General features: G+C 38.9%; 3 protein-coding genes across 5 annotated transcripts; 1 reads left to right on the top strand and 2 right to left on the bottom strand.

The window, feature by feature from the left end:
* Positions 1–33,588: 33,588 nt before the first annotated feature.
* On the top strand, positions 33,589–37,162 carry plex9.1 (PML-like exon 9.1). 2 transcript variants are annotated; one of them, XM_039648078.2, is made up of 3 exons: positions 33,593–33,815; positions 33,996–34,064; positions 35,354–37,162. In XM_039648078.2, the coding sequence occupies exons 1-3, from the start codon at positions 33,677–33,679 to the stop codon at positions 35,875–35,877; spliced, it is 732 nt and encodes a 243-aa protein (XP_039504012.1). In that variant the 5' UTR covers positions 33,593–33,676; the 3' UTR covers positions 35,878–37,162. The 2 variants fall into 2 exon arrangements, with proteins under 2 accessions (XP_088983839.1, XP_039504012.1); XM_089127713.1 differs by lacking the exon at positions 33,996–34,064 and having other exon boundaries at positions 33,589–33,815.
* rsl24d1 (ribosomal L24 domain containing 1) lies at positions 36,761–40,391 on the bottom strand. The gene is made up of 6 exons (XM_039648077.2): positions 40,233–40,391; positions 39,261–39,374; positions 38,904–38,976; positions 38,757–38,820; positions 38,367–38,452; positions 36,761–37,718 (listed from the first exon to the last, which is right to left on the bottom strand). Exons 1-6 carry the CDS (start codon positions 40,311–40,313, stop codon positions 37,651–37,653), a joined length of 486 nt encoding a protein of 161 aa, XP_039504011.2. The 5' UTR covers positions 40,314–40,391; the 3' UTR covers positions 36,761–37,650.
* A 1,871-nt stretch (positions 40,392–42,262) lies between these two features.
* prtgb (protogenin homolog b (Gallus gallus)) lies at positions 42,263–70,361 on the bottom strand. 2 transcript variants are annotated; one of them, XM_089127685.1, is made up of 19 exons: positions 70,090–70,361; positions 68,934–69,221; positions 64,304–64,445; positions 63,373–63,506; positions 62,994–63,290; positions 60,508–60,667; positions 59,369–59,616; positions 58,888–59,052; positions 57,675–57,989; positions 56,406–56,591; positions 53,675–53,770; positions 52,739–52,925; positions 52,536–52,663; positions 49,591–49,761; positions 49,119–49,298; positions 48,199–48,322; positions 47,366–47,507; positions 46,847–46,882; positions 42,263–46,405 (listed from the first exon to the last, which is right to left on the bottom strand). In XM_089127685.1, exons 1-19 carry the CDS (start codon positions 70,154–70,156, stop codon positions 46,280–46,282), a joined length of 3,192 nt encoding a protein of 1,063 aa, XP_088983811.1. In that variant the 5' UTR covers positions 70,157–70,361; the 3' UTR covers positions 42,263–46,279. The 2 variants fall into 2 exon arrangements, with proteins under 2 accessions (XP_088983811.1, XP_088983812.1); XM_089127686.1 differs by having other exon boundaries at positions 47,366–47,504.
* Positions 70,362–71,118: the final 757 nt, after the last annotated feature.

Here is a 71,118-nt window from a genome sequence, read left to right as displayed (position 1 = left end):
TCAGAATCCAGAGTTTTGAGAAGATTGGAGAAACTTAATTTTTCGCCCAAAAATGGAAAAAAACGAAAGGGGTAACACTGTCGTTTTTTTTTCGGGTCGAAATTTTGAATTTCGATATCTCAGCTCTGGAAGGGTCTAGAGCCTCCATTTTTGCACTCACGTCAAAGTCTCACAGCCCTCTATCAGAATCCAGAGTTTTGAGAAGATTGGAGAAACTTAATTTTTCGCCCAAAAATGGAAAAAAACGAAAGGGGTAACACTGTCGTTTTTTTTTCGGGTCGAAATTTTGAATTTCGATATCTCAGCTATGGAAGGGTCTAGAGCCTCCATTTTTGCACTCACGTCAAAGTCTCACAGCCCTCTATCAGAATCCAGAGTTTTGAGAAGATTGGAGAAACTTAATTTTTCGCCCAAAAATGGAAAAAAACGAAAGGGGTAACACTGTCGTTTTTTTTTCGGGTCGAAATTTTGAATTTCGATATCTCAGCTCTGGAAGGGTCTAGAGCCTCCATTTTTGCACTCACGTCAAAGTCTCACAGCCCTCTATCAGAATCCAGAGTTTTGAGAAGATTGGAGAAACTTAATTTTTCGCCCAAAAATGGAAAAAAACGAAAGGGGTAACACTGTCGTTTTTTTTTCGGGTCGAAATTTTGAATTTCGATATCTCAGCTCTGGAAGGGTCTAGAGCCTCCATTTTTGCACTCACGTCAAAGTCTCACAGCCCTCTATCAGAATCCAGAGTTTTGAGAAGATTGGAGAAACTTAATTTTTCGCCCAAAAACGGAAAAAAACGAAAGGGGTAACACTGTCGGTTTTTTTTCGGGTCGAAATTTTGAATTTCGATATCTCAGGTCTGGAAGGGTCTAGAGCCTCCATTTTTGCACTCACGTCAAAGTCTCACAGCCCTCTATCAGAATCCAGAGTTTTGAGAAGATTGGAGAAACTTAATTTTTCGCCCAAAAATGGAAAAAAACGAAAGGGGTAACACTGTCGTTTTTTTTTCGGGTCGAAATTTTGAATTTCGATATCTCAGCTCTGGAAGGGTCTAGAGCCTCCATTTTTGCACTCACGTCAAAGTCTCACAGCCCTCTATCAGAATCCAGAGTTTTGAGAAGATTGGAGAAACTTAATTTTTCGCCCAAAAATGGAAAAAAACGAAAGGGGTAACACTGTCGTTTTTTTTTCGGGTCGAAATTTTGAATTTCGATATCTCAGCTCTGGAAGGGTCTAGAGCCTCCATTTTTGCACTCACGTCAAAGTCTCACAGCCCTCTATCAGAATCCAGAGTTTTGAGAAGATTGGAGAAACTTAATTTTTCACCCAAAAATGGAAAAAAACGAAAGGGGTAACACTGTCGTTTTTTTTTTCGGGTCGAAATTTTGAATTTCGATATCTCAGCTCTGGAAGGGTCTAGAGCCTCCATTTTTGCACTCACGTCAAAGTCTCACAGCCCTCTATCAGAATCCAGAGTTTTGAGAAGATTGGAGAAACTTAATTTTTCGCCCAAAAATGGAAAAAAACGAAAGGGGTAACACTGTCGTTTTTTTTTCGGGTCGAAATTTTGAATTTCGATATCTCAGCTCTGGAAGGGTCTAGAGCCTCCATTTTTGCACTCACGTCAAAGTCTCACAGCCATCTATCAGAATCCAGAGTTTTGAGAAGATTGGACAAACTTAATTTTTCGCCCAAAAATGGAAAAAAACGAAAGGGGTAACACTGTCGTTTTTTTTTCGGGTCGAAATTTTGAATTTCGATATCTCAGCTCTGGAAGGGTCTAGAGCCTCCATTTTTGCACTCACGTCAAAGTCTCACAGCCCTCTATCAGAATCCAGAGTTTTGAGAAGATTGGAGAAACTTAATTTTTCGCCCAAAAATGGAAAAAAACGAAAGGGGTAACACTGTCGTTTTTTTTTTCGGGTCAAAATTTTGAATTTCGATATCTCAGCTCTGGAAGGGTCTAGAGCCTCCATTTTTGCACTCACGTCAAAGTCTCACAGCCCTCTATCAGAATCCAGAGTTTTGAGAAGATTGGAGAAACTTAATTTTTCGCCCAAAATTGGAAAAAAACGAAAGGGGTAACACTGTCGTTTTTTTTTCGGGTCGAAATTTTGAATTTCGATATCTCAGCTCTGGAAGGGTCTAGAGCCTCCATTTTTGCACTCACGTCAAAGTCTCACAGCCCTCTATCAGAATCCAGAGTTTTGAGAAGATTGGAGAAACTTAATTTTTCGCCCAAAAATGGAAAAAAACAAAAGGGGTAACACTGTCGTTTTTTTTTCGGGTCGAAATTTTGAATTTCGATATCTCAGCTCTGGAAGGGTCTAGAGCCTCCATTTTTGCACTCACGTCAAAGTCTCACAGCCCTCTATCAGAATCCAGAGTTTTGAGAAGATTGGAGAAACTTAATTTTTCGCCCAAAAATGGAAAAAAACGAAAGGGGTAACACTGTCATTTTTTTTTCGGGTCGAAATTTTGAATTTCGATATCTCAGGTCTGGAAGGGTCTAGAGCCTCCATTTTTGCACTCACGTCAAAGTCTCACAGCCCTCTATCAGAATCCAGAGTTTTGAGAAGATTGGAGAAACTTAATTTTTCGCCCAAAAATGGAAAAAAACGAAAGGGGTAACACTGTCGTTTTTTTTTCGGGTCGAAATTTTGAATTTCGATATCTCAGCTCTGGAAGGGTCTAGAGCCTCCATTTTTGCACTCACGTCAAAGTCTCACAGCCCTCTATCAGAATCCAGAGTTTTGAGAAGATTGGAGAAACTTAATTTTTCGCCCAAAAATGGAAAAAAACGAAAGGGGTAACACTGTCGTTTTTTTTTCGGGTCGAAATTTTGAATTTCGATATCTCAGCTCTGGAAGGGTCTAGAGCCTCAATTTTTGCACTCACGTCAAAGTCTCAGAGCCCTCTATCAGAATCCAGAGTTTTGAGAAGATTGGAGAAACTTAATTTTTCGCCCAAAAATGGAAAAAAACGAAAGGGGTAACACTGTCGTTTTTTTTTTCGGGTCGAAAATTTGAATTTCGATATCTCAGCTCTGGAAGGGTCTAGAGCCTCCATTTTTGCACTCACGTCAAAGTCTCACAGCCCTCTATCAGAATCCATAGTTTTGAGAAGATTGGAGAAACTTAATTTTTCGCCCAAAAATGGAAAAAAACGAAAGGGGTAACACTGTCGTTTTTTTTTCGGGTCGAAATTTTGAATTTCGATATCTCAGCTCTGGAAGGGTCTAGAGCCTCCATTTTTGCACTCACATCAAAGTCTCACAGCCCTCTATCAGAATCCAGAGTTTTGAGAAGATTGGAGAAACTTAATTTTTCGCCCAAAAATGGAAAAAAACGAAAGGGGTAACACTGTCGTTTTTTTTTTCGGGTCGAAAATTTGAATTTCGATATCTCAGCTCTGGAAGGGTCTAGAGCCTCCATTTTTGCACTCACGTCAAAGTCTCACAGCCCTCTATCAGAATCCAGAGTTTTGAGAAGATTGGAGAAACCTTAATTTTTCGCCCAAAAATGGAAAAAAACGAAAGGGGTAACACTGTCGTTTTTTTTTCGGGTCGAAATTTTGAATTTCGATATCTCAGCTCTGGAAGGGTCTAGAGCCTCCATTTTTGCACTCACGTCAAAGTCTCACAGCCCTCTATCAGAATCCAGAGTTTTGAGAAGATTGGAGAAACTTAATTTTTCGCCCAAAAATGGAAAAAAACGAAAGGGGTAACACTGTCGTTTTTTTTTCGGGTCGAAATTTTGAATTTCGATATCTCAGCTCTGGAAGGGTCTAGAGCCTCCATTTTTGCACTCACGTCAAAGTCTCACAGCCCTCTATCAGAATCCAGAGTTTTGAGAAGATTGGAGAAACTTAATTTTTCGCCCAAAAATGGAAAAAAACGAAAGGGGTAACACTGTCGTTTTTTTTTCGGGTCGAAATTTTGAATTTCGATATCTCAGCTCTGGAAGGGTCTAGAGCCTCCATTTTTGCACTCACGTCAAAGTCTCACAGCCCTCTATCAGAATCCAGAGTTTTGAGAAGATTGGAGAAACTTAATTTTTCGCCCAAAAATGGAAAAAAACGAAAGGGGTAACACTGTCGTTTTTTTTTCGGGTCGAAATTTTGAATTTCGATATCTCAGCTCTGGAAGGGTCTAGAGCCTCCATTTTTGCACTCACGTCAAAGTCTCACAGCCCTCTATCAGAATCCAGAGTTTTGAGAAGATTGGAGAAACTTAATTTTTCGCCCAAAAATGGAAAAAAACGAAAGGGGTAACACTGTCGTTTTTTTTTCGGGTCGAAATTTTGAATTTCGATATCTCAGCTCTGGAAGGGTCTAGAGCCTCAATTTTTGCACTCACGTCAAAGTCTCAGAGCCCTCTATCAGAATCCAGAGTTTTGAGAAGATTGGAGAAACTTAATTTTTCGCCCAAAAATGGAAAAAAACGAAAGGGGTAACACTGTCGTTTTTTTTTCGGGTCGAAAATTTGAATTTCGATATCTCAGCTCTGGAAGGGTCTAGAGCCTCCATTTTTGCACTCACGTCAAAGTCTCACAGCCCTCTATCAGAATCCAGAGTTTTGAGAAGATTGGAGAAACTTAATTTTTCGCCCAAAAATGGAAAAAAACGAAAGGGGTAACACTGTCTTTTTTTTTCGGGTCGAAATTTTAAATTTCGATATCTCAGCTCTGGAAGGGTCTAGAGCCTCCATTTTTGCACTCACGTCAAAGTCTCACAGCCCTCTATCAGAATCCAGAGTTTTGAGAAGATTGGAGAAACTTAATTTTTCGCCCAAAAATGGAAAAAAACGAAAGGGGTAACACTGTCGTTTTTTTTTCGGGTCGAAATTTTGAATTTCGATATCTCAGCTCTGGAAGGGTCTAGAGCCTCAATTTTTGCACTCACGTCAAAGTCTCAGAGCCCTCTATCAGAATCCAGAGTTTTGAGAAGATTGGAGAAACTTAATTTTTCGCCCAAAAATGGAAAAAAACGAAAGGGGTAACACTGTCGTTTTTTTTTCGGGTCGAAAATTTGAATTTCGATATCTCAGCTCTGGAAGGGTCTAGAGCCTCCATTTTTGCACTCACGTCAAAGTCTCACAGCCCTCTATCAGAATCCAGAGTTTTGAGAAGATTGGAGAAACCTTAATTTTTCGCCCAAAAATGGAAAAAAACGAAAGGGGTAACACCGTCGTTTTTTTTTCGGGTCGAAATTTTGAATTTCGATATCTCAGCTCTGGAAGGGTCTAGAGCCTCCATTTTTGCACTCACGTCAAAGTCTCACAGCCCTCTATCAGAATCCAGAGTTTTGAGAAGATTGGAGAAACTTAATTTTTCGCCCAAAAATGGAAAAAAACGAAAGGGGTAACACTGTCGTTTTTTTTTCGGGTCGAAATTTTGAATTTCGATATCTCAGCTCTGGAAGGGTCTAGAGCCTCCATTTTTGCACTCACGTCAAAGTCTCACAGCCCTCTATCAGAATCCAGAGTTTTGAGAAGATTGGAGAAACTTAATTTTTCGCCCAAAAATGGAAAAAAACGAAAGGGGTAACACTGTCGTTTTTTTTTCGGGTCGAAATTTTGAATTTCGATATCTCAGCTCTGGAAGGGTCTAGAGCCTCCATTTTTGCACTCACGTCAAAGTCTCACAGCCCTCTATCAGAATCCAGAGTTTTGAGAAGATTGGAGAAACTTAATTTTTCGCCCAAAAATGGAAAAAAACGAAAGGGGTAACACTGTCGTTTTTTTTTCGGGTCGAAATTTTGAATTTCGATATCTCAGGTCTGGAAGGGTCTAGAGCCTCCATTTTTGCACTCACGTCAAAGTCTCACAGCCCTCTATCAGAATCCAGAGTTTTGAGAAGATTGGAGAAACTTAATTTTTCGCCCAAAAATGGAAAAAAACGAAAGGGGTAACACTGTCGTTTTTTTTTCGGGTCGAAATTTTGAATTTCGATATCTCAGCTCTGGAAGGGTCTAGAGCCTCCATTTTTGCACTCACGTCAAAGTCTCACAGCCCTCTATCAGAATCCAGAGTTTTGAGAAGATTGGAGAAACTTAATTTTTCGCCCAAAAATGGAAAAAAACGAAAGGGGTAACACTGTCGTTTTTTTTTCGGGTCGAAATTTTGAATTTCGATATCTCAGCTCTGGAAGGGTCTAGAGCCTCCATTTTTGCACTCACGTCAAAGTCTCACAGCCCTCTATCAGAATCCAGAGTTTTGAGAAGATTGGAGAAACTTAATTTTTCGCCCAAAAATGGAAAAAAACGAAAGGGGTAACACTGTCGTTTTTTTTTCGGGTCGAAATTTTGAATTTCGATATCTCAGCTCTGGAAGGGTCTAGAGCCTCCATTTTTGCACTCACGTCAAAGTCTCACAGCCCTCTATCAGAATCCAGAGTTTTGAGAAGATTGGAGAAACTTAATTTTTCGCCCAAAAATGGAAAAAAACGAAAGGGGTAACACTGTCGTTTTTTTTTCGGGTCGAAATTTTGAATTTCGATATCTCAGCTCTGGAAGGGTCTAGAGCCTCCATTTTTGCACTCACGTCAAAGTCTCACAGCCCTCTATCAGAATCCAGAGTTTTGAGAAGATTGGAGAAACTTAATTTTTCGCCCAAAAACGGAAAAAAACGAAAGGGGTAACACTGTCGGTTTTTTTTCGGGTCGAAATTTTGAATTTCGATATCTCAGGTCTGGAAGGGTCTAGAGCCTCCATTTTTGCACTCACGTCAAAGTCTCACAGCCCTCTATCAGAATCCAGAGTTTTGAGAAGATTGGAGAAACTTAATTTTTCGCCCAAAAATGGAAAAAAACGAAAGGGGTAACACTGTCGTTTTTTTTTCGGGTCGAAATTTTGAATTTCGATATCTCAGCTCTGGAAGGGTCTAGAGCCTCCATTTTTGCACTCACGTCAAAGTCTCACAGCCCTCTATCAGAATCCAGAGTTTTGAGAAGATTGGAGAAACTTAATTTTTCGCCCAAAAATGGAAAAAAACGAAAGGGGTAACACTGTCGTTTTTTTTTCGGGTCGAAATTTTGAATTTCGATATCTCAGCTCTGGAAGGGTCTAGAGCCTCCATTTTTGCACTCACGTCAAAGTCTCACAGCCCTCTATCAGAATCCAGAGTTTTGAGAAGATTGGAGAAACTTAATTTTTCACCCAAAAATGGAAAAAAACGAAAGGGGTAACACTGTCGTTTTTTTTTTCGGGTCGAAATTTTGAATTTCGATATCTCAGCTCTGGAAGGGTCTAGAGCCTCCATTTTTGCACTCACGTCAAAGTCTCACAGCCCTCTATCAGAATCCAGAGTTTTGAGAAGATTGGAGAAACTTAATTTTTCGCCCAAAAATGGAAAAAAACGAAAGGGGTAACACTGTCGTTTTTTTTTCGGGTCGAAATTTTGAATTTCGATATCTCAGCTCTGGAAGGGTCTAGAGCCTCCATTTTTGCACTCACGTCAAAGTCTCACAGCCATCTATCAGAATCCAGAGTTTTGAGAAGATTGGACAAACTTAATTTTTCGCCCAAAAATGGAAAAAAACGAAAGGGGTAACACTGTCGTTTTTTTTTCGGGTCGAAATTTTGAATTTCGATATCTCAGCTCTGGAAGGGTCTAGAGCCTCCATTTTTGCACTCACGTCAAAGTCTCACAGCCCTCTATCAGAATCCAGAGTTTTGAGAAGATTGGAGAAACTTAATTTTTCGCCCAAAAATGGAAAAAAACGAAAGGGGTAACACTGTCGTTTTTTTTTTCGGGTCAAAATTTTGAATTTCGATATCTCAGCTCTGGAAGGGTCTAGAGCCTCCATTTTTGCACTCACGTCAAAGTCTCACAGCCCTCTATCAGAATCCAGAGTTTTGAGAAGATTGGAGAAACTTAATTTTTCGCCCAAAATTGGAAAAAAACGAAAGGGGTAACACTGTCGTTTTTTTTTCGGGTCGAAATTTTGAATTTCGATATCTCAGCTCTGGAAGGGTCTAGAGCCTCCATTTTTGCACTCACGTCAAAGTCTCACAGCCCTCTATCAGAATCCAGAGTTTTGAGAAGATTGGAGAAACTTAATTTTTCGCCCAAAAATGGAAAAAAACAAAAGGGGTAACACTGTCGTTTTTTTTTCGGGTCGAAATTTTGAATTTCGATATCTCAGCTCTGGAAGGGTCTAGAGCCTCCATTTTTGCACTCACGTCAAAGTCTCACAGCCCTCTATCAGAATCCAGAGTTTTGAGAAGATTGGAGAAACTTAATTTTTCGCCCAAAAATGGAAAAAAACGAAAGGGGTAACACTGTCATTTTTTTTTCGGGTCGAAATTTTGAATTTCGATATCTCAGGTCTGGAAGGGTCTAGAGCCTCCATTTTTGCACTCACGTCAAAGTCTCACAGCCCTCTATCAGAATCCAGAGTTTTGAGAAGATTGGAGAAACTTAATTTTTCGCCCAAAAATGGAAAAAAACGAAAGGGGTAACACTGTCGTTTTTTTTTCGGGTCGAAATTTTGAATTTCGATATCTCAGCTCTGGAAGGGTCTAGAGCCTCCATTTTTGCACTCACGTCAAAGTCTCACAGCCCTCTATCAGAATCCAGAGTTTTGAGAAGATTGGAGAAACTTAATTTTTCGCCCAAAAATGGAAAAAAACGAAAGGGGTAACACTGTCGTTTTTTTTTCGGGTCGAAATTTTGAATTTCGATATCTCAGCTCTGGAAGGGTCTAGAGCCTCAATTTTTGCACTCACGTCAAAGTCTCAGAGCCCTCTATCAGAATCCAGAGTTTTGAGAAGATTGGAGAAACTTAATTTTTCGCCCAAAAATGGAAAAAAACGAAAGGGGTAACACTGTCGTTTTTTTTTTCGGGTCGAAAATTTGAATTTCGATATCTCAGCTCTGGAAGGGTCTAGAGCCTCCATTTTTGCACTCACGTCAAAGTCTCACAGCCCTCTATCAGAATCCATAGTTTTGAGAAGATTGGAGAAACTTAATTTTTCGCCCAAAAATGGAAAAAAACGAAAGGGGTAACACTGTCGTTTTTTTTTCGGGTCGAAATTTTGAATTTCGATATCTCAGCTCTGGAAGGGTCTAGAGCCTCCATTTTTGCACTCACATCAAAGTCTCACAGCCCTCTATCAGAATCCAGAGTTTTGAGAAGATTGGAGAAACTTAATTTTTCGCCCAAAAATGGAAAAAAACGAAAGGGGTAACACTGTCGTTTTTTTTTCGGGTCGAAATTTTGAATTTCGATATCTCAGCTCTGGAAGGGTCTAGAGCCTCAATTTTTGCACTCACGTCAAAGTCTCAGAGCCCTCTATCAGAATCCAGAGTTTTGAGAAGATTGGAGAAACTTAATTTTTCGCCCAAAAATGGAAAAAAACGAAAGGGGTAACACTGTCGTTTTTTTTTTCGGGTCGAAAATTTGAATTTCGATATCTCAGCTCTGGAAGGGTCTAGAGCCTCCATTTTTGCACTCACGTCAAAGTCTCACAGCCCTCTATCAGAATCCAGAGTTTTGAGAAGATTGGAGAAACCTTAATTTTTCGCCCAAAAATGGAAAAAAACGAAAGGGGTAACACTGTCGTTTTTTTTTCGGGTCGAAATTTTGAATTTCGATATCTCAGCTCTGGAAGGGTCTAGAGCCTCCATTTTTGCACTCACGTCAAAGTCTCACAGCCCTCTATCAGAATCCAGAGTTTTGAGAAGATTGGAGAAACTTAATTTTTCGCCCAAAAATGGAAAAAAACGAAAGGGGTAACACTGTCGTTTTTTTTTCGGGTCGAAATTTTGAATTTCGATATCTCAGCTCTGGAAGGGTCTAGAGCCTCCATTTTTGCACTCACGTCAAAGTCTCACAGCCCTCTATCAGAATCCAGAGTTTTGAGAAGATTGGAGAAACTTAATTTTTCGCCCAAAAATGGAAAAAAACGAAAGGGGTAACACTGTCGTTTTTTTTTCGGGTCGAAATTTTGAATTTCGATATCTCAGCTCTGGAAGGGTCTAGAGCCTCAATTTTTGCACTCACGTCAAAGTCTCACAGCCCTCTATCAGAATCCAGAGTTTTGAGAAGATTGGAGAAACTTAATTTTTCGCCCAAAAATGGAAAAAAACGAAAGGGGTAACACTGTCGTTTTTTTTTCGGGTCGAAAATTTGAATTTCGATATCTCAGCTCTGGAAGGGTCTAGAGCCTCCATTTTTGCACTCACGTCAAAGTCTCACAGCCCTCTATCAGAATCCAGAGTTTTGAGAAGATTGGAGAAACTTAATTTTTCGCCCAAAAATGGAAAAAAACGAAAGGGGTAACACTGTCTTTTTTTTTCGGGTCGAAATTTTAAATTTCGATATCTCAGCTCTGGAAGGGTCTAGAGCCTCCATTTTTGCACTCACGTCAAAGTCTCACAGCCCTCTATCAGAATCCAGAGTTTTGAGAAGATTGGAGAAACTTAATTTTTCGCCCAAAAATGGAAAAAAACGAAAGGGGTAACACTGTCGTTTTTTTTTCGGGTCGAAATTTTGAATTTCGATATCTCAGCTCTGGAAGGGTCTAGAGCCTCAATTTTTGCACTCACGTCAAAGTCTCAGAGCCCTCTATCAGAATCCAGAGTTTTGAGAAGATTGGAGAAACTTAATTTTTCGCCCAAAAATGGAAAAAAACGAAAGGGGTAACACTGTCGTTTTTTTTTCGGGTCGAAAATTTGAATTTCGATATCTCAGCTCTGGAAGGGTCTAGAGCCTCCATTTTTGCACTCACGTCAAAGTCTCACAGCCCTCTATCAGAATCCAGAGTTTTGAGAAGATTGGAGAAACCTTAATTTTTCGCCCAAAAATGGAAAAAAACGAAAGGGGTAACACTGTCGTTTTTTTTTCGGGTCGAAATTTTGAATTTCGATATCTCAGCTCTGGAAGGGTCTAGAGCCTCCATTTTTGCACTCACGTCAAAGTCTCACAGCCCTCTATCAGAATCCAGAGTTTTGAGAAGATTGGAGAAACTTAATTTTTCGCCCAAAAATGGAAAAAAACGAAAGGGGTAACACTGTCGTTTTTTTTTCGGGTCGAAATTTTGAATTTCGATATCTCAGCTCTGGAAGGGTCTAGAGCCTCCATTTTTGCACTCACGTCAAAGTCTCACAGCCCTCTATCAGAATCCAGAGTTTTGAGAAGATTGGAGAAACTTAATTTTTCGCCCAAAAATGGAAAAAAACGAAAGGGGTAACACTGTCGTTTTTTTTTCGGGTCGAAATTTTGAATTTCGATATCTCAGGTCTGGAAGGGTCTAGAGCCTCCATTTTTGCACTCACGTCAAAGTCTCACAGCCCTCTATCAGAATCCAGAGTTTTGAGAAGATTGGAGAAACTTAATTTTTCGCCCAAAAATGGAAAAAAACGAAAGGGGTAACACTGTCGTTTTTTTTTCGGGTCGAAATTTTGAATTTCGATATCTCAGCTCTGGAAGGGTCTAGAGCCTCCATTTTTGCACTCACGTCAAAGTCTCACAGCCCTCTATCAGAATCCAGAGTTTTGAGAAGATTGGAGAAACTTAATTTTTCGCCCAAAAATGGAAAAAAACGAAAGGGGTAACACTGTCGTTTTTTTTTCGGGTCGAAATTTTGAATTTCGATATCTCAGCTCTGGAAGGGTCTAGAGCCTCAATTTTTGCACTCACGTCAAAGTCTCAGAGCCCTCTATCAGAATCCAGAGTTTTGAGAAGATTGGAGAAACTTAATTTTTCGCCCAAAAATGGAAAAAAACGAAAGGGGTAACACTGTCGTTTTTTTTTTCGGGTCGAAAATTTGAATTTCGATATCTCAGCTCTGGAAGGGTCTAGAGCCTCCATTTTTGCACTCACGTCAAAGTCTCACAGCCCTCTATCAGAATCCAGAGTTTTGAGAAGATTGGAGAAACTTAATTTTTCGCCCAAAAATGGAAAAAAACGAAAGGGGTAACACTGTCGTTTTTTTTTCGGGTCGAAATTTTGAATTTCGATATCTCAGCTCTGGAAGGGTCTAGAGCCTCCATTTTTGCACTCACGTCAAAGTCTCACAGCCCTCTATCAGAATCCAGAGTTTTGAGAAGATTGGAGAAACTTAATTTTTCGCCCAAAAATGGAAAAAAACGAAAGGGGTAACACTGTCGTTTTTTTTTCGGGTCGAAATTTTGAATTTCGATATCTCAGCTCTGGAAGGGTCTAGAGCCTCAATTTTTGCACTCACGTCAAAGTCTCAGAGCCCTCTATCAGAATCCAGAGTTTTGAGAAGATTGGAGAAACTTAATTTTTCGCCCAAAAATGGAAAAAAACGAAAGGGGTAACACTGTCGTTTTTTTTTCGGGTCGAAAATTTGAATTTCGATATCTCAGCTCTGGAAGGGTCTAGAGCCTCCATTTTTGCACTCACGTCAAAGTCTCACAGCCCTCTATCAGAATCCAGAGTTTTGAGAAGATTGGAGAAACCTTAATTTTTCGCCCAAAAATGGAAAAAAACGAAAGGGGTAACACTGTCGTTTTTTTTTCGGGTCGAAATTTTGAATTTCGATATCTCAGCTCTGGAAGGGTCTAGAGCCTCCATTTTTGCACTCACGTCAAAGTCTCACAGCCCTCTATCAGAATCCAGAGTTTTGAGAAGATTGGAGAAACTTAATTTTTCGCCCAAAAATGGAAAAAAACGAAAGGGGTAACACTGTCGTTTTTTTTTCGGGTCGAAATTTTGAATTTCGATATCTCAGCTCTGGAAGGGTCTAGAGCCTCCATTTTTGCACTCACGTCAAAGTCTCACAGCCCTCTATCAGAATCCAGAGTTTTGAGAAGATTGGAGAAACTTAATTTTTCGCCCAAAAACGGAAAAAAACGAAAGGGGTAACACTGTCGTTTTTTTTTCGGGTCGAAATTTTGAATTTCGATATCTCAGGTCTGGAAGGGTCTAGAGCCTCCATTTTTGCACTCACGTCAAAGTCTCACAGCCCTCTATCAGAATCCAGAGTTTTGAGAAGATTGGAGAAACTTAATTTTTCGCCCAAAAATGGAAAAAAACGAAAGGGGTAACACTGTCGTTTTTTTTTCGGGTCGAAATTTTGAATTTCGATATCTCAGGTCTGGAAGGGTCTAGAGCCTCCATTTTTGCACTCACGTCAAAGTCTCACAGCCCTCTATCAGAATCCAGAGTTTTGAGAAGATTGGAGAAACTTAATTTTTCGCCCAAAAATGGAAAAAAACGAAAGGGGTAACACTGTCGTTTTTTTTTCGGGTCGAAAATTTGAATTTCGATATCTCAGCTCTGGAAGGGTCTAGAGCCTCCATTTTTGCACTCACGTCAAAGTCTCACAGCCCTCTATCAGAATCCAGAGTTTTGAGAAGATTGGAGAAACTTAATTTTTCGCCCAAAAACGGAAAAAAACGAAAGGGGTAACACTGTCGTTTTTTTTTCGGGTCGAAAATTTGAATTTCGATATCTCAGGTCTGGAAGGGTCTAGAGCCTCCATTTTTGCACTCACGTCAAAGTCTCACAGCCCTCTATCAGAATCCAGAGTTTTGAGAAGATTGGAGAAACTTAATTTTTCGCCCAAAAATGGAAAAAAACGAAAGGGGTAACACTGTCGTTTTTTTTTCGGGTCGAAATTTTGATTTTCGATATCTCAGCTCTGGAAGGGTCTAGAGCCTCCATTTTTGCACTCACGTCAAAGTCTCACAGCCCTCTATCAGAATCCAGAGTTTTGAGAAGATTGGAGAAACTTAATTTTTCGCCCAAAAATGGAAAAAAACGAAAGGGGTAACACTGTCGTTTTTTTTTTCGGGTCGAAATTTTGAATTTCGATATCTCAGCTCTGGAAGGGTCTAGAGCCTCAATTTTTGCACTCACGTCAAAGTCTCAGAGCCCTCTATCAGAATCCAGAGTTTTGAGAAGATTGGAGAAACTTAATTTTTCGCCCAAAAATGGAAAAAAACGAAAGGGGTAACACTGTCGTTTTTTTTTCGGGTCGAAAATTTGAATTTCGATATCTCAGCTCTGGAAGGGTCTAGAGCCTCCATTTTTGCACTCACGTCAAAGTCTCACAGCCCTCTATCAGAATCCAGAGTTTTGAGAAGATTGGAGAAACTTAATTTTTCGCCCAAAAATGGAAAAAAACGAAAGGGGTAACACTGTCGTTTTTTTTTCGGGTCGAAATTTTGAATTTCGATATCTCAGCTCTGGAAGGGTCTAGAGCCTCCATTTTTGCACTCACGTCAAAGTCTCACAGCCCTCTATCAGAATCTAGAGTTTTGAGAAGATTGGAGAAACTTAATTTTTCGCCCAAAAATGGAAAAAAACGAAAGGGGTAACACTGTCGTTTTTTTTTTCGGGTCGAAATTTTGAATTTCGATATCTCAGCTCTGGAAGGGTCTAGAGCCTCCATTTTTGCACTCACGTCAAAGTCTCACAGCCCTCTATCAGAATCCAGAGTTTTGAGAAGATTGGAGAAACTTAATTTTTCGCCCAAAAATGGAAAAAAACGAAAGGGGTAACACTGTCGTTTTTTTTTCGGGTCGAAATTTTGAATTTCGATATCTCAACTCTGGAAGGGTCTAGAGCCTCCATTTTTGCACTCACGTCAAAGTCTCACAGCCCTCTATCAGAATCCAGAGTTTTGAGAAGATTGGAGAAACTTAATTTTTCGCCCAAAAATGGAAAAAAACGAAAGGGGTAACACTGTCGTTTTTTTTTCGGGTCGAAATTTTGAATTTCGATATCTCAGCTCTGGAAGGGTCTAGAGCCTCCATTTTTGCACTCACATCAAAGTCTCACAGCCCTCTATCAGAATCCAGAGTTTTGAGAAGATTGGAGAAACTTAATTTTTCGCCCAAAAACGAAAGGGGTAACACTGTCGGTTTTTTTTTCGGGTCGAAATTTTGAATTTCGATATCTCAGCTCTGGAAGGGTCTAGAGCCTCCATTTTTGCACTCACGTCAAAGTCTCAAAGCCCTCTATCAGAATCCAGAGTTTTGAGAAGATTGGAGAAACTTAATTTTTCGCCCAAAAATGGAAAAAAACGAAAGGGGTAACACTGTCGTTTTTTTTTCGGGTCGAAATTTTGAATTTCGATATCTCAGCTCTGGAAGGGTCTAGAGCCTCCATTTTTGCACTCACGTCAAAGTCTCACAGCCCTCTATCAGAATCCAGAGTTTTGAGAAGATTGGAGAAACTTAATTTTTCGCCCAAAAATGGAAAAAAACGAAAGGGGTAACACTGTCGTTTTTTTTTCGGGTCGAAATTTTGAATTTCGATATCTCAGCTATGGAAGGGTCTAGAGCCTCCATTTTTGCACTCACGTCAAAGTCTCACAGCCCTCTATCAGAATCCAGAGTTTTGAGAAGATTGGAGAAACTTAATTTTTCGCCCAAAAATGGAAAAAAACGAAAGGGGTAACACTGTCGTTTTTTTTTCGGGTCGAAATTTTGAATTTCGATATCTCAGCTCTGGAAGGGTCTAGAGCCTCCATTTTTGCACTCACGTCAAAGTCTCACAGCCCTCTATCAGAATCCAGAGTTTTGAGAAGATTGGAGAAACTTAATTTTTCGCCCAAAAACGGAAAAAAACGAAAGGGGTAACACTGTCGGTTTTTTTTCGGGTCGAAATTTTGAATTTCGATATCTCAGCTCTGGAAGGGTCTAGAGCCTCCATTTATGCACTCACGTCAAAGTCTCACAGCCCTCTATCAGAATCCAGAGTTTTGAGAAGATTGGAGAAACTTAATTTTTCGCCCAAAAATGGAAAAAAACGAAAGGGGTAACACTGTCGTTTTTTTTTCGGGTCGAAATTTTGAATTTCGATATCTCAGCTCTGGAAGGGTCTAGAGCCTCCATTTTTGCACTCACGTCAAAGTCTCACAGCCCTCTATCAGAATCCAGAGTTTTGAGAAGATTGGAGAAACTTAATTTTTCGCCCAAAAATGGAAAAAAACGAAAGGGGTAACACTGTCGTTTTTTTTTCGGGTCGAAATTTTGAATTTCGATATCTCAGCTCTGGAAGGGTCTAGAGCCTCCATTTTTGCACTCACGTCAAAGTCTCAGAGCCCTCTATCAGAATCCAGAGTTTTGAGAAGATTGGAGAAACTTAATTTTTCGCCCAAAAATGGAAAAAAACGAAAGGGGTAACACTGTCGTTTTTTTTTCGGGTCGAAAATTTGAATTTCGATATCTCAGCTCTGGAAGGGTCTAGAGCCTCCATTTTTGCACTCACGTCAAAGTCTCACAGCCCTCTATCAGAATCCAGAGTTTTGAGAAGATTGGAGAAACTTAATTTTTCGCCCAAAAATGGAAAAAAACGAAAGGGGTAACACTGTCGTTTTTTTTTCGGGTCGAAATTTTGAATTTCGATATCTCAGCTCTGGAAGGGTCTAGAGCCTCCATTTTTGCACTCACGTCAAAGTCTCACAGCCCTCTATCAGAATCCAGAGTTTTGAGAAGATTGGAGAAACTTAATTTTTCGCCCAAAAACGGAAAAAAACGAAAGGGGTAACACTGTCGTTTTTTTTTTCGGGTCGAAATTTTGAATTTCGATATCTCAGCTCTGGAAGGGTCTAGAGCCTCCATTTTTGCACTCACGTCAAAGTCTCACAGCCCTCTATCAGAATCCAGAGTTTTGAGAAGATTGGAGAAACTTAATTTTTCGCCCAAAAATGGAAAAAAACGAAAGGGGTAACACTGTCGTTTTTTTTTTCGGGTCGAAATTTTGAATTTCGATATCTCAGCTCTGGAAGGGTCTAGAGCCTCCATTTTTGCACTCACGTCAAAGTCTCACAGCCCTCTATCAGAATCCAGAGTTTTGAGAAGATTGGAGAAACTTAATTTTTCGCCCAAAAATGGAAAAAAACGAAAGGGGTAACACTGTCGTTTTTTTTTCGGGTCGAAATTTTGAATTTCGATATCTCAACTCTGGAAGGGTCTAGAGCCTCCATTTTTGCACTCACGTCAAAGTCTCACAGCCCTCTATCAGAATCCAGAGTTTCGAGAAGATTGGAGAAACTTAATTTTTCGCCCAAAAATGGAAAAAAACGAAAGGGGTAACACTGTCGTTTTTTTTTCGGGTCGAAATTTTGAATTTCGATATCTCAGCTCTGGAAGAGTCTAGAGCCTCCATTTTTGCACTCACGTCAAAGTCTCACAGCCCTCTATCAGAATCCAGAGTTTTGAGAAGATTGGAGAAACTTAATTTTTCGCCCAAAAATGGAAAAAAACGAAAGGGGTAACACTGTCGTTTTTTTTTTCGGGTCGAAATTTTGAATTTCGATATCTCAGCTCTGGAAGGGTCTAGAGCCTCAATTTTTGCACTCACGTCAAAGTCTCAGAGCCCTCTATCAGAATCCAGAGTTTTGAGAAGATTGGAGAAACTTAATTTTTCGCCCAAAAATGGAAAAAAACGAAAGGGGTAACACTGTCGTTTTTTTTTCGGGTCGAAAATTTGAATTTCGATATCTCAGCTCTGGAAGGGTCTAGAGCCTCCATTTTTGCACTCACGTCAAAGTCTCACAGCCCTCTATCAGAATCCAGAGTTTTGAGAAGATTGGAGAAACTTAATTTTTCGCCCAAAAATGGAAAAAAACGAAAGGGGTAACACTGTCGTTTTTTTTTCGGGTCGAAATTTTGAATTTCGATATCTCAGCTCTGGAAGGGTCTAGAGCCTCCATTTTTGCACTCACGTCAAAGTCTCACAGCCCTCTATCAGAATCTAGAGTTTTGAGAAGATTGGAGAAACTTAATTTTTCGCCCAAAAATGGAAAAAAACGAAAGGGGTAACACTGTCGTTTTTTTTTTCGGGTCGAAATTTTGAATTTCGATATCTCAGCTCTGGAAGGGTCTAGAGCCTCCATTTTTGCACTCACGTCAAAGTCTCACAGCCCTCTATCAGAATCCAGAGTTTTGAGAAGATTGGAGAAACTTAATTTTTCGCCCAAAAATGGAAAAAAACGAAAGGGGTAACACTGTCGTTTTTTTTTCGGGTCGAAATTTTGAATTTCGATATCTCAACTCTGGAAGGGTCTAGAGCCTCCATTTTTGCACTCACGTCAAAGTCTCACAGCCCTCTATCAGAATCCAGAGTTTTGAGAAGATTGGAGAAACTTAATTTTTCGCCCAAAAATGGAAAAAAACGAAAGGGGTAACACTGTCGTTTTTTTTTCGGGTCGAAATTTTGAATTTCGATATCTCAGCTCTGGAAGGGTCTAGAGCCTCCATTTTTGCACTCACATCAAAGTCTCACAGCCCTCTATCAGAATCCAGAGTTTTGAGAAGATTGGAGAAACTTAATTTTTCGCCCAAAAACGAAAGGGGTAACACTGTCGGTTTTTTTTTCGGGTCGAAATTTTGAATTTCGATATCTCAGCTCTGGAAGGGTCTAGAGCCTCCATTTTTGCACTCACGTCAAAGTCTCAAAGCCCTCTATCAGAATCCAGAGTTTTGAGAAGATTGGAGAAACTTAATTTTTCGCCCAAAAATGGAAAAAAACGAAAGGGGTAACACTGTCGTTTTTTTTTCGGGTCGAAATTTTGAATTTCGATATCTCAGCTCTGGAAGGGTCTAGAGCCTCCATTTTTGCACTCACGTCAAAGTCTCACAGCCCTCTATCAGAATCCAGAGTTTTGAGAAGATTGGAGAAACTTAATTTTTCGCCCAAAAATGGAAAAAAACGAAAGGGGTAACACTGTCGTTTTTTTTTCGGGTCGAAATTTTGAATTTCGATATCTCAGCTATGGAAGGGTCTAGAGCCTCCATTTTTGCACTCACGTCAAAGTCTCACAGCCCTCTATCAGAATCCAGAGTTTTGAGAAGATTGGAGAAACTTAATTTTTCGCCCAAAAATGGAAAAAAACGAAAGGGGTAACACTGTCGTTTTTTTTTCGGGTCGAAATTTTGAATTTCGATATCTCAGCTCTGGAAGGGTCTAGAGCCTCCATTTTTGCACTCACGTCAAAGTCTCACAGCCCTCTATCAGAATCCAGAGTTTTGAGAAGATTGGAGAAACTTAATTTTTCGCCCAAAAACGGAAAAAAACGAAAGGGGTAACACTGTCGGTTTTTTTTCGGGTCGAAATTTTGAATTTCGATATCTCAGCTCTGGAAGGGTCTAGAGCCTCCATTTATGCACTCACGTCAAAGTCTCACAGCCCTCTATCAGAATCCAGAGTTTTGAGAAGATTGGAGAAACTTAATTTTTCGCCCAAAAATGGAAAAAAACGAAAGGGGTAACACTGTCGTTTTTTTTTCGGGTCGAAATTTTGAATTTCGATATCTCAGCTCTGGAAGGGTCTAGAGCCTCCATTTTTGCACTCACGTCAAAGTCTCACAGCCCTCTATCAGAATCCAGAGTTTTGAGAAGATTGGAGAAACTTAATTTTTCGCCCAAAAATGGAAAAAAACGAAAGGGGTAACACTGTCGTTTTTTTTTCGGGTCGAAATTTTGAATTTCGATATCTCAGCTCTGGAAGGGTCTAGAGCCTCCATTTTTGCACTCACGTCAAAGTCTCAGAGCCCTCTATCAGAATCCAGAGTTTTGAGAAGATTGGAGAAACTTAATTTTTCGCCCAAAAATGGAAAAAAACGAAAGGGGTAACACTGTCGTTTTTTTTTCGGGTCGAAAATTTGAATTTCGATATCTCAGCTCTGGAAGGGTCTAGAGCCTCCATTTTTGCACTCACGTCAAAGTCTCACAGCCCTCTATCAGAATCCAGAGTTTTGAGAAGATTGGAGAAACTTAATTTTTCGCCCAAAAATGGAAAAAAACGAAAGGGGTAACACTGTCGTTTTTTTTTCGGGTCGAAATTTTGAATTTCGATATCTCAGCTCTGGAAGGGTCTAGAGCCTCCATTTTTGCACTCACGTCAAAGTCTCACAGCCCTCTATCAGAATCCAGAGTTTTGAGAAGATTGGAGAAACTTAATTTTTCGCCCAAAAACGGAAAAAAACGAAAGGGGTAACACTGTCGTTTTTTTTTTCGGGTCGAAATTTTGAATTTCGATATCTCAGCTCTGGAAGGGTCTAGAGCCTCCATTTTTGCACTCACGTCAAAGTCTCACAGCCCTCTATCAGAATCCAGAGTTTTGAGAAGATTGGAGAAACTTAATTTTTCGCCCAAAAATGGAAAAAAACGAAAGGGGTAACACTGTCGTTTTTTTTTTCGGGTCGAAATTTTGAATTTCGATATCTCAGCTCTGGAAGGGTCTAGAGCCTCCATTTTTGCACTCACGTCAAAGTCTCACAGCCCTCTATCAGAATCCAGAGTTTTGAGAAGATTGGAGAAACTTAATTTTTCGCCCAAAAATGGAAAAAAACGAAAGGGGTAACACTGTCGTTTTTTTTTCGGGTCGAAATTTTGAATTTCGATATCTCAACTCTGGAAGGGTCTAGAGCCTCCATTTTTGCACTCACGTCAAAGTCTCACAGCCCTCTATCAGAATCCAGAGTTTCGAGAAGATTGGAGAAACTTAATTTTTCGCCCAAAAATGGAAAAAAACGAAAGGGGTAACACTGTCGTTTTTTTTTCGGGTCGAAATTTTGAATTTCGATATCTCAGCTCTGGAAGAGTCTAGAGCCTCCATTTTTGCACTCACGTCAAAGTCTCACAGCCCTCTATCAGAATCCAGAGTTTTGAGAAGATTGGAGAAACTTAATTTTTCGCCCAAAAACGAAAGGGGTAACACTGTCGGTTTTTTTTTCGGGTCGAAATTTTGAATTTCGATATCTCAGCTCTGGAAGGGTCTAGAGCCTCCATTTTTGCACTCACGTCAAAGTCTCAAAGCCCTCTATCAGAATCCAGAGTTTTGAGAAGATTGGAGAAACTTAATTTTTCGCCCAAAAATGGAAAAAAACGAAAGGGGTAACACTGTCGTTTTTTTTTCGGGTCGAAATTTTGAATTTCGATATCTCAGCTCTGGAAGGGTCTAGAGCCTCCATTTTTGCACTCACGTCAAAGTCTCACAGCCCTCTATCAGAATCCAGAGTTTTGAGAAGATTGGAGAAACTTAATTTTTCGCCCAAAAATGGAAAAAAACGAAAGGGGTAACACTGTCGTTTTTTTTTCGGGTCGAAATTTTGAATTTCGATATCTCAGCTATGGAAGGGTCTAGAGCCTCCATTTTTGCACTCACGTCAAAGTCTCACAGCCCTCTATCAGAATCCAGAGTTTTGAGAAGATTGGAGAAACTTAATTTTTCGCCCAAAAATGGAAAAAAACGAAAGGGGTAACACTGTCGTTTTTTTTTCGGGTCGAAATTTTGAATTTCGATATCTCAGCTCTGGAAGGGTCTAGAGCCTCCATTTTTGCACTCACGTCAAAGTCTCACAGCCCTCTATCAGAATCCAGAGTTTTGAGAAGATTGGAGAAACTTAATTTTTCGCCCAAAAATGGAAAAAAACGAAAGGGGTAACACTGTCGTTTTTTTTTCGGGTTGAAATTTTGAATTTCGATATCTCAGCTCTGGAAGGGTCTAGAGCCTCCATTTTTGCACTCACGTCAAAGTCTCACAGCCCTCTATCAGAATCCAGAGTTTTGAGAAGATTGGAGAAACTTAATTTTTCGCCCAAAAACGGAAAAAAACGAAAGGGGTAACACTGTCGGTTTTTTTTCGGGTCGAAATTTTGAATTTCGATATCTCAGGTCTGGAAGGGTCTAGAGCCTCCATTTTTGCACTCACGTCAAAGTCTCACAGCCCTCTATCAGAATCCAGAGTTTTGAGAAGATTGGAGAAACTTAATTTTTCGCCCAAAAATGGAAAAAAACGAAAGGGGTAACACTGTCGTTTTTTTTTCGGGTCGAAATTTTGAATTTCGATATCTCAGCTCTGGAAGGGTCTAGAGCCTCCATTTTTGCACTCACGTCAAAGTCTCACAGCCCTCTATCAGAATCCAGAGTTTTGAGAAGATTGGAGAAACTTAATTTTTCGCCCAAAAATGGAAAAAAACGAAAGGGGTAACACTGTCGTTTTTTTTTCGGGTCGAAATTTTGAATTTCGATATCTCAGCTCTGGAAGGGTCTAGAGCCTCCATTTTTGCACTCACGTCAAAGTCTCACAGCCCTCTATCAGAATCCAGAGTTTTGAGAAGATTGGAGAAACTTAATTTTTCACCCAAAAATGGAAAAAAACGAAAGGGGTAACACTGTCGTTTTTTTTTTTGGGTCGAAATTTTGAATTTCGATATCTCAGCTCTGGAAGGGTCTAGAGCCTCCATTTTTGCACTCACGTCAAAGTCTCACAGCCCTCTATCAGAATCCAGAGTTTTGAGAAGATTGGAGAAACTTAATTTTTCGCCCAAAAATGGAAAAAAACGAAAGGGGTAACACTGTCGTTTTTTTTTCGGGTCGAAATTTTGAATTTCGATATCTCAGCTCTGGAAGGGTCTAGAGCCTCCATTTTTGCACTCACGTCAAAGTCTCACAGCCATCTATCAGAATCCAGAGTTTTGAGAAGATTGGACAAACTTAATTTTTCGCCCAAAAATGGAAAAAAACGAAAGGGGTAACACTGTCGTTTTTTTTTCGGGTCGAAATTTTGAATTTCGATATCTCAGCTCTGGAAGGGTCTAGAGCCTCAATTTTTGCACTCACGTCAAAGTCTCACAGCCCTCTATCAGAATCCAGAGTTTTGAGAAGATTGGAGAAACTTAATTTTTCGCCCCAAAATGGAAAAAAACGAAAGGGGTAACACTGTCGTTTTTTTTTCGGGTCGAAATTTTGAATTTCGATATCTCAGCTCTGGAAGGGTCTGGAGCCTCCATTTTTGCACTCACGTCAAAGTCTCACAGCCCTCTATCAGAATCCAGAGTTTTGAGAAGATTGGAGAAACCTTAATTTTTCGCCCAAAAATGGAAAAAAACGAAAGGGGTAACACTGTCGTTTTTTTTCGGGTCGAAATTTTGAATTTCGATATCTCAGCTCTGGAAGGGTCTAGAGCCTCCATTTTTGCACTCACGTCAAAGTCTCACAGCCCTCTATCAGAATCCAGAGTTTTGAGAAGATTGGAGAAACTTAATTTTTCGCCCAAAAATGGAAAAAAACGAAAGGGGTAACACTGTCGTTTTTTTTTTTCGGGTCGAAATTTTGAATTTCGATATCTCAGCTCTGGAAGGGTCTAGAGCCTCCATTTTTGCACTCAGGTGCAAGTCTCAGTGCCCTCTATCAGAATCCAGAGTTTCGAGAAGATTGGGGATACTTAATTTTTCGCCCCCAAAAAAAAAAACGTAAGGGGTAACACTGTCGTTTTTTTTTCGGGTCGAAATTTTGAGTTTCGATATCTCAGCTCTGGAAGGGTCTAGAGCCTCCATTTTTGCACTCAGGTGTAAGTCTCAGTGCCCTCTATCAGAATCCAGAGTTTCGAGAAGATTGGGGATACTTAATTTTTCGCCCCCCCCAAAAAAACGTAAGGGGTAACACTGTCGGTTTTTTTTCGGGTCGAAATTTTGAGTTTCCAAATCTCAGCTCTGGAAGGGTCTAGAGCCTCCATTTTTGCACTCAGGTGTAAGTCTCAGTGCCCTCTATCAGAATCCAGAGTTTTGAGAAGATTGGAGAAACTTAATTTTTCGCCCAAAAATGGAAAAAAACGAAAGGGGTAACACTGTCGTTTTTTTTTTCGGGTCGAAATTTTGAATTTCGATATCTCAGCTCTGGAAGGGTCTAGAGCCTCCATTTTTGCACTCAGGTGCAAGTCTCAGTGCCCTCTATCAGAATCCAGAGTTTCGAGAAGATTGGGGATACTTAATTTTTCGCCCCCCAAAAAAAAAACGTAAGGGGTAACACTGTCGTTTTTTTTTCGGGTCGAAATTTTGAGTTTCGATATCTCAGCTCTGGAAGGGTCTAGAGCCTCCATTTTTGCACTCAGGTGTAAGTCTCAGTGCCCTCTATCAGAATCCAGAGTTTCGAGAAGATTGGGGATACTTAATTTTTCGCCCCCCCCAAAAAAACGTAAGGGGTAACACTGTCGGTTTTTTTTCGGGTCGAAATTTTGAGTTTCCAAATCTCAGCTCTGGAAGGGTCTAGAGCCTCCATTTTTGCACTCAGGTGTAAGTCTCAGTGCCCTCTATCAGAATCCAGAGTTTCGAGAAGATTGGGGATACTTAATTTTTCGCCCAAAAAAAAAAACGTAAGGGGTAACACTGTCGTTTTTTTTTCGGGTCGAAATTTTGAGTTTCGATATCTCAGCTCTGGAAGGGTCTAGAGCCTCCATTTTTGCACTCAGGTGTAAGTCTCAGTGCCCTCTATCAAAATCCAGAGTTTCGAGAAGATTGGGGATACTTAATTTTTCGCCCCCCCAAAAAAAACGTAAGGGGTAACACTGTCGTTTTTTTTCCGGGTCGAAATTTTGAGTTTCGATATCTCAGCTCTGGAAGGGTCTAGAGCCTCCATTTTTGCACTCAGGTGTAAGTCTCAGTGCCCTCTATCAGAATCCAGAGAAGATCGAGAAGATTGGGGATACTTAATTTTTCGCCCCCCCAAAAAAAACGTAAGGGGTAACACTGATAGAGGGCACTGAGACTTACACCTGAGTGCAAAAATGGAGGCTCTAGAGCCTTCCAGAGCTGAGATATCGAAACTCAAAATTTCGACCCGAAAAAAAAACGACAGTGTTACCCCTTACGTTTTTTTTGGGGGGGCGAAAAATTAAGTATCCCCAATTTACTTGAAACTCTGGATTCTGATAGAGGGCACTGAGACTTACACCTGAGTGCAAAAATGGAGGCTCTAGACCCTTCCAGAGCTGAGATATCGAAACTCAAAATTTCGACCCGAAAAAAAAACGACAGTGTTACCCCTTACGTTTTTTTTTTTGGGCGAAAAATTAAGTATCCCCAATCTTCTCGAAACTCTGGATTCTGATAGAGGGCACTGAGACTTACACCTGAGTGCAAAAATGGAGGCTCTAGACCCTTCCAGAGCTGAGATATCGAAACTCAAAATTTCGACCCCAAAAAAAAACGACAGTGTTACCCCTTACGTTTTTTTTTGGGGGGCGAAAAATTAAGTATCCCCAATCTTCTCGAAACTCTGGATTCTGATAGAGGGCACTGAGACTTACACCTGAGTGCAAAAATGGAGGCTCTAGACCCTTCCAGAGCTGAGATATCGAAACTCAAATTTTCGACCCGAAAAAAAAAACGACAGTGTTACCCCTTACGTTTTTTTTGGGGGGGCGAAAAATTAAGTATCCCCAATCTTCTCGAAACTCTGGATTCTGATAGAGGGCACTGAGACTTACACCTGAGTGCAAAAATGGAGGCTCTAGACCCTTCCAGAGCTGAGATATCGAAACTCAAAATTTCGACCCGAAAAAAAAACGGCAGTGTTACCCCTTACGTTTTTTTTGTTGGGCGAAAAATTAAGTATCCCCAATCTTCTCGAAACTCTGGATTCTGATAGAGGGCACTGAGACTTACACCTGAGTGCAAAAATGGAGGCTCTAGACCCTTCCAGAGCTGAGATATCGAAACTCAAAATTTCGACCCGAAAAAAAAACGACAGTGTTACCCCTTACGTTTTTTTTTTTTGGGCGAAAAATTAAGTATCCCCAATCTTCTCGAAACTCTGGATTCTGATAGAGGGCACTGAGACTTACACCCGAGTGCAAAAATGGAGGCTCTAGACCCTTCCAGAGCTGAGATATCGAAACTCAAAATTTCGACCCGAAAAAAATACGACAGTGTTACCCCTTACGTTTTTTTTGGGGGGGCAAAAAATTAAGTATCCCCAATCTTCTCGAAGCTCTGGATTCTGATAGAGGGCACTGAGACTTACACCTGAGTGCAAAAATGGAGGCTCTAGACCCTTCCAGAGCTGAGATATCGAAACTCAATTTCGACCCGAAAAAAAAACGACAGTGTTACCCCTTACGTTTTTTTTTGGGGGGGCGAAAAATTAAGTATCCCCAATCTTCTTGAAACTCTGGATTCTGATAGAGGGCACTGAGACTTACACCTGAGTGCAAAAATGGAGGCTCTGGATATCGAAACTCAAAATTTCGACCCGAAAAAAAAAACGACAGTGTTACCCCTTACGTTTTTTTTGGGGGGGTGAAAAATTAAGTATCCCCAATCTTCTCGAAACTCTGGATTCTGATAGAGGGCACTGAGACTTACACCTGAGTGCAAAAATGGAGGCTCTAGACCCTTCCAGAGCTGAGATATCGAAACTGAAAATTTCGACCCGAAAAAAAAACGACAGTGTTACCCCTTACGTTTTTTTTTTTGGGCGAAAAATTAAGTATCCCCAATCTTCTCGAAACTCTGGATTCTGATAGAGGGCACTAAGACTTACACCTGAGTGCAAAAATGGAGGCTCTAGACCCTTCCAGAGCTGAGATATCGAAACTCAAAATTTCGACCCGAAAAAAAAAACGACAGTGTTACCCCTTACGTTTTTTTTGGGGGGGGGCGAAAAATTAAGTATCCCCAATCTTCTTGAAACTCTGGATTCTGATAGAGGGCACTGAGACTTACACCTGAGTGCAAAAATGGAGGCTCTAGACCCTTCCAGAGCTGAGATATCGAAACTCAAAATTTCGACCCGAAAAAAAAAACGACAGTGTTACCCCTTACGTTTTTTTTTGGGGGGGTGAAAAATTAAGTATCCCCAATCTTCTCGAAACTCTGGATTCTGATAGAGGGCACTGAGACTTACACCTGAGTGCAAAAATGGAGGCTCTAGACCCTTCCAGAGCTGAGATATCGAAACTCAAAATTTCGACCCGAAAAAAAAACGACAGTGTTACCCCTTACGTTTTTTTTTTGGGGGGGGCGAAAAATTAAGTATCCCCAATCTTCTCGAAACTCTGGATTCTGATAGAGGGCACTGAGACTTACACCTGAGTGCAAAAATGGAGGCTCTAGACCCTTCCAGAGCTGAGATATCGAAACTCAAAATTTCGACCCGAAAAAAAAACGACAGTGTTACCCCTTACGTTTTTTTTGGGGGGGCGAAAAATTAAGTATCCCCAATCTTCTCGAAACTCTGGATTCTGATAGAGGGCACTGAGACTTACACCTCAGTGCAAAAATGGAGGCTCTAGACCCTTCCAGAGCTGAGATATCGAAACTCAAAATTTCGACCCGAAAAAAAAACGACAGTGTTACCCCTTACGTTTTTTTTTTGGGGGGGCGAAAAATTAAGTATCCCCAATCTTCTCGAAACTCTGGATTCTGATAGAGGGCACTGAGACTTACACCTGAGTGCAAAAATGGAGGCTCTAGACCCTTCCAGAGCTGAGATATCGAAACTCAAAATTTCGACCCGAAAAAAAAACGACAGTGTTACCCCTTACGTTTTTTTTTTTTGGGCGAAAAATTAAGTATCCCCAATCTTCTCGAAACTATGGATTCTGATAGAGGGCACTGAGACTTACACCTGAGTGCAAAAATGGAGGCTCTAGACCCTTCCAGAGCTGAGATATCGAAACTCAAAATTTCGACCCGAAAAAAAAACGACAGTGTTACCCCTTAAGTTTTTTTTTGGGGGGCGAAAAATTAAGTATCCCCAATCTTCTCGAAACTCTGGATTCTGATAGAGGGCACTGAGACTTACACCTGAGTGCAAAAATGGAGGCTCTAGACCCTTCCAGAGCTGAGATATCGAAACTCAAAATTTCGACCCCAAAAAAAAACGACAGTGTTACCCCTTACGTTTTTTTTGGGGGGGCGAAAAATTAAGTATCCCCAATCTTCTCGAAACTCTGGATTCTGATAGAGGGCACTGAGACTTACACCTCAGTGCAAAAATGGAGGCTCTAGACCCTTCCAGAGCTGAGATATCGAAACTCAAAATTTCGACCCGAAAAAAAAACGACAGTGTTACCCCTTACGTTTTTTTTGGGGGGGCGAAAAATTAAGTATCCCCAATCTTCTCGAAACTCTGGATTCTGATAGAGGGCACTGAGACTTACACCTGAGTGCAAAAATGGAGGCTCTAGACCCTTCCAGAGCTGAGATATCGAAACTCAAATTTTCGACCCGAAAAAAAAAACGACAGTGTTACCCCTTACGTTTTTTTTGGGGGGGCGAAAAATTAAGTATCCCCAATCTTCTCGAAACTCTGGATTCTGATAGAGGGCACTGAGACTTACACCTGAGTGCAAAAATGGAGGCTCTAGACCCTTCCAGAGCTGAGATATCGAAACTCAAAATTTCGACCCGAAAAAAAAACGACAGTGTTACCCCTTACGTTTTTTTTGGGGGGGCGAAAAATGAAGTATCCCCAATCTTCTCGAAACTCTGGATTCTGATAGAGGGCACTGAGACTTACACCTGAGTGCAAAAATGGAGGCTCTAGACCCTTCCAGAGCTGAGATATCGAAACTCAAAATTTCGACCCGAAAAAAAAACGACAGTGTTACCCCTTACGTTTTTTTTTGGGAGGGCGAAAAATTAAGTATCCCCAATCTTCTCGAAACTCTGGATTCTGATAGAGGGCACTGAGACTTAAACCTGAGTGCAAAAATGGAGGCTCTAGACCCTTCCAGAGCTGAGATATCGAAACTCAAAATTTCGACCCGAAAAAAAAACGGCAGTGTTACCCCTTACGTTTTTTTTTGGGGGGCGAAAAATTAAGTATCCCCAATCTTCTCGAAACTCTGGATTCTGATAGAGGGCACTGAGACTTGCACCTGAGTGCAAAAATGGAGGCTCTAGACCCTTCCAGAGCTGAGATATCGAAACTCAAAATTTCGACCCGAAAAAAAAACGGCAGTGTTACCCCTTACGTTTTTTTTGTTGGGCGAAAAATTAAGTATCCCCAATCTTCTCGAACCTCTGGATTCTGATAGAGGGCACTGAGACTTACACCTGAGTGCAAAAATGGAGGCTCTAGACCCTTCCAGAGCTGAGATATCGAAACTCAAAATTTCGACCCGAAAAAAAAACGAGTGTTACCCCTTACGTTTTTTTTTTTTTGGGCGAAAAATTTAGTATCCCCAATCTTCTCGAAACTCTGGATTCTGATAGAGGGCACTGAGACTTACACCCGAGTGCAAAAATGGAGGCTCTAGACCCTTCCAGAGCTGAGATATCGAAACTCAAAATTTCGACCCGAAAAAAAAACGACAGTGTTACCCCTTACGTTTTTTTTTTTTTGGGCGAAAAATTAAGTATCCCCAATCTTCTCGAAACTCTGGATTCTGATAGAGGGCACTGAGACTTAAAGCTGAGTGCAAAAATGGAGGCTCTAGACCCTTCCAGAGCTGAGAAATCGAAACTCAAAAATTCGACCCGAAAAAAAAACGACAGTGTTACCCCTTACGTTTTTTTTGGGGGGCAAAAAATTAAGTATCCCCAATCTTCTCGAAACTCTGGATTCTGATAGAGGGCACTGAGACTTACACCTGAGTGCAAAAATGGAGGCTCTAGACCCTTCCAGAGCTGAGATATCGAAACTCAAAATTTCGACCCGAAAAAAAAACGACAGTGTTACCCCTTACGTTTTTTTTTTTTGGGCGAAAAATTAAGTATCCCCAATCTTCTCGAAACTCTGGATTCTGATAGAGGGCACTGAGACTTAAAGCTGAGTGCAAAAATGGAGGCTCTAGACCCTTCCAGAGCTGAGATATCGAAACTCAAAATTTCGACCCGAAAAAAAAACGACAGTGTTACCCCTTACGTTTTTTTTTGGGGGGGCGAAAAATTAAGTATCCCCAATCTTCTCGAAACTCTGGATTCTGATAGAGGGCACTGAGACTTACACCTGAGTGCAAAAATGGAGGCTCTAGACCCTTCCAGAGCTGAGATATCGAAACTCAAAATTTCGACCCGAAAAAAAAACGACAGTGTTACCCCTTACGTTTTTTTTTTGGGGCGAAAAATTAAGTATCCCCAATCTTCTCGAAACTCTGGATTCTGATAGAGGGCACTGAGACTTACACCTGAGTGCAAAAATGGAGGCTCTAGACCCTTCCAGAGCTGAGATATCGAAACTCAAAATTTCGACCCGAAAAAAAACCGGCAGTGTTACCCCTTACGTTTTTTTTTTGGGGGGGCGAAAAATTAAGTATCCCCAATCTTCTCGAAACTCTGGATTCTGATAGAGGGCACTGAGACTTACACCTGAGTGCAAAAATGGAGGCTCTAGACCCTTCCAGAGCTGAGATATCGAAACTCAAAATTTCGACCCGAAAAAAAAACGACAGTGTTACCCCTTACGTTTTTTTTTTGGGGCGAAAAATTAAGTATCCCCAATCTTCTCGAAACTCTGGATTCTGATAGAGGGCACTGAGACTTACACCTGAGTGCAAAAATGGAGGCTCTAGACCCTTCCAGAGCTGAGATATCGAAACTCAAAATTTCGACCCGAAAAAAAACGACAGTGTTACCCCTTACGTTTTTTTTTTTGGGCGAAAAATTAAGTATCCCCAATCTTCTCGAAACTCTGGATTCTGATAGAGGGCACTGAGACTTACACCTGAGTGCAAAAATGGAGGCTCTAGACCCTTCCAGAGCTGAGATATCGAAACTCAATTTCGACCCGAAAAAAAAACGACAGTGTTACCCCTTACGTTTTTTTTGGGGGGGCGAAAAATTAAGTATCCCCAATCTTCTCGAAACTCTGGATTCTGATAGAGGGCACTGAGACTTACACCTGAGTGCAAAAATGGAGGCTCTAGACCCTTCCAGAGCTGAGATATCGAAACTCAAAATTTCGACCCGAAAAAAAAACGACAGTGTTACCCCTTACGTTTTTTTTTTTGGGCGAAAAATTAAGTATCCCCAATCTTCTCGAAACTCTGGATTCTGATAGAGGGCACTGAGACTTACACCTGAGTGCAAAAATGGAGGCTCTAGACCCTTCCAGAGCTGAGATATCGAAACTCAAAATTTCGACCCGAAAAAAAAAACGACAGTGTTACCCCTTACGTTTTTTTGGGGGGGGGGGCGAAAAATTAAGTATCCCCAATCTTCTTGAAACTCTGGATTCTGATAGAGGGCACTGAGACTTACACCTGAGTGCAAAAATGGAGGCTCTAGACCCTTCCAGAGCTGAGATATCGAAACTCAAAATTTCGACCCGAAAAAAAAACGACAGTGTTACCCCTTACGTTTTTTTGGGGGGGGGGGGCGAAAAATTAAGAATCCCCAATCTTCTCGAAACTCTGGATTCTGATAGAAGGCACTGAGACTTACACCAGAGTGCAAAAATGGAGGCTCTAGACCCTTCCAGAGCTGAGATATCAAAACTCAAAATTTCGACCCGAAAAAAAAAACGACAGTGTTACCCCTTACGTTTTTTTTTTTTGGGCGAAAAATTAAGTATCCCCAATCTTCTCGAAACTCTGGATTCTGATAGAGGGCACTGAGACTTACACCTGAGTGCAAAAATGGAGGCTCTAGACCCTTCCAGAGCTGAGATATCGAAACTCAAAAAGATATCGAAACTTTCGAGAAGATTGGGGATACTTAATTTTTCCGCCCAAAAAAAAAAACGTAAGGGGTAACACTGTCGTTTTTTTTTTCGGGTCGAAATTTTGAGTTTCGATATCTCAGCTCTGGAAGGGTCTAGAGCCTCCATTTTTGCACTCAGGTGTAAGTCTCAGTGCCCTCTATCAGAATCCAGAGTTTCGAGAAGATTGGGGATACTTAATTTTTCGCCCAAAAAAAAAAAAAAACGTAAGGGGTAACACTGTCGTTTTTTTTTTGGGTCGAAATTTTGAGTTTCGATATCTCAGCTCTGGAAGGGTCTAGAGCCTCCATTTTTGCACTCAGGTGTAAGTCTCAGTGCCCTCTATCAGAATCCAGAGTTTCGAGAAGATTGGGGATACTTAATTTTTTCGCCCAAAAAAAAAAACGTAAGGGGTAACACTGTCGGGTTTTTTTTCAGGTCGAAATTTTGAGTTTCGATATCTCAGCTCTGGAAGGGTCTAGAGCCTCCATTTTTGCACTAAGGTGTAAGTCTCAGTGCCCTCTATCAGAATCCAGAGTTTCGAGAAGATTGGGGATACTTAATTTTTCGCCCAAAAAAAAAAACGTAAGGGGTAACACTGTCGTTTTTTTTTCGGGTCGAAATTTTGAGTTTCGATATCTCAGCTCTGGAAGGGTCTAGAGCCTCCATTTTTGCACTCAGGTGTAAGTCTCAGTGCCCTCTATCAGAATCCAGAGTTTCGAGAAGATTGGGGATACTTAATTTTTCGCCCAAAAAAAAAACGTAAGGGGTAACACTGTCGTTTTTTTTTCGGGTCGAAATTTTGAGTTTCGATATCTCAGCTCTGGAAGGGTCTAGAGCCTCCATTTTTGCACTCAGGTGTAAGTCTCAGTGCCCTCTATCAGAATCCAGAGTTTCGAGAAGATTGGGGATACTTAGTTTTTCGCCCAAAAAAAAAAAACGTAAGGGGTAACACTGTAGTTTTTTTTTCGGGTCGAAATTGAGTTTCGATATCTCAGCTCTGGAAGGGTCTAGAGCCTCCATTTTTGCACTCAGGTGTAAGTCTCAGTGCCCTCTATCAGAATCCAGAGTTTCGAGAAGATTGGGGATACTAAATTTTTCGCCCCCAAAAAAAAACGTAAGGGGTAAACACTCTTGTTTTTTTTTTCGGGTCGAAATTTTGAGTTTCGATATCTCAGCTCTGGAAGGGTCTAGAGCCTCCATTTTTGCACTCAGGTGTAAGTCTCATGGCCCTCTATCAGAATCCAGAGTTTTGTGAAGATTGGAGAAACTTAATTTTTCGCCCGAAAACGAAAAAAAAAACGAAAGGGGTAACACTGTCGTATTTTTTTTCGGGTCGAAATTTTGAATTTCGATATTTCAGCTCTGGAAGGGTCTAGAGCCTCCATTTTTGCACTCAGGTCAAAGTCTCGTGGCCCTCTATCAGAATCCAGAGTTTCAAGAAGATTGGAGAAAATTATTTTTTCACACCAAAAAAAAAAAAAAAAAGACAGTGGTACCCCTTTCTTCTTTTTTTTTTTGGTGCGAAAAAGTACGTTTCTCCAATTCTCTTGAAACTCTGGATTCTGATAGAGGGCCATGGGACTTAGACCTGAGTGCAGAAATGAAGGCCCTAGCCTCTTCCAGAGCTGAGATATTTATAATGGCATAAATGCTACATGGGATCTCAATATCTCAGCTCCGGAACGGTCAAGAGCCTCCATTTTGGCACTCAGGTCTAAGTCCCATGGCCCTCTATCAGAATGCAGAGTTTCAAGAAGATTGGAGAAAATTATTTTTTCGCACCAAAAAAACAAACAAAAACGACAGTGATACCCCTTTTGTTTTTTGTGCAAAAAATAAGTTTCTCCAATCTTCTCAAAACTCTGGATTCTGATAGAGGGCCATGAGACTTAGACCTGAGTGCAAAAATGGAGGCCCTAGACCCTTCCAGAGCTGAGATATTGAGATATAATGGCATAAATGCTACGTGGGATCTCAATATCTCAGCTCTGGAAGGGGCTAGACGGAGCCTCCATTTTGGCACTCAGGTCTAAGTCCCATGGCCCTCTATCAGAATAAAGAGTTTCAAGAAGATTGTAGTAACTTATTTTTTTCTGCACACAAAAACGAAAGGGGTACCACTGTCGTTTTTTTTTTCGTGCGAAAAAATAAGTTTCTCCAATTTTCAATTTTCTCCATTCAAACTTCAGCCATGGTGAGCGTTTGCGGTCTTTGCTGTCCTCGTCAGGGCGGAGCGCTCATTGCTCATGGATTCGTCATCAGTGCTCATATTAAAAGTGAATGTGATCGCTGAGGAGGTTCAAGAGAAACGAAACCGATCCGAACGACGAAATGAAAGAGTCTAAACGCGTAGAATCTGCGGGAAATAAACCCACACTATCGCTTATCGATCTGCTCATGTGGTTGATAACCGCGGTCACGCGACTGACGCGAGCACTGCTGAGGCTGTTCCGGTGCGCGAGCCCGAGCGGTGAGTTCGCGTGATTTCTCCTTTAATATTTGTTCAATATGTTTCAAACTAAAGCTCTGTTCTATGATTAAGGGTTATAAAGGCTGTTGTTTGTGTCACCGAGATTCACTATGCTGACACAAGACGTAACTTTCGTAACAACACTAATAAAGCATAATGAACTGTACTGGTTTTTGACAGATAACGTTAAAGCCATGAGAAACGACGAAGCGACGCCGGTGTTTTTTGACCTGGAAACAACTGGACTGGGTATAGCTAACTCTCTCACACACACTCTACAGCTTTACATGATCATATGATGTTTGTTTGCCATTTTTAGACTACACAGGTCAGGTGTCACTTTCATGTGACCAATAATCTGTTCAGCTTTACAGGTGAAACTCGAAAAATGAGAATATCGTGCAAAAGTTAATTTATTTCAGTAATTCAACCTAAAAGGTGAAACTAATATATTATATAGACTCATTAAAGCGAAGTGAGATATTTCAAGCTCTTTTTGTTATTTTGATGATTATAATTTACAGCTTATGAAAACCCAAAGGTTTCATATCTGTACGCCATAACCATATTCCTTTTTATAGATGGATATATTGAGTAAATATTAAAATATTATATTTTTCATTCATTCATGTATGTGATATATATATATATATATATATATATATATGAAGAGTTCAGATGCAAAAGCCTCTAAATGCCACTTAAAATTTTCTTCTAGAATGGTCATTTTTATCAAGCTTATATATTTAAGTTCAGTAATTTCACTTAAATGACAATTAATAGGTAATCTTCATACAAGCTTGATAAATTATAATTTTAAAAGAAAATTTCAAATGGCACATAGAGGCTTTTGCATCTGAACTCTTCATATATATACATTCATATGTACTATCGGCAATAGTAATTAGATATAGCTATACTGGGTGACTATTTTTCATACTTTAAACTAATTAGAAACTAATTATAATATCTAATAAAAATAAGTGGAAATATATTTAAAAGTCCAATGCATCTAATTCTACAGTAAAATATCCTATTAAAAAAAAGATTAGAGCAAATTCTCTTTAAAGTTCATGTGCTAACTATTATTCTGTCATAATTAGCTAAAGTTGATTTCTTTGTTATACAACTTGACAAAGTGATCAACTGTCATGTCCTCTATCAGAAAGCAATGAACACTGATCCAATGCATTATTCTCTACATTTCATTACGATTTTTTTTCTTGAAAAACGACGACTATTCTCAAGATTGTATTTTGACTTTTTTTTTACTCTTAATTTAACTAGTTTAATTTCACATTATAATGACTTTAATCTCGAGATGGTTTTATTTTCATTATTCTACTGTAAAATATTGTAAGAAACAAAATTATAAAATATATCATAATGCCATCCGCTAATGCCTAAAGAAAATTAGTTGGTTAACTACAGTATAATAAAAAAAGATTTTTAAAATACAATGCATGTAATTCTACAGTAAAATACTGTTTAAAAAAATAAGTATGATATTAATGGTATTGTGTTTCCCCTGTCCTCAGACACGTCCGCGTGTGACATCGTGCAGCTGTCGGCCCTCAGCGGGAACCAGACGTTTAACGCGTACCTCCTGCCCCGCTGCAGCATCACTGACGGGGCGTCCCAGGTCACGGGTCTCACGGTCTCCGGCCAATCACTGCTCTTCCACCGCCGTCCCGTCCCCACCGTCCCACACGCACGCGCCCTTGCCGACTTCATCTCGTTCCTCAGGACCTTCAACAGGCCCTTCCTGGTGGGCCACAACAGCCGGCGCTTCGACTGGCCGATCCTGCGGCGGGTCCTGGAGGAGTTCGCCCTGCTGGAGGAGTTCCGGCGCGTGGTGTCGGGCTGCGTGGACACGCTGACGCTGAGCAGAGACATGTTCCAGCTGCAGAAATACTCCCAGCCCTACCTCGTGGAGCACTTCCTGCGGGAGCCGTACGGCGCGCACGACGCCACGGAGGACGCCAGGACCCTGCAGGAGCTTTACCGCGTGTGGGACCCCTGCGAGAGCCTCGTGTGGAAGCACACCACCACACTCAGATGATGCAACACTCACCGGTTATACACACACATATATATATATATATAACAGTCCCAGAATAGAAAAAAAAGACGTTGTTTCTTTTTAAAAATGCAATGCAGCATGAAAACTTTTTTAAGTTTAGTCAACTCAAATATCCAAGTCTCCAGTTGGTTAAACTTAAAGTGTTTGTGCCGCCTTCATTTTAAGTTTCTTTTTCACAGTGCCGTGCCTTATGGTGCAAAAGTTAATTTCAGTAATTCAACTTAAAAGCTGAAACTAATATATCATATAGACTCATTACAAGCGAAGTGAGATATTTCAAGCCTTTATTTGTTAGAATTGTGAGGATTATACAGCTTATGAAAACCTTTTAACAATAGTCTAATTTTGACTTTGGTGTTTTCATAAGCTGTGAGCTTGAAATATCTCACTTTGCATGTAATGAACCTATATGATATATTAGTTTCAGCTTTTAAGTTGAATTATTGAAATGCACCAACTTTTGCACCATATTTTCATTTCTCGAGTTTCACCTGTGGTTTTATAACAAAAAGTTAAGTTTTTTTGGGCAAATCATCTCCATAAATTACAGTACATTAGTTCATATATTATATTAATTATATACAGACAGTTTCTGCTCTCATTGACTTCCACAACACTATGGAAGTCAATGAGAGCAGAAACTGTCTGGTTACTGATATTCTTCTAAATATCAGAAAATCGACTGAATGCATTCAAAAACGGTAAAACCCAACTGTTTAAACCTGGGGGAGATGTAAAATGAGCATATTTCCAAAAAAAAAGTGGTCCTTTTAACACTTCCAGAATAGAAATAATGCCTTAGTGGTACAATAATAATTTTTTTTATTTATTTAATTACGTTTCATATAATTTTTCAAAACAGTTTTTGATAATTTGTGCTTTATTGAATTTGCAGCAATAACAGTGTAATGCGACGTCTTATTTTACACTGAACGTGTGTAAAGTGTTTCATAATGTTTATCATTTAAATCATCTGTAAATTATGCCGCGGTGTTAAAAATGTGTATTTGTTGCCTGCCTTAAACTTTTATCTTTTTTCGGTTTGTTTAATATCCGGTTTCGCTTCTTTTCCTTGATCTTAGGGATCATAATGAATATAATCTCTCAGAATTTCATTTCTACATTCTCACATATCAACATTTATTCAGGAACTGGAAATATGAACCATTTTATGAAGCTGCTAATTTTGCTTTTACCATTGCTATGCAAAAAAAAAAATGTCCCTGTTGATTTCCCTTTATTAAACTTCATATATTTGACTTTCTGCATCTGGTCTTGCTTCCTTTTCTTGATCTCAGGGGTCAGGATGAATATAAACTTTTCTACATTCTAACATGTCGACATTTATTCAGTAACTGGAAATATGAACCAATTTTTGAAACTGCTAAATTTGCTTTTACCTTTGCTCCTGTTGATTTCCCTTTATTAAACTTCATATATATGACGGTATTTCGGTTGCAACTAGACATTTACAAACATGAAAAATAAATGTTTACGTTTTTTTTTTTTATTGGAATTCATATTTTGCACAAATTCCATAGAGTTGAAGTGTTGATGTTCAGTTATATGGACACTTACAACACACAAAGCCTTTATGTCCATAATAATCTTCGGCCCCTAGAGCAAAAGAAAGGATTATTCCAGAGGGAACATGTAAATAAGTCCCGTTGACTCCGTCTGGATTCTGATCAATATAGATCAGGATTCTCAATATTTCAGCAGAAAGCTTCTGAAAGTCCAGAAGTAAAGTGTTCACTCATCCATGTGCACGTCCTCTGCCAGTTTCTGGACCATCTTGTCCTCCAGCCGTTTGGCTTGACCTGATGACAGACGGCAGAAGTGTCGAGCTGCATATTAATCTTTAAAACATGGCGATCTCGATTCAAACACCACTAAGTCCCAGTCCTAAATGACAGATTCGGCTCGGTCTCTCAAACAAAATCACACTTTAACGCTCAGATCTGTGTTCTGATCCGGAGAGAGAAGCGTCATGTAAAGGTATGACAGTCTTTTCAACCACACAGAATCATTATGTCTGTCTTACAATCATTCAAGTAATCACAGAAGGTTATAATCCGAATATAAACACTGGTGTCTACAGTAATGACCAGTTTCAGATAACGACTGCGCCAGTTAGGTGGCGACAAGTGACTTAAAAATGTATTTGCCATCGAATCATTCCCTGGAGTTTCAGTCAAAATGCAGATCCAATACAACAGTAATGCTTTCATCCGGTAATAAAACAAGTAAAGCATTTCTAATAAGGATGCACGATATATCGGTATCGGCTCCATAAGAAAATTTGTCCGATATACTAAAGCTGAACATGCGGTTAAACCCTGGTTTATAAGCGAGCTGTTGAATCATTCACACAACCTGACTAAAATAATAACTACATTTTTTTTAGGTAAACTGCAATATTTTGTCAAAACCTCTGGAGTGTGTGTGTGTGACCAGTGTGTGTTTACCTGCGTGTGGAGCTTTGATGAGGTGAATGTTTTTCTTGACTTCGCTGATAACGGCCTCCCTGCCCAGCTCTTTGCCTTTCTTCAACCTGCGCAAATATGGAAATGTTTATGGAAATGTCAAGCAAACAGAGCGATCAAACCACTGACAGACTAGCATATTCCCCATATTAGCATATTTCTGACCTCAGCCATTCAACACCCCATTTAAAGACACATGCACCTTATTATCATTTATCAAATAAGTGTTTACGAACACGTTTGGAATTTAAGCGAATCTCTGCAAGTTGCAACATCCCAAAACGGACATGAAAATGTTGCCCCTAAATTTCAGAAAAACAAGGCAAACACAGATGTGAATATGTTGAGAATATGATGTGAATATGCACTCACCTGTTGATGATAAACCGAGCCTGGCGCTTGGTCTTGATAACTTCGACCTTCTTCATCGCCTCCACTGTTCAACACACACACATACGGTTCAGGTTAAGAGTTGATCAGTTTTACGTCATTATTACACGATAAAGCCGGCACACTCACTCGTCTTGCTCCAGAGCTCTCGGTTGTATTTGACGGGAATATTCCTGCGCTTCTCGAACTCCAGCGCGTTATCCTGCCAAACACAAACACCAGCATTTATTACACTCTAGAAGACGGTTAGTTACAATCCTGGATTCTGATTGGTCAATAGCGGTATTTTATTCATAATAAAACACGGTAGGGCTGCACAATATATCACAATAATCAAAATATCACAAATGTGTGTGTATATATATCGCAATATGCATATCATAACGGCTGTGTCATGAAGAAATCACTCGTGGATTTTCACAAAAGTGACAGCCTCAAGTGCCTCACATAACAGCTGAAACAAAGGTGTGTGTGTCGGTCTCTCACCAGCGTCAGCTCTTTGCCCGCTGATTTCCTGAACGCTTTGGTCCATCTGGTCTTTCTCGGGTTTCGCTTCTTCTTGAAGTTTCTGTGGCATTTGGATCTGCAGAACCTGAAAGACTTCAAAACCACAAACCGTTCAGGATTCACACTGACAAACACAGACTGAGAACGTGCAAACACTGCAGGTGTCTTATTCTGGACGTGATATTATCATGGAGAGAATATATTAAAATTGTAGTATAATATACACTACCAGTCAAAGGTTTTGGATCGGTAAGATGTTTTAAAATAGGTTTCTTCTGCTCACCAAGGCTGTGTTTATGTGATTATAAATACAACAACAAAACAGTAAAATTGAGAAATATTATTATAATGTAAATAATCTGTTTTCTATGTGAATATATTGTAAAGTGTCATTTATTCCTGTGATCAAAGCTGAATTTTCACTCAGCATCATTACTACAGTCTTCAGTGTCACATGATCCTTCACAAATCACTCTAATATGATGATCTGATGCTCAAGAAACATTAATGATAATTGTAAATGTTGAAAACATTTTTTTTTCAGGATTCTTTGATGAATCGTTTTAAAACAAAAACCGATCCAAAATTGTTGACTGCTGTAAATAATATAAAATTATATAACATTTTATTAAATTACACATTAAATTAAATTGTTATCTATTATGTAAACTTATTTTATAGATTATGTGAAACATCATTTCCCCATGTTTTCATTACATGTAGTATTACGATATTGAAATGTTACAGTCGAGTGTCGACACGTACAATCGTTCATAAAAAAACACAAATATCAATAAGTGAACTATTTCAAAAACACCTAATTCACATTTAATACCTTAATAATAAACAATATAAAGCTACTCGTTGAAATGACGCTCATCGTCCGTCTGACATAAACACAAACACACACACGCCAGTAATATTAATAATCGCTCGAGTGTTTAACGTTACCTTACAGTCGTTCCGCACAAACATCATTCCGTGACCCGGATAAACCGGGGCCGAGCAGAAATAACACTTCTCGATACGCATTTTGATCAATTATTATTATTAAACTCGCACATGTGTCGCAGCGCTGCGAACACAGGCGGAAAAGAGGACGCTTGCCTTCCACTTCCGGTGCATGACGTCACCACGCAGGGCACAGGCTCTAGCGCCACCAAGACGCCTGGAGTAGCATTACCTCACATTAACACTAGAGCGTACAATATAATATCATATGAGTAATAAATCATGGCGACATATGTTTTCCTGTTATTTTAACTCATCGAAATAATTTGACCCATTTCAACAAGTTTTTTTTAAAGTTATATACGAGATTTAAAGTCCCCGTGAAATCAAAATTGAACCTATTTACTTTGTTAGCGCATATTACTAGTCTTGTGGTGAACAATTAATCCGTGCAAGTAAAAATATATTAAAAAAATGTTTTACCTTGGTAATGCCTTTCTGCTGTTATCTCGGGACGCTTGTCCCGAGAAAAATGGCGTTCGTCAGGTCCAGTTTTGTGTCCAGCCTCTCACGGGGATTTCGGATGCCCCAACGCCTGTGATGAGACGACTCAACGCCTGTGATGAGACGACTCAACGCCTGCGATATGTTATGGCGCCGTTTGATTCATAAACAATATTTATATTTAATATTTATATTTAAACAATATGAATGTAAGCCAGAGGAGAACTGGCCCCCGACTGAGCCTGGGTTCTCCCAAGGTTTTTTCTCCATCCAATCTGATGGAGTTTGGTTCCTTGCCACTGTCGCCTTGCTTTTGGCTTGCTTTGAGCTTGCTCAGTTGGGGTTATTTATTTAGTGTTTAGCAATGTTGTTGATCTGTGTTGTGCTACTTACATGTTATCACTGTGAAGCTGCTTTGATACAATCTGTATTGTGAAAAGCGCTATATAAATAAATGTGACTTGACTTGACTTGACTTAATCTTTAATCAAAATCTGAAAAGTTACTTCCGGTCTGGAACGGTTTCTTTTTCTGATGACGTAGGCTTCACAGTTTGGGTGGGGAAACGCTTAACCACTCCCCTCAAACCGTTAGTTTACTATGAGCGAGAGATGGAGAGGAGGAGCGCTAGAGTAAAACCCTGCCCTCTGTTCAATATTCCGTTTCACTTGGAAATACGTCACAGCACTGGAGAAAAATCGTTTGCAACTTCCGGTTCACGGGGACTTTAACCAGACAAAATTTAAAAAAAGATTATTTGAAATACACTGAACGAAGCTATTGTTATTATTTTCTGTTTGAATTATTCCAATTTTAGACAGACAGACACTTTATATCTAAATTGTTTTAAATTGCTTAATTTTAAGTGGTTTCGTGTAAAATCGTAATGAATAGAGATATTTTCAGTAGTGATGAACGTTTTCGAAACGTTTCAAAATTCCAATGTTTCGCCGCTGTTTTTTACTTTATATTATTATTTATAATAGGCCTACTTTTTAAAAAATATATGCATTTGTAGACATTTTTAATGATAGGCCTACATTTGTAGAACTAAAATAAAAAGGAAGCGTTTTAGTTGATTGTCTCTAGCTCTATACAAAACAAGCCATACAATTTAATTAATTAAATAACACATATTATATACAGACGCTTCATATTTAATGGTAAATGTAATAGATGATTTGTTAATACACTTTCAATGAAATGTTTGTAAAAATCTTTGGCATGAGTTTTCATTGCACTTACACTGTTCTGACCAGCAGGGGTCGCCAGCGCGTTGCGTTTCGAGTGAATCATTTCGGTTGAATTGATTCATAGTTTCGAAAAGCTTCGTTTCTCTGATCACTGCTTTACAGAAGTCCTATTTTTGAAAAATCTATTATTTTAATGCAGTTAAGTATAATAATAGCCTTCAAATTAAATATCACTGGCATTAAACTCATTTACATAAGACATCAAAAGGGGTGATTTCTAACTAACTAAAAACAACATTAATGAGCCAAACAGTTTTTTTTTTTTTAGAAATATTTTATTATAATGTGCATTGTTCTGACCACTTTTTGGCATGTAATGGAATCAAACTGGAACAACATGCTCAACATGAGGGGCTTAAATAATCATGATACAAATTATAATAACTCAACAGGAAAAAAATCATGCTAAAAGTCCATTAAAGTTCCTGACTCAGAGTATAAAACACATTTCTTTGGCTGTTCAGGGACATTCAATGAGCAAAACCCTTCAATGTGAACAAACAAAACATTAAACACAAATGACAAGTTCAAAATCACTCCTAAGAATAAAAAAAAATGGAAAGCACAGCATATTGAAGCATTTACAGGCCTAATTCAAAGACTTTGTGATTTTTTTTTACAATCAGGAGTAAATTCACATTGTTTGAGATTGGTTTGGCACGACACATGTTCAATACGCTAAAAAGGGTTTAAAACAGGTTTCTGAAGGTTTAAAGATGTGTGATCGTAGTCAAAACATTATGCAACTTTACAAAAGCAAAAGTCTAGTCAAGTCTACACAGGGGCGACCGTATCAATCTTTGGTAAAGTTATAGATTTAATTTGCTTTCTGAAAAATGATTTTGTGTCACCTCGTTCTAAAGGGTTGTTTCAAAGCTCTGATTATATTTTTCCCAAGTCACATTATAAAATATTGTTCGGACAACAGTAATACAGCAAATGTAGTTCAGCCACACTTCATACAAACACTCAAAGTCACACAATCACGATCATACTCGATGTTGAAATCGTAATTCAACCCAGTGAAAGAAGTAAACAACTCTTTGGATTCTAGCGTGCGTCATACGTCACACACCCGCCTCGTCACTACAATCTAAAATGGAGGCCTAGCGAAGAAAATATGAGCGTCGGAACGTAAAGCTGAAATGCGATACTTTTGGCACTTTCTTTCAAATATACAGAAATATATAGTATCTATCTTTGGAGGTAACAGCTCTGTATACTTCATTTCACTCTTTGGATCAGACATCTTTCATATTGCAAACGATCCTCCCATCATAAGGCCGTCGACGTCTTAAAGCTTTCAGTTTGTTGGACCGACATCACCGGTGCCATTTTTTTTTTTTTGTGGTTATTTTTTACACTTGTTCACCACAGAAATCATGCAGGTAAAAAAAAGTTTTCACGTTGACGTGACGTTTTCAAGTCATAACGTTATAAACCAACAAAAACAACGGATGATTTCGAAATGATTTATATAACTCGGTTGCTTACCGTAAACGAACACTTTCAGGTTGAAAAGGTGTGTTCACGCCATGTCGTCATTACCGTAACGATTCTGAACGCCGTTTGTAGAACACAACGTAAAGTTACATTTTCTGTGAGTTACAACTTTCACCACGTGGCCTCGACTGTTCCTGCTTTATATTTCAGTACAAAAGGTGCCAAACATTGATAATTTAATTCTTGATGATTTCATATTAATGATTTCATATTGTCTATACAAAAGCAAAAATATATATAGGGAGTGGAAATGGCTAATAAGACAATATGTGCTCCTCTGTCGCCATCTACTGGTTATAGCAGTCTTTTTATTTTAAATAAAAGTTTTTATTTGCCACCAAGTGTTAGTTTTCCCACATCTTGAAACTTTAGTTTTACAAATGTTTTTGGTCATCACATTAAAAATAACATTTAAATTGGATGGTATTTAGAGCTTTTAAGTTCTAACAAAAAGTTGTGTTAAGCACTTGAAAAGTCCTTGAATTTCACTCTCAAAGGGCTGTTTGAACCCTGAAATGGATAATGTAAAAACATTCGAATATTTCTGCCACAATACCATGGTTACAGACATGAAATCCATGGTGATTTGTGAATTGTAAAGCCTTCTATAACTGGTTCGCTCATATGTTTCCACGTCAGTGTGATTTGATCTGATATAACAGAATTCTGTGCTGAATTTTAATGCTACTTTGCTGCAAGGTTATTAATTCTGCTGCAAATTAAAACACTTTCTCGCTGGATCTCATTCTGTTTAGTTTGATGTTCCACAATGCGACTTAGGTTAAGACGTTAAGACATGGCGTGAACGCAACATTATTTTCTGTTGTAATCAAATGCCGTCAATACGGTTTCATTCGACTAAACCCAAAATATTCCTTTAAAGAAGCAAGAGCTAATTTATGTGAACAACCAAAATGAATCAAAACCGAATCCTCCACAACACAAACTGTGCGCAATATCACAGCTAACTCAACAAACAAGCTTAATACAGTAGCATCGGAGCAACCTGATCTCATCTGCCAAGCGTAAAGCGCTCATGCGCTACACGACAGTGGACAGGAGGTCGTACAACACAAGAACGGCGAACTGAATTAAATAAACTGAGGTAAACGGTTCACTCGTATGCACTCGAACACGTATAAAGCAGCATTCATAACCTGACACGCCACTTTCATATTGCTTTTTGTATCTTCAAGTCAAAAATAAATATGTAGGGTGAGGTTTTAAAGGATTTTTTCATGTAAACCTGGAAAGTCTTAGGATTTTGATGTAAAAGAAAAATATTTCAGCTTCTGCACTATTTTCGTGTGAAAATAAGCAATGAAACTAGAGTACTTGAATGTCTCATAATTAACTAGAAAAGAATGAAAAACAGTAGTTTTCAGGTAACACTTTACAATTAGGTCTCATTTGTAATCATCAGTATATGCATTAACTAACAACGAGCAATATATTCTTGCAGCTTATTAACTTTTGATCGAAAAAAAGGTATTAGTAAATGCTGAGATGATATATTAACAAAGATTAATATGAGGCAATAATATTTTAAAAGCATTCATTAATCTTTCTTAAATGCTAGTTAATTTGTTTGCGACTGTATGACTTTTAATTAGTGTAAATGTTGAAATTAACATTAAGATGCAGTAGAAGTATTGTTCATTGTTAGTTTAGATTAACTTATTGAACCTTAATGTAAAGTGTTCCTATTTTAATATTATCTTTTGGACTCTTTGGATTATATACGGCAAAACACATTCAGTGTTGATATCACAACAATAGTAGAACTCGAGGAACTGCACAAACCCGTACGAGGGCGAATGAGGTAGAGAGACAGCAGAACCAAACCCCGTCTCTGTCACAAATAAACACGCGTCCGTCAGCGTAAAACACACATCCGGCGCTCTTCAACACATTCATCATCCGGAGCAGGGAAAGCTGATGGGACACACGTCTAATCTTTGGGAATCACTCCGAACAGGTCCGGCCGGGAAAGGCAAGTCATTAGAAAAGGCTGTGCAAGTTTGTCAAAGCCAGCAGAGCATCTGCGACTTAGTAAAGCTATATATTTAAAGGGTTTTTGGCACGAGCAGCCGCATCGCAGTCTCTCCGGATCCGTCGTATCCTGAAGAAACAGTGCGGCTGGTTTTCATAGAGACAGAGCGACACGCCGTCTCCATTGAGTTTGCATTGTGTGAAGCTGCCGCCTCGTCATTTATGACTTATTACAAAAAAAACAAAACGTTGTGTAAAAGCTGCTGTGTGACAGAGTGTACAGCAAACAAGCTAAACAACCTGTCGACCCCAAAAAACAGTGTTTAAGGACACAAAAGCGGGACAGGCTGGAGCGAATGGGTAAACTGTGGGATCCTGACACTTAAAATGCATTTAGAAACTGGTAAGTCAAATATCCAAATGTCAGTTTTATATGTTATACGCTATCCTGTGGCTGATAATGTTCCCCTCAGTGGCGTGAGTTAATTCTCAGAGTAATACGTCATGTTTCGGTCGCTCTCAATCGCATGTCTCCACTTTTGTGTCCTTAAACACTGTTTTTTGGGGTCGACAGCTTATAAACACGTATTTCTGGGTTGTTTAGCTTGTTTGCTGTACACTCTGTGACACAGCAGCTTTTAAACTTTGTTTTGTTTTTTGTTATAAGTCAGAAACTCAGTTTTTGAGACAGTTAGATTGTGTGTGTGGGCGTGGCCTAAATGTGCTTTGTCTCTATTTGTCCTGGAATCTCAGGCCACGCCCATTCACATCACACGAGTGACAGGTATGTCTCGTTTATCTTCCGTCTCCTCGTCCCGCACTGCTCTGCGAACTCTCCGGCTCCCCCAGTGGCCGGAAGAGGATCTGCTCGTCCTCGTAACGCAGAACCGTCTTCGCCACCGCATGAACACGATCATCAATCTGTGCAACACAAACACATCCGACATTAGAGATCGTGGGCAGAAAAACACTTAACTAAACAGAAAAACACTTGTTAACTAAAATGCTAAAAAAATAAAATAAAAATAAATGAAAAACTTTTACTAAATGAAATTTATAACTAATGCGAAATCCGTTTAAGTTGAAGCGCTTAAATTACTTACTGGAAATAAATAAAAACTAAACCTGAACTAAAACTAACCAAAATGTCAGAAGCATATGACATATTTGTGTAAAAATTAAAATGAATTGAAAGTATAAAAATATTTAAAACTATGAATAATAGATTTAATTCAGAAATGTGTCATTATTGTTAAAAAAAATGTTATTTGAAATTAAGCTAAAATAAATTAAAATATTAATATTAAATAAAAAACTAAATGAAAGTTAGAAATTAAAAGATAATTAAAAGATTGATCTCACTTTGCTCGCTTGCTTCATCATCTGATCTGCTCCGCCCTTGAAACAAACAAAACATGTATTTAAATCATTAAAGTTTGGTCTTTTTAAAGACGACACTTGGCAGATTATTGCTGAAGTGAAAAAAGTTTAAAATAAACTTATAGACCTATAAGTTATAGACCTATACATTTTTTTTTGTTTGTTTTTTAACAAAATGTATATTTTCCAAAAAAAACGTTTTACTCTAAATCTGCTTGAAAATCAAAGCCATAAATCTAAACAAGTCGTGTTACAAATTTGATTTCTTAAGAAATGAGCGTTCAGTGAGAGTGTGTGTGGCTGCAGTACCGAACGCTTCCACTAGAGGAAACTCATTCATTTCCAATGCGCTCGTTTCTGACCGCGAGGAACACAAGCGTAAATATTTTTGTCAAAACCTTTTAACCTAAACAATTATATATATATTTTTTAAATGTCAATTTTCTGTCAAAAATTCAAACCCTATGTACACATTGGTAAATAAAGTAAACAAATTCTTACTTTAGTATCAATAAAGTGTGTCCTCATCATCGGCCTCAGGCCCTCTGCGGGCTCCGCCTGCTGCTGATTGGCTGATGACGCATCGTTGTGCATGACTTCATTCCTCACCTGTCCAATCATCTTCGAGGAAGAGGCTTTCCTGCTGAGAGAAACCCACACTGGCTGTCACATATTGGCCACCATATCCGTATCGGTCGATATGTGTTTATTATCTTGGCTGATATATTAAAGCTGATAAATAATGTATTAGTTTTACAATCGAAATCTAAAGTTTTTACAAACAATAACTTGGTTTCCCTGGATATGGTTTATTTAGCAACCGGAGATATTTATAGTGTGCTCAGCTCGTTGAACCCTTCAGTTTAGCTAATTTACGAGCAAGAAAAATATTTGTTATCCTGTAAGTTAGGCTTGTCTAGCTATGGGCGTTACACTTTCTTTTTTTGTTACCTATAATTAAAACACACAGGTAGGCATAGTATAACGGCTAACTAGATTGTAATAAATACAATTGATAAATTGTAAACGGATACTTTGGTTGCCTGTTGCTATGGTTACTCACAGCTGATGTAGCCAGTGCATTTATTTATTAATTTCGAAACAGTCAGTTTCACCAGAACTCCTTTACTAGGTGTCCTCTATCACTTTTTAATGGACACCCTGCAGCCAATCAGAATCGAGTATTCACCCAGACCATGGCATAAAAAGAACTATCGGTATCGGCTTTCAAATATAAAGAATTATCGGTATCGGCCAAAATGATCATATCATTCTCATCTCTAATCTTCAACACGAACAGAGCGATCTGGTTCTGTGAGAGACGGAAGACTCACCGCGTCTCGCTCTTGGTGAGGAGGATGAAGATGCAGAGGATGATGCAGGACAGAGCGATGCACACGCCCACGACGATCCCCGTCATCGACTTCTCGTCCATGAGATACAGCCCGTCCATAAACGCTGTAAAAATCGAATTTTTGTTAAAGTGCAGGAGATTAATGTTCACTTAATTTATACCTGACAGACTTGCATGGCTTATACTTAGATTCTCACATGTGACCCTGGATCACTAACCCAGTCTCCAGTCGCACGGGTGTATTTGTGGCGATAGATGCATTGTATGGGTCAAAATTATTGATTTTTCTTTTATGCCAAAAATCATTAGGATATTAAGTAAAGATCATTTTCCATGAAGATATTTTGTAAATTTCCTATCGTAAATTATATTAAAAAAAATATTGGATGCACCAAAAGCCAGAACATTATTGCATGTTTTTATTTTTTTTTTGCACCTTCAGATTCCAGATTTAGACAAATATTGTCCTATCCTAACAAACCATCCATCACAGTGAAGATTATTTATTCAGCTTTCAGATGGTGTATAAATCTCAATTTCAAAAAATTGACCCATGTACAGAGCAAGGCAAGCATTTGTGCTTATAAAACGTACATTTTTTTATTTATTTTTTAAATGGCCGATGGTTTCGCTAGATAAGACCCTTATTCATCGTTTGGTGTCATTTAAAGCTGCGCTGAAACTGTCTTTTGGACCTTGAACCGTTTGGTTCCCATTAAAGTCCATTATATGGAGAAAAATCCTGGAATGTTTTCATCAAAAACCTTAATTTCTTTTCTTTCGAAGAAAGAAAGACATTGACATCTTGGATGACATGGGGGTGAGTAAATTATCAGCAAAAGTTTTTTTTAAAAGTGAACTAAAGCTTTAAATAATACAGTAGAAGAGGGATTGGTGTACCTGTGCTGTCGGCGCGGTGGTCAGTGTGCCGTGGGGTTTTCCCCGGCTGAACTCGACCTCTGACCCTCAGCTCAACGGTGCCGGAGAACGGCCCGTCTCCCGCCGGGTTCGAGGCAGAGATCTTCACCAGGTAAACGCTCCCCGACTCCAGCTTCTCCAGGAGAGCCATCGTGTTCACCGCTGGAGAGAGAGGCCATCAAAGCACAATCACACCAAGAGGATGATTAAGTGATATATTGTATTCAAATATTTTATAATATATATTTAAATATATAATAAAAACAGTTTGTACTGTGTGTTGTCAATGTGTCAATATGTCATCTCTGTGCCATGATGTGTGCGTTTCACTGCGTGAGAACATGGTGTGTGTGAGAGAGGCGTGGCTTGTCGGACATAGCAACAGTAACTAAAGGGGGCGGGTCTTTGTGAGCGGTGTGTGAGGAACACGTGCAGTAGTTCTGGTTCTGCTCACCTTCCCTCTGGAGAACCTGCCATTCCCCGGCGCTCCCGGCGCTGTGAGAGGCGTAGAGGACGGTGTAGTGCGTCACACACAGATCCGGCTGGTCCGGCGGATTCCACGACACCAGCGCCGTGTCGTCCTCGATCAGAGTCGCCCGCACGGCCTGAGGCGGAGACCCCGGGGCTGACGACACAAGAAGCGCTTGAGTCTCACAGGGAGAGTGCATTAACATCCAATCCAGCGGCTTCAGTTACGACAACAACTAACTCAGTGTGATGCTTATTTGTTAGGGGTGTAGCGATACACGTATTCGTATTGAACCGTTCGGTATGAGGCTTTCGGTCACGCATCTTTATCCATGTAACTGCCATATGTGACCTGTTCTTTTCTTTAATGTGTGATGCTTGTTTGTTTGTTTTTGACTATGTTGTATTTGTACAGGGGTTGGACAATGAAACTGAAACACTGGCCAATGTTGGAGGTTTCACATCTATATGCCTGGCGGCCAATCTTCAGAGTGAAGCACGGGTGGATCAGTGATGGTTTGAGCTCCAATATCATGACAATCCTGATTGTATTTGATGGACACGACACTGCCGAGGACTACCAAACCCTTCTGGAGGATCATGATCACCTGATGCACCATGATCATGCACCAACACACACAGCAAGACTTGTGACAGAAGGGTTTGATGAAGATGAAAGTGACGTTGAACATCTCCCATGGTCTGCACAGTCACCAGATCTGAATATTATTGAGGTGTTTCGGAGGAGCGAGTCCACCAGCATCATATAGTGACCTGGACACTGTTCTGGAAGAGGAACGGCTCATAATCCCTCTGGTCACTGTGAAGGACTTCTATCTGTCAATTGGTGCTGTATTTGGATGCAAAATGAGGCCCTCACCATTCTAACAAATTATTGTGTAGTAAAACCAGGTGTTTCAGTTTTTTTTGTCCAACCCCTGTATTTACCCCTTTCACACGTAAGGGTTAATGCCCGACGAGGTGTCCATTGTCAGGTTTTAATGGACGACGGCGAGGCGTAAACCGGCCGACGCGCAGCGGAGGACGGTTGCCTCCGCCGAAGTCCATTAAAACCTGACAATGGACACCTCGGAGGGCATTAACCCGCTTATACCATGGTCACTTGCCAAATAAAACATTTTTAAAACATTAGTTTATATTTTAATTAGGCTAAATCTAGTTTTTACAAATAATAACTTGCATTGCCTGACTGTTTATTTAGCAACCGGAGATATTTATAGTCCGCTTAGCTCGTATCCCTTCAGGTTCACAAATGTATTTTTTTTTTTCATGAAACACAAAAGGTAGGCATAGTTTTTTTTTTTATTACACATAAAACAATTAATCAAACAACAATAAAAAAACAATTAGCTCTGACCTCCAGCGATTTGCGCTTAACGTTATAGAGGGCAATAAATTAATCAGATCAAAGAGAGGGTCATTTGCCTCAGGCTCCTTAGGCTTGAAACGCTGTAACGTTCAGCCTTCTCCTGTCTTGGTTGTCTGGACAGCTGCGTAAAACTCCCACAGGGTCTCATTCAGGGGTGCGTTTCCCGAAAGCATCGTTATCCAACTATGGTCGCAAGTTACGTCGTTACCAATAGAGTTCAATGGAGCAGCGCAGCAGCGGTGTAATTTCCTCCGTTTTATTTACATTTTTTCTTTCTTCAGCAGCATACCAGTCGTCAAAGTTGCCATATTCTCCATAAATGTTAAAAGAAATAGCACGAAGTCGCTCATTGTTGTATTAGGCTATAATATCTAACGTTAGATGATAGAGCTAGAGCATGTGACTGCCTGTTGCTATGGTTACTCACAGCCGTTGTGGGCAGCGCATTTATTTATTCATTTCGAATGGTAAACAGGCAGTTTCACCAGAACTACTTTACTAGGTGTCCTCTATCACTTTTTAACGGACACCCAGCAGCCAATCAGAATCGAGTATTCACCCAGACCATGGTATAAGTAAGTTTAAAATATTCTAACTGACCCCCCAGCGTGAGTTTTTCAAGGCGACCGTTATTTAGAACTTGCCACTTTAATGTTTCCATGGTGACGCGTCATTGCTTGTCACGAGTGAATGATCATCTGCTTTTGTGTCATTTTTCCTTTTTTATCAAAAATATTCAAAAATGTATTAGCTATATCATGAAACACTGATATTCCGATTGTCAAATATGTGCAAGTGGATGGGTTTTGTTGTTTAGACATCTTTATAACGATCGCGTTATTTGAGCTGTATGCACAATGGGCGGCGCCATTTTAGTTTCGTTTTCAGTTCAGAGAATCGTATCTGTTGGATTTATAACGTCAATTCCTCCACTTTTCACGAAATACATGATAGTAAGAGGCTGGTGAACTGGGAGAAGAATAGGGTCAAATGTTATGTGTATCTGATATGAATAAAACGTGTCGTCTTATTATAATTGAAATGATTATTATTGCCGCTTCCATAGACATTGGTGTGTATTTTACAAACTCAAAATAATTGTTTTGCCAGTACATATGTGTATTTAAATGTCTGAAACCTAAAATAAACATTATGTTGTTGTTAAAACACTCAATAGTTGTGATATATGACAGCACTGAGTGCGTCTGTCTCTGGCTGAGTGCCAGCAAGTTTGAATTTAGCAGTTGCTGACGTGATGCACTGAACGTTGTAATCACACCGGTGTGATCGTACGCGTGAAAGGGTTAAATTGTAACTGGTCTCCCACGGAAAATAGATTTCAGTCTCAAATTGGTAATTAAATCAAATATAATATCAATATTTTAAAATATTATTAAATTTCAAATGCAATTCAAATAAATAAACCTTAAATGTAGTAAATCTTAAATCCGAGTGCACAGTGACAGTCTATTCTTTATCTTCGCTTTAACAAACTTATAATATATCATCGAATGCTAGTAATGCTAGTTTGTAGCCGCTACCTTCCAGCGGAGTCCTGTGATAGACGCTAGCGCTCCAGGGACTGGACATCTGATCCATATGAAGACGAACCGCAAACTCATAACGAGTGTTGGGCCGGAGACCTGAGACCGTCACGGTTTGCTCGGTTCTGAAGAGAGAGAACACACGTCTGACATCTGGATCCAGAAGCTGAAGTGCTGTGGATGTGTTGCGGCGCACTTACGTCTGGGCGTAGCGTACGCTGTCGGCGGCGGAGGGACTCGCGGGCCCGTAGCGGACGGAGTAGCTGACGCTGTTCCCAGAGCTGAACGCAGGACGACCCCAACTCAGACTCACCGCTGACGAGCTGCGGGCTGCGGCCTGGACGCGGTCCGGGGGCGGCAGGGCGGCCAAACGCCGGTTTGGTGCGGCTGACACACACACACACACAGGTTTGTTTTGCTATACTTGTGAAAACATTCCATAGGCGTAATGGTTTTTCTACTGTACAAACTGTATATTCTCTCCTCACTCACACACACACATAAATATACATGCGCACACATAAATACACACACACAAATACATGCACACATAAATACACACACACACACAAATAAATACACACGCACACTAACCTGACCCCATGACAGAAATCTTTTTGTCATTTTATTAACTACATTTATAACAACACATTTGTAATGATGAAGTTGCAATTTAATACATTTTAAAATCTATTAACTTTAATGTAATATTGTATAACAAACACACTACAGTTAAAATCATGTGCTTTAGTATGTTAGTCAACACAAAGTGTATCACAAAAGATTATTAAAACAAAAATATTAAATAACCCTTTTTAATTTGACGTTTTTAAAAGTGCATGACAGTGTACTCTTTTTAAGTACACTTAAGTGGCCTTTTATTTAATTAATATCATATTATCTGCACGTGCATCACATGCATCTTAAATATACTTTTTAGATTTGCTGTACACTATAAGTGCACTTCTATTTCGCAAGAGGAAATATTTCGCTTTATGTTAGCTTATCATGCTAACAATGAAAGATCGGCTTAACAAACGTCGCTTTTCAAGTTAAATGTTGATTGAATACAAACATGAGTCAGCGTTCAATTTCAGAAGTTTAAACGCACAAGTTCATGTGTTTCGAACACTTACAAGGACATCCAGGAGTGTTGACCGTCTGATGAGCCTGATAGCCGTCGCCGTTAGCACTGAACGCTAACAGTTTCACATGGTACTTCACTCTGGGGTCTGAAGAACAACATAAAACATTATAAAATAGAGTTATAGTTACACAAAGGGCCTTAAAGAGTTAAAAACAATGGTTTTAACGAAAGGTTTTACTACAGTACCTAAAAAAAGTAAATTTGGTGTCTCAAGCATGGAATTATTGTGGGAAACATTTTGGAATTACATAATTTTTTCATTTTCTTTTTCAGTTTCCTCAGAATTTAAGGATCTAAATAGCTTTATCTCTTGGCCTGTTTCTTCCTAACTAGTTGAGCATAAAGTTTTATCCCTCAAACCAAATTGACTTAAACCAAATTAAAATTCAAGTCTGGATGCACAGGTTTAGACACACATCAGTAAAGAGTGAATTTGGTCAGTGTGTGAAGTCCTGGGGGAGGGGGGTGGGTTAAGGCTCTAAAGGTCGAGAGGTCGGAGGAGGTCACCTTCACAGGCGCATTCAGCTGCCGAAAGGACCCGTCTCCCGGGACGACAGCTTTATGACCCGAGGTTGGGGGCCGGAATGGGATAAAACTTTATGCTCAACTAGTTAGGAAGAAACAGGCCTAGAGATCGAGTTGTGTAGATCCTCAAACTTTGAGGAAACTGAAAAACAAAATTTCATTCTAAAAAACAAAAAGGTTAAATTTCATTCCAAATGATGTTTTCCATCAGTAAAAAATTAGAAAGGAAAAAATCTATTTATAAAGAAATCACTAATACAGTTAATTAATAAGCTTTTAAAAAATAAAATAAAAATTAAGACATATAATTCTAGTTATAATTCTAAGAAATAATTCTAAGAAAATGTATTTATTTACCATTAAAAAATGAGAAAGGTTTAACATTTGTATCTACGTTTAAAGTAACTCACGTGAATTAAGTTAATGAATTAAGAATTATTTTCCTTTTCAAAAACTAGAATTTTTTTTTATCTATTTCCCAGAAGAAAATAGAAAGGTAAAACATTTCTATCTATATGGATATCCAAATCTACTAATTTTCTTTAAAAAAGTTAATTAAGATTGACTTTCTCTTTAAATAGTATACATTTTCTAGGAAAATTAAACGATGCATTTTCCCGGTAAAAATTAGAAAGAAATATGAAAATCCTATTTAAAATTCTCAAATTTATTTAAATTTAAAAGTGAAGTTTTAATAGTCCATTTAGTCTAAAAATCCCACACTTTCAGGCCTTATTTCACTAAAGTTTCTGATCTCTAACTCTATAATGTTGTTGTTTTGTTTAATATACGTGTATCCCTGCGTCCCTGTTCTGTCCTGTTGCTGTAGTTCTGGTCTTTTATCTTGTAATGCGGTTTTATATTCATTGTTTTGTTTTTTGATTGCTTTCCATTTCTTGTAAAGCAATCTTGAGCTTTATAAGTATATAGAAAGGTGTTATTTAAATAAAAAATTATTATTATTTATTAGTTAAGCAAAACCCTAACCAATTCAAACAGAATTCACTCCATCAGGACATTGAACTTAAATTTGCATCGACTCTAAAAAGCCCACAATTTCTTTGCTCTCGGGTCACTTCAGCCCAGTTCAATCCCAGAATCCTTTGTTTACGCTCGAGTGTCCAGCTGTAGAGGTGACGGGGGGATTGGCTCTCACAGGCTTTTGCCCGACCTTAAACCCAGGCACAATAGGCAGAGAAGCAGAGGAGAACCATGGGAAAACTGGAAGGGGACATCTGGGGTGTGACCTTTGACCCTGAGGGGATATCACGTGACACGAACAAAGCCCTGGATGCGGCGAACAGGACGACCGTGCATAAGTCCGAACACAAGAAGGTAATTACTGGAAAAAACCTTGACTTGCGCATTTTCAGAGAAATATAAAGGTAGATTCCTCGTTTTAGATTATCTCGTTGTTTTACGAAGTTAATTTAGATTAGAATTAATTAGTGACCTGCATAAATGCTTTTGATATTAGTTGCAGGCTACTTAAAATTAGGCAAAATACACTTTACATTAAGCATAATATGAAAAATATATCTAGGAATATCAAAGTAAAAAAAAAAATCAAAATGTTCTCTATTGAAATCCTAATCAAATTACTCATACAGGTGAATTGAGTTTTTTTTAAATATGCAGACTACCTCAAATTAAGCAAAAGTGTTGTTGTTGTTGTTTTTTGCATTGAATAAAGATGTATTTCACATTTTAAAAAATAATAAATTTCCTAAGAAAATTTTAAAATGTTTTTTTTTTTCCCCCCAGTAAAAATTAGAAAGGTAAAATGCTCACAAATATGCTTTAAAAATATTAAGTGTTAAAGTTTATATATATATATATATATATATATATATATATATATATATTTAGTTACAGGCTACCTAAAATTAAATAAAAAGTGTGTTTTCTTTGTTGTTGCATTGAATAAAGATTTATTTCACATTTTTAAAAAAAAAGTGTTAAGAAATTTTTTTAATCTATTTTCATCTCAGTTAAAACATTTCTATCTATTTGTTTATGATTTCCATGAACAAATGACTCATTAGTTTTAAGTGAATTTAGTTTTTTTTTCTACTCAAAATTAGGCAAAAGTGTATTTTTTTTTCATGTGCATTAGAAATTGGAAATTGTCTAAGAAAAGTTTGTAAGTAAGTAAGTAAGTAAGTTTCCCAGATAAGTGTGTGTGCGTGACTCACTGAGGCCAGTGATGCTGTGCTCGTGCTGTTGGGGGGGCAGCTGCAGAACGGAGCCCTCTGATTGGCCGTCTGGGTGGAAAACGAGCTTGAATCCCTGGATGACCGAGTCACTGGGAGTCGGATGCCAGCGGACTGCCACGGATGTGCAGTTCAGGGGCTCAAGCTCAAGGTTTGGGGCGGGAGGCACTGAGGACAGAAACACATTACATCAACTTATGCACAAAATACAGACATAAACACACTTTCTGCACAACATTAACAGAGCTCTATGATGTTTTTGCCAAGTCTATGGTAATAATAATGCTTTTCGTGCAAATTGCACTAATAACAGCAGAGAAAAGCTTTATTTTTAATGGAGTTAACGATAAAAAAAAAAAAAATCATTTCCATTTAAAAACTATTAGAATTAGAGCAAATATCCAGCAGAAAACAGACTATTCTTCAGGTTGCCTGAAGCGTTCCCTTTACGACCCCAAACTGACAGCCGGGGTCAAAGGTCATCGAGTAACAACATAAATGCCGGAACAAAGCCAGTCAAAAAATGCTTTACTTACTTAGTATTTATGTCTTGCTCCCAGTCCAAATATCTACAAATTCTTCAATCAAGATGCATGTACTAGATGAGTAAAATGCTATACGATATTAAGTCTTGTTTTATTAAAAAAATAATATTGTTTCTGTTTGAATTAATTAATTTGAACTATAGCAGATAAGTTTTCCTCTTTTAAGCAAAAACTCACTTCATTTAGATTTTTCCCCCTATAAAACAAGACATGATATCTTATAGCATCGCATTCCTCATGGTTAGTTCATGCATTACCTAACGTTAACTAATGAACCTTATTGTAAAGGGTTACCTTAAAATGTTCTCCAAACAAAAGATAAAGGATGCTATTAACTCTTTCCCTGCCACTGAAGACATTTTTCATAATTTATTACACAGCGCTTCCCGAGTAATTCCAGAAAACACTGCGCTTCCAGAACCAAACACAGAACAGATGAGTATGGGTCAAAGTCAGGCTTTTCTTACTCAGAAATTATTTCTTGTTTCCAGTCCAAATGGCAAAAAATTCTTAAATCAAGATGGATTTACTAAAGAAGGACGAGGATGAAAGAGGAAGGGAGGAGATGCTGGATGACAGGATTTAGTTTGAATAAAATAAAACACTCAAATACATGAATTTTGAACTTTTTTGATCCACTTAGTACAGTGCAAAAAACAAATAAAACAAGAGAGAAAGCGATAGTGCTGGGTCAAACTGCTCTCACCTGTGGCGCTGGATGTTTTGGGCGTGCGATGCGAGCTCCAGGCGGACGGCTGGCTCCAGCCCACGCGGGTCGAGACGGACATGCGGATCAGGTAGATGGTGTCGGGCTGCAGACCCTGCAGGAGGAACTGGGTGCAGTTCTGGCCCGGGACCGGCAGCTCCACGGAGGTGAGCGAGTCGTCTGAGGCCGTGCGGTGGGACAGACGGTACGCAGACACACGCCCTCGGCTCAGTTTTGGGGAGAGAGGCTGCCAGGACACCAGGATATCTGTTGGACTGCGACTCGTCAGGCTCAGCTCAGGGGTACGGAGGGGCACTAGGGACAAACAGAGAGATAAACACTTCATGGGAAAGATTTGACTACTGTTAGTCAACTACAGTAACTACGTGTCAACTACAGTAAAGTTAGGTTAAATATCCTGATTTCCAAACACTGGGAATTTATTTTTTAAATAAAAAAAAAAAAAGAAAGATTTGAAAAAAAAAAATCGGAGATTTAAAAAACGGAATTCTGAGTTAAAAAAAAAACAGAATTCTGAGTAAATAAAAAACGAAATTCTGGGTTAAAAAACGGAATACTGAGTTTAAAAAAAACGGAATTCTGAATTTAAAAAAAAAAACGGAATTCTGAGTTTTAGAAAAACGGAATTAAAAAATGAAAAAAGTAATTCAAACTTCAAACTATCTCACAATTCTGACTTTTTTTCCCTCAGAGTTCTAAAATGTACACTTGCATTTTTTTACTTTTCTTCTCGGAATCTGAGTTTACAAAAAAGGAATTCTGATTTGAAAAACAAAAAAATAAATAAAAGCAATTGGTACACTTTATCTCACATTTTTTTCCCCTTTTTTTCTTGCTATTGCAAATTTATACCTCACAATTCTGACCTTTTTCTTAGACTTGCATGAAAAAAATTTAGAATTGTGAGACAAAAAAGTCGCAATTACCTTTTTATTTTATTTTTTCAAAAAAGAACAAAAAGCAAGCTTCCATATATTTGTCTATGTAGCTCTGATTTCATTTATTAATTTTAAGCTTTTCTACTACATAGACAGCCAAATTGCATGTGACGCCTACTCATCAGTGAATCCCAATAATTATTTTGTTGCCGCAGCTATTATTTTTTTTCCTGATTTTTTAAAATGATTTTCAGCTTATATCATGTTGTACATTGGCAGCTGCAGTGCATTGTGGGCCTACTGCGTGGACTCACCGTCCTCCAGCGTGTGCTGCGTGACCTGCTCCGACATGCGGCTGGCGCCCATCGGCATGTAAGCCACAATATAAAACGTGTAGTTTCGCGCCGGCTCCAGATCGTCCACGATGTGGCTTGTCGTGTCGTTGCCGATCACGGCCTGATATTCCTCGTTGTTCAGACCTGAGTGTACAATAAGATGTTCTCAAGTAAATGCATCTTGATTTCAGAAGGTTTCGATATTTGACGTGATTTGAAGACCAGGTCTATAACCTGGTAAATGGACTGCATTTATATAGCGCTTTCACAGACCCAATCAGAAACAAGCTTCCATATATTTTGTATAAACATTACAAGGTCACAAAAACACATGCACGGATGAACTGTTCACATCTATAACATCCATTTAGAAAATTTATTTAATTTCAGTCTGATTTTAAGTGGCAACATCTGGACGAAAGACAGCAATAGCAGTAATATGCTTCATTCACACGCTCACCCTCTGACTTCATGTAGTGTATGGAGTAAGCGATGACTTTATCCGCGTTGTACTGGGGTCTCTCCCACGCCAGTAAGATGGCCGAGCTGGAGATGGTTTCCGCGTGGATGTTTCGCGGAGCGCTGGGACGGTCCTCCGACAGAACCACGATGAGACGGGACGTCGACATAACCGAGCCTTGGGAGTTCTCCGCCTGGCACTGGTAAAAGGCGTCGTCTTCCGGGATGATCTGAGTTATCACCAGTTTACTGACGAAGAGAAAGAGCTCATTACATCATCACATCATCCTATTTTACTTGGAATTTTGTCTCGCTTCCAGTCCAAATATTTAAAAATTCTTAAATCAAGATGCATTTACAAAATGAGTAAAGTGACATAAGATATGTCTGGTTTTCTGAAGCAAAAATCAAAATGGAGTTAAAACAAGCAAAATGATCTGCCAATGGGGTCAGAAAAATGATATTGTTCCTGTTTGAATTAAGATTATTTTTCTGACCCCATTGGCAGATCATTTTTCTTGTTTTAAGCAAAAACTCACTTAATTTTGATATTTTTCCAGAAAACAAGATATCATTTCTTAAGGCATTTTCCTACTTTAGTAAGAATTTTTAGATATTTGGACTGGAAACAACACAGAAAACACTGAATAAGAAAAGCATTTATTTGCAGTGTGCAGAAGATGTTCGGCTTGTTGTAAAATACAATGCATAATTAAAATCTAAGTACTCTGAAAAATAAAGTATAAAAAATCGAAAAGAAAGTATAAAAGTCTAATAATTCTGGCGTCAAGGTTAAGGTCACTTTTATTTATATAGCACCATAAAACAGCATTAAAACACAATAAAAACAAACGTAGTACAAATTACATATCAGATTTGGACTCACATATCCACAGTTATGAATAAGCCTGAGAGAAAAGAGCTGACTTGAATACATGTAAAGAAGAAGCTAACCCAACAGATTAAGGAAACGAATTCCACAGCCTCGGACCAAAAAGGCTCTGTCACCTTTAGATTTCAAGCGAGAGTGTGAGATAGTTAATCATTTCTCAGAGGATGATCTAGAGTATGGACAAATAAGCTGATAATCAAAGATCCTGAGAGGTGATTTTTCACAAAAGAGAGAGACCACAGCAGTACCTGTTGTACATCTTGGTGCGGCCGTTGGAGTGGATCACCTCCCCGTTCTTGAACCACGTGATGTGTGGCGTGGGTGTGCCTTCAGCCCGGCAGCTGAACCGGGCCGTACCGGCTCTGGGTCGCGTCTGACTCTCCGGGATTTCCAACAGAGAAGGAGGAACTGCAAAATAATGAACAATAATGATAACTATAAAGTTTTATTCAACAATATTATTGATCCCCTGCATTGACACCATTATATGAGAACTCAACAGAGCTGGACGATGACATCACGGTTTTCTCCAGAACGGATATATATATATAAACGAACTGAATTAACTTATTTACAACAAAAATGAACCATCACTGAAGTTACTTAAGCTGGACTGTAAAACTATTTTCTTCTGGATATTAACATTATTATCCTGTTATCTCTGTAAAGCTGCTTTGAAACACTCTTGTGTTGTAAAAAGCACTATATAAATAAATAAAGGTGACTTGACTTGACTAGAACTAAAACGATACGGACAAAGGAATGATTTGTTGGAATCGGCTGATGAACAATAGAAACATTGACAGCCAATCAGAATCCATCCTGCTTTAAAGAGGCTTTAAAACATTTAATATAACACAATATAAGTGCAGTGCGCTTTTAATAAACAGAATGATATCGTCTGTTGGTGTATACACTAATTTAGTTATCATTAAAGGTATCGCGTTTGGTGTAAATGCTAATTTAGTTATCGTCATAGTTATCGCTCTTGACGTGAATGCTAATTTAGTTGTCGTTATAGTTATCACTCTTGGTGTGAATGCTAATTTAGTTATCATTAAAGGTATCGCGTTTGGTGTAAATGCTAATTTAGTTATCGTCATAGTTATCGCTCTTGAGGTGAATGCTAATTTAGTTGTCGTTATAGTTATCGCTCTTGAGGTGAATGCTAATTTAGTTGTCGTTATAGTTATCACTCTTGGTGTGAATGCTAATTTAGTTATCGTTATAGTTATCGCTCTTGAGGTGAATGCTAATTTAGTTGTCGTTATAGTTATCACTCTTGGTGTAAATGCTAATTTAGTTATCGTTATAGTTATCGCTCTTGGTGTAAATGCTAATTTAGTTATCGTTATAGTTATCGCTCTTGGTGTAAATGCTAATTTAGTTATCGTTATAGTTATCGCTCTTGGTGTAAATGCTAATTTAGTTGTCGTTATAGTTATCACTCTTGGTGTAAATGCTAATTTAGTTATCGTTATAGTTATCGCTCTTGGTGTGAATGCTAATTTAGTTGTCGTTATAGTTATCACTCTTGGTGTAAATGCTAATTTAGTTATCGTTATAGTTATCGCTCTTGGTGTAAATGCTAATTTAGTTGTCGTTATAGTTATCGCTCTTGGTGTAAATGCTAATTTAGTTGTTCTTATAGTTATCACTCTTGGTGTGAATGCTAATTTAGTTATCGTTATAGTTAACGCTCTTGGTGTAAATGCTAATTTAGTTGTCGTTATAGTTATCACTCTTGGTGTAAATGCTAATTTAGTTATCGTTATAGTTATCGCTCTTGGTGTGAATGCTAATTTAGTTGTCGTTATAGTTATCACTCTTGGTGTAAATGCTAATTTAGTTGTCGTTATAGTTATCGCTCTTGATGTGAATGCTAATTTAGTTATCGTTATAGTTATCACTCTTGGTGTAAATGCTAATTTAGTTATCGTTATAGTTATCACTCTTGGTGTAAATGCTAATTTAGTTGTCGTTATAGTTATCACTCTTGGTGTGAATGCTAATTTAGTTATCGTTATAGTTATCGCTCTTGGTGTAAATGCTAATTTAGTTATCGTTATAGTTATCGCTCTTGGTGTGAATGCTAATTTAGTTATCGTTATAGTTATCGCTCTTGATGTGAATGCTAATTTAGTTATCGTTATAGTTATCGCTCTTGGTGTGAATGCTAATTTAGTTATCGTTATAGTTATCGCTCTTGGTGTGAATGCTAATTTAGTTATCGTTATAGTTATCGCTCTTGATGTGAATGCTAATTTAGTTATCGTTATAGTTATCGCTCTTGGTGTAAATGCTAATATAGTTATCGTTAATGTTATCGTTCTTAATTTAAATGCTAATATAGTTTTTGTTCTTGGTGTGAATGCTAAAATAGTTATCGTTAATGTTATCGTTCTTAATGTGAATGCTAATATAGTTATTGTTCAAGGTGTGAATGCTAATTTAGTTATCGTTAATATCGTTCTTTATGTGAATGCTAATTTAGTTATTGTTCTTGGTGTAAAGGCTTATATAGTTATCATTAATATTATCACTCTTAATGTGAATGCTAATATAGTTATTGTTCAAGGTGTGAATGCTAATATAGTTAACGTTAAAGTTATCGTTCTTGCTGTGAACGCTAATATAATTATCGTTAAATGTATTGTTCTTGGTTTGAATGTTAATATAGATATAGTTATAGTTCTTGATGTGAAGTGTTTATGTTGCGTCAAACATCTCTTACCGAGTACGGTGAGGTTCCCGGCCGCCATGGTGTAGTTGCGTGTTCCGGGTGTCGTGGCGCGGCACAGGTACGTGCCACTGTGCTGGGCTTTAACGGCTGAGATAACCAGGTTCCCGTTTCCCAGAACCCTGGCTCCGAACACGTCTATTGGTTTGGAGTCGGCCCGGCTCCAGGACACCAGCGGCCGAGGGTTTCCCTCAGCCAAACACTCCAGAACCACAGACTGATGCAGACCGGCGCTGATGTTCTGAGGTCCAGCGATGATGTGTGGTTTCATGAGAGGCCTGGGACCCGACGCTGGACAGAGAACGCAGAAGATTATAACGCTTTCTTTATTCCTCTGATAATGATCACTGTTCATCCTCACTTAAACACAGACCTGGGATGATAGACAGCTCGGCTTCTCGGCTTGTGACTCGACTGGCCCTGTTTGTTGCAAAGCAGCGATAATTCCCAACATCCTTCATTGTCACGTCGCGGATATGCAGCACTCCATTTGGCAAAACGGTGATTCTGAAACAAACACAAACATGTTTAATGAGCAACTCAACCCGAGGGCTTTCAGTCTTCAACTATATTAGCATTCACATTAAGAACGATACATTTCACTCTTACAATATAGCTACACTGTAACTATACCAGCTTAACCAGCTTGCCAGTCCAAGCTGCTCATTTAGTCATTAGCTGGTACAAAATGTACATTTATCCATTTAGCAGATGTTTTTATCCAAAGCAACTTACAATGCATTCAAGGTATACATTTAATCAGTGCAGTTTCAACTTGATTTAACCCATAAAAATGTATTTTGTTGGTATAAATGAATGTACTTAGGTTTATTCAGTGATGTTAAATAATATTTTTGTCAGAAAACCTAATTTAATTTAACTGTCATTCTCCTTTTTGACCATAGATGTGAAAATAAATGGTTGTGTAGCTCATGAATTTTAAAGACAGGATTAATGCAGAAGTGAAAGCACTTCAAAAAATTTAGGTGTAAAAGTTTTATTTTGTATAAAATGTGTATGTTACAAAATAATGAGGACTCTTAAATTGGTGGAATCAAAGCCATATGTCTAACCAAGTTATGTTCCAAATTTGAAGCTGATGTCACAAAAATTGAGCTGGTAAATGGTTTTAAAGTAGCCTTTTCATGGTAACAAAACGTCCATTTTTAAAACGGCTTTCAATTTCGAATGATACCTAAAGTTCCTTCTATTGAAATAATGATGCTTAACGGGCTAGTATTAATATGAAATATTTCATATTAATATTGAGAAAGATCCTGTTGTGTTGTTGGTTAATTGCGCACCTGTCTGAATCCAGAGGTAGAGATCTTTGGTTGCGTTCCCAGCGGATGAGCGTTGGTGACCCGCTGACAGCGCAGGAGAATCTGGCCATCGAGCCCAGCGTAACCTGCACTGGGACAGGGTGGCTCACAAACAGCAAGACATCTGTGAAAGACAGAGAGAATCTCAGGGCACGAAGTCAGACACAAGATCAAATCGGTTCAGCTGGTGTATTTATATAAAGCGTAAAGCACTCAGACCGAGCCCGTTTCTGATCTCAACAGTGATTGGTTGTCTGTTAAAGGCCAGAGTGCACAGCAGCCAATAATAAACAGCTGCTCTAATCAATGAATCAATCGGCTAATGACAGTGAATGATGACTCTTTATAGATCAGAGTGAATCAATGATGCGTCCATGTGAAATGACTCTGAGTGTCAATATATGCTTGTTACTGAAGGCAATGAACAGGCTTATAATGCAGCAAATAAACTAAATAACCAGCACAGTCATTTAAGAAATATATCAGGTTTTTCACACCTGAATCAATGAAATGAGCATCAAAATATCACACCCAAAAGGAGATATAACATTAACAATCTTTCTTTACCATTTTTACAAACGGCCCTATAAGAGCAGGTCTTTTTCAAAACAATAACATAAAGACCAGCCCCTAATTTTACCCACAAGCCACTGTGTTGTGTTCCCTCCCCCTCTTGTTCCTGCTGAGTCCAGCCAAAAATCCTCTAAAGGCGATCAATGATAGTTCATCTCCTGATAAATCCCTGTCACTCGTGTTCGATGCGGTCGACGGGGTTTATTTACATGTGAAGCTTAATTATCACTAACTGACAGTCAGATAACCAAACGCATTGCTAACGTTAGCTGTGAAAACTTTATGTTCAAAATGTCCAGTTTTTAAAGCGTTTTCAACATGTTATACGAACGTTAAGCGAACATTCCATTTTGGAAACATTGTGGAATTGTTACATTTGAATGTTCTCTGAACATTCCGAAACCAGTTGTGACATTTAAAAAACGTTAGCTGAACGTACAACTAAAATGTTTCAGAAAAAAAAAGTTCCATGAATGATGTATAGTTAATATTTTTGTGCAAATGTTCTGAGATCATTATTAAAGAGCAGACACACAAAGTGAACGAACTGTGAACGAACGCTTTGACGTAACTGGAAGAATGTTACTTTGTTCATAACTTTGAGAGAACGTTGCAATCCTTGAAGCCAGTACTGGTTTCAGTTTCTATTATTGTGTTAACTTGAATATACACACACACACTATCATATAGACAAACACTGGTTCTCAATATTGCTTTTAAGATCTTATCTATAGACACTGAGCTAAACTGGTTACACAGCTGTTACTGTTCGGAGAGAAAGTGGAGAAATCTGATCAAAATCTTCAAAAAGTCAATGTTATTTTAGGAAAATAACTGAGTATATCCTCATACCACATGATTATAATATTCATATACCAATAGATTAACATGAAACGAAAAAGTTCAAAAAATATAATGGTACTGCCATAGTAAAACAAATTACATAGTAGTTATTTGTGTCAGTATAGTGTGTGTGTTTGTGTGGAGTGTGTGTGAGAGGGAGAGAAAGAGAGTGAGAGTGTGTGTGTGTGTGTGTGTCCAGTCAGCCGGGTTGTAAAGGCCAGATCAATGCCTAGTCAAACAGGACAAAGGTTTCCCACCAGAGGTCAGAGGTCAGTCAAGTCCATCTGTCCACCCAGTTTCAGTCAGAGATTAAATGTATTCTGGATGGAAAACCGTCAGTGATTTTATGTCATTTATACAAGGATTCTAATGAAGAACCTTGCTAATGAACACAATAATTAATTTACACCCATATAAAAACTAATAAAGTGTGTGACTGAGATGAAACCATGTAAAATGAGTAACAACTATACGGATCAATAGCAGTAAACCTGCCAATATTTTATACCAATATTTTAAAAATTGCTCAATAAAATTCTAAATAAGCTTATTTGACATTATTTCAGTAAGCCTAATTATAAAGCATATATGTGCATTTCAATAGGGAGAATTTGCTATTAATTATAAGAGTTTTTCCTGGCAAATTGTTATTTTCACAAACCAATATGAGAGTTTCATCTTGATGTTTAAATGAGTATGAGAAACCACTGCAGAACAATTAAGAAATGAACAATTCTCCAGCTGTGCCTTGAAAAGATCCACAGTTTCCACTGTTCTTCTGCTTGAGCTTTAAACACACACACACACACACACACACACCCTGACGGCTCTAACAAAACAACTCTAAAGACCAGCGCTTGTGAATGAGCCAAAAGCATCAGTCAGGCTGGATGAGGACAGCAGGAGGATAAAGCCAGTCCCACAACCCCTGTGACCTCTGACCTCTGGACGGACCAACACACCCCTCCCGATGCTCCAGCTCCCTTAACCCTTAAGATACTGACTTATTCATTTTTAATGGTTGACCAAAATAAAAATGGGGTTTTCAACAACTAATGCAAACAGCAATATCTAATTAAATTAAATTCAATGAATAATTACTAGTTTAAGCTGGCGATAATAACAATCATCACATTTCAAAATGTGAACACTTAAAAACTTGAAATAATAAAATCAAATCTTTGCTCGCTTGCTTTGTGCGTCGCTTCGGACGCTAAATGTATAATAAAAATAAATGCAAAAAAATTAATCTTATTGGTCAGTATATTAGCACATCTAATAATTAAAAAATATCTAATAATCATATCTAACATCAGCTAACTGCAATAGTAGCCTAATCTATATAATGAGCATGTTTTATTTTATTTAACATACATGGAAATACTTGGAAATGAGTTGCGGTAGTGATTCAACGATTGTTGTGTAATGATGAGACAGCTAAAATAAAAATATTTCATATATTATGTATAGTTGAAATAGAGCTCTTTTAATAATATATATATCAGATATTATTATACATCAAATATATACTTGAATATCAGAATATTATGTTATATTTACCAGTTGATGCTGATGAATTCAACATAACAATGTCTGATTATTTAAGTCTATCACTACAAATAACCGATTCAGGAGTGAGGTGTGTTATCCCTGATCCTGGAACAGCAGTGAGCCGTGTCTCTTTGTGAAGGTCAGGGCTGAGCGAGTTCAATAGGCACAGCTGTTTCTCTGTCCACGGGTCCATGGCCGAACAAACGTGTGTGTTCTCCCGGGCCAGAGGCCAGCCGGGGCCGCGCCGGACAAAAGCGGCGGCGAATAGCCTTGGCCAGATTCCTGAGCGCAACAATGGCCCTGGAGCCGCAGCAATGCTGGCGTGCGCTAATACTGAAGCTCATTCATATTCTGGCCCTTATAACAGATCAAAACTTTCAGTGACAGAAACATCACTCCGGCGCAAAACTAACCTTTGGTCTAATAACACATCTCAGGGATTTGTTTTCTTTTTAATCAAATGTAAAGAGTTTTATCTCTAAAAACTGTTTAGTGTATATGGGGGAAAATAATAAGTAAAGAGAAATTGCTAGTTAATTCCACTAACAAGGCTCAAAGTAACATAATGAGGGTCCCTACATGCAAAACGAAGCTTTGAGAACTTTGTAAGTGTACAGAGTGTTTAATAAAAAGATACTTTATAAAGAATCGCTTACATCTTTGGAAAACAGTCTCGATAAGTTGAACCACGAACAACGTGCCAACCAAGTGAGCCTAACTGTATGAACGGCGTTCTGCACGCGAAGTGCACTGTCTTGATAAAGTATCTTCTTATTAAACGGTCAGTACTCTTACAAAGTTCTCAATGCTTCGTTTTGCATCTAAGGACCCTCATTATGTTACTGTGTTAGTGTGGGGCTGTTTTGAGCCTTGTTAGTGGTATAAACTAGCGATTTTTCTTTTTATTTACTCTATGCCCATTATACTAGCGTTATACGGGTATAAAACTCTTTACATTCGATTATCATGAAAACAAATCTCAGAGAACGGTCGACTAGGTGCCAATGTGTAATTAGACCAAAGGTTCGTTTTGCGCAGGAGTTGTCCTTTAACAATCGTAGGTCACTACCGCAACTCATTTACAATTCAAATGCTTTACATGCTATAAAAGGCCCAGAAGTAGAACATTTTCTACATTGATTTCGGGAGAAAAATGTATATTATGGAATATTACGTAAGATTTTTTTTTTTGGATATTTCAGAGCACATCTTGAGAGCTCATTTACTGAGCCTTAACTATGATTATTTAATATTTTTCCTATCTATTACGTATATTATTTTAATATAGTCGCCTCATTACATAATAGTCGTTGAATCACTACCACAACTCATTTACAATTCAAATGCTGACATATAAAATTTTCTTAATTGATTTTTGAAAAATACGTAATTTATAAAATGTTATGTCATTAAATTATACATTTTCATCGCATGACCATCATTGAATCACTACCGCAACTCATTTCTAATTCAAATGTATAAGGCCCAGATAAAGGCCTCAAAAAGTTTTACTTTGATTTGAAACAAAAATACCAGGATGTGTGATTTAAAACAACCGATTTGTCTTTATTTGGGACAAATGCTCTTTTAAAAAACTCGCGGCCCAGACGATACACACTTAACTTCTTCAACATTTGCTCCATACCTGAGACTGTAAGGCTGGCTCTTTGGCTCAGGATGGCTCCGTACGTGTTCTGCACGAGGCACTGGTAGAAGCCCTCGTCTGAACTCCTCACACTGGAGATGCACAGCGACCCGTTGGACAGGACTCGCACGCGGACGCTCTCCTGGAGCTGGACCCCGTCTGTCCTCCACCGCACAGCGATCGGAGACTCGCCCTGAGCCTGACAGTCCAGTATCACGAGCTGACCTCGGGCCGCAGACACGTCCTGCGGCTGGACGGTGAAAGACAGCTCACTGAAGCTCAAAACCCCTGGAGATGATCAGATGGCATTAAACATTGGCATTTGGGCAACACCAACAACACATTGGTCAAGCTTACACAGTTCAAATTACGATTCAAGCAAATCAAGACTTGAATGAGGGTAATCCACTTAGTCACAGTGAACTGAGCGAGAAGAATCAGTGCGTTCGCTGGACATTGATGCATTTATTCTAATATTCACGACTTTGGGGTTTTCACACAATAAAACGTTCAATTAAGCCACGTGTAGGTGTGTTCAGAAGCCTTAAAATCAAATGTTGTTGTTGCTGAATCTTTATATAGTCAGATTGGGTCAGTCATAAGTTAGAGATCCACTGCAATGGTCATATCTTTAAAAGCCATTTCAGTCTTTCAAGGTTATCTAAATTAAACAGCTGATGAAAAGAAACATTACTATTTTTTTATCACGAATATCATAGTTAAACTGTAGCAAAACCATGGATAATTTGTGGTTACTATGGTTTCACTACTTTTATTATAGGCCTAGTAAAAGTGTAGTAGCCGTGTTTTTATTTGGCGTATTGATTACAGTTTTACCTAGACTGGTTAGAGTAGCAAAAACCATAATAACTATGTTTTTTTTTTTTTTTTTTTTTTAATTATTTGTAGGTTTCGAAATGAGTGAATTCACGAGCAGCACTTCTGATCAGACATTCACTCAACAGATCATTTCCCAACTAAACAATCTATCAATAACCTAAAATGGTTTAGAGATGTTATACAGATCAGGTTTAGGAGTTGTTCAGCGGTCTCCTCAGATGATCTGCCTTCAGCATCTTTCGTTCTCAACTTGGAGACCTTCAGCCTTTACGCACGAGATTCCTGTCAACATATGAGTGAATAAAACATCTCTTACCTGAAAACGATAAAACCCAGAGTAAAATCAGCAAACGCTGATGTGTTTTCCATTTCACGGACCCCATTTATCGATAATTCCCAATCATTCCGTGCGTAAAACCAGCGCGCGACCGGAGCGCGTCATGACTCTCCAGAGAACCGAACACTGACTGACTGAAGCTCGTTCTCGCGCTCGCTCCCGCCCCTCGTGAACACGTGACTCCGGCGTGTCTTACATATTCATGAGGTCCTCTTGTAATTATGATCTGATTTCATTTGTCATTTTGTCCAACAGAGTCGCGATGAATCAGAATAAAATCAAAAGTTATATGTCAAATGTGTCAATCTATTAGATATAAAATATAAGGAAAAAATAGTGGAAATATGTAGTAACATGTATAAATGAGTTGAAAAGTGAGTATATTTGTGGAGTATTTTTTTTTGTATTTTTATGAGTGTTTGTGTGAGAGTGTGTGCGCATTGAATGCAGTTATTGATCAGAGAGCCGATCTACACACACACACACACACACACAGAGAGAGAGAGAGAGAGAGAGAGAGAGAGAGAGAGAGGACAGGCTCGTTTACTGCTTTCAAATCAACAGGACTGCAGATTTATCTTAGTTGTAAATAAAACAAATATCATCGGAGGACGTTTTCAGTCTATTTCTACTTCAACATTTTACATTTAATTCGATATTTCTTGCCACTGAATAGTTGTTTTCCTCAGTCTAACAGGCGTAAATCTTCTTCCACAGTTTTATTCTTGCTTTCCAGTACAAATCAAATCATTTTTTGAATCTCTGAATATACATTTACGATTTTAATATGTGCCTTATTAATCACTCTGCCATCAAAAGTCTGCAGATAAAGGCAAACCTCAGCACGTGTGTGTGCTCAGGTTAATCAGTTATTGATCAGGGAACACTGATTGATCACATATAAATCACAGTCCAGGGTTTGATCCTTCTCAGCACAGAAAGAGAACACAAGTTATGCTGAAAAATTATATTTGCACTGGTGTGTGTGCGTGCGGGAGTGTGAGCGCC

This window comes from Pimephales promelas, chromosome 25 (assembly GCF_988280905.1).
Source record: "Pimephales promelas chromosome 25, fPimPro1.hap1.1, whole genome shotgun sequence".
Lineage (NCBI taxonomy): Eukaryota > Metazoa > Chordata > Actinopteri > Cypriniformes > Leuciscidae > Pimephales > Pimephales promelas.
The sequence above is the reverse complement of the archived record's forward strand: the minus strand, read 5'-3'. Positions and strand labels throughout refer to the sequence as shown.

Coding starts and splice junctions, on each gene's coding strand:
- plex9.1 (XM_039648078.2), top strand. CDS start 33,677: ATGAAAGAGTCTAAACGCGTAGAATCTGCGGGAAATAAACCCACACTA. Junction 33,816..33,995: donor CCGGTGCGCGAGCCCGAGCG/GTGAGTTCGCGT, acceptor GGTTTTTGACAG/ATAACGTTAAAGCCATGAGA. Junction 34,065..35,353: donor CCTGGAAACAACTGGACTGG/GTATAGCTAACT, acceptor CCCTGTCCTCAG/ACACGTCCGCGTGTGACATC.
- rsl24d1 (XM_039648077.2), bottom strand. CDS start 40,313: ATGCGTATCGAGAAGTGTTATTTCTGCTCGGCCCCGGTTTATCCGGGT. Junction 39,375..40,232: donor TTGTGCGGAACGACTGTAAG/GTAACGTTAAAC, acceptor GTGGTTTTGAAG/TCTTTCAGGTTCTGCAGATC. Junction 37,719..38,366: donor CATCAAAGCTCCACACGCAG/GTAAACACACAC, acceptor GTCTGTCATCAG/GTCAAGCCAAACGGCTGGAG.
- prtgb (XM_089127685.1), bottom strand. CDS start 70,156: ATGGGGTCCGTGAAATGGAAAACACATCAGCGTTTGCTGATTTTACTC. Junction 56,592..57,674: donor CAAAACATCCAGCGCCACAG/GTGAGAGCAGTT, acceptor TTCTGTCCTCAG/TGCCTCCCGCCCCAAACCTT. Junction 49,299..49,590: donor GCAGGTTCTCCAGAGGGAAG/GTGAGCAGAACC, acceptor CTCTCTCTCCAG/CGGTGAACACGATGGCTCTC.